The sequence below is a fragment of the Dipodomys spectabilis genome, unplaced genomic scaffold (genome assembly GCF_019054845.1).
Source record: "Dipodomys spectabilis isolate Male_0828 unplaced genomic scaffold, ASM1905484v1 ptg000173l, whole genome shotgun sequence".
NCBI classification, from domain to species: domain Eukaryota; kingdom Metazoa; phylum Chordata; class Mammalia; order Rodentia; family Heteromyidae; genus Dipodomys; species Dipodomys spectabilis.
In genome coordinates, this window is record NW_024870850.1 from 8,286,634 (window position 1) to 8,358,722 (window position 72,089).

The 72,089-nt window shown below is 40.2% G+C and overlaps 1 protein-coding gene and 1 non-coding gene across 2 annotated transcripts; both read left to right on the top strand.

Annotated features, from left to right (window-relative positions):
• The first annotated feature begins 19,746 nt into the window (after positions 1-19,746).
• Positions 19,747-19,832, top strand: LOC122120014. Its single transcript, XR_006149636.1, has one exon. It is a non-coding gene; the product is annotated as a small nucleolar RNA SNORD35 (small nucleolar RNA).
• Positions 19,833-24,364: 4,532 nt separating this feature from the next.
• Positions 24,365-37,494, top strand: LOC122119599 (vomeronasal type-2 receptor 116-like). Its single transcript, XM_042693610.1, has 6 exons — positions 24,365-24,567; positions 29,471-29,759; positions 30,140-30,949; positions 33,116-33,343; positions 34,337-34,460; positions 36,575-37,494. Exons 1-6 carry the CDS (start codon positions 24,365-24,367, stop codon positions 37,492-37,494), a joined length of 2,574 nt encoding a protein of 857 aa, XP_042549544.1.
• The last annotated feature ends 34,595 nt before the right edge of the window (positions 37,495-72,089 follow it).

A 72,089-nucleotide genomic window follows, 5' to 3' on the forward strand; every position in this document is an offset into this window, starting at 1 on the left:
AACCAACAAAAAGACAGAGGGGTAGCTGTGGCTCAATGGACCAAATGATTACTTTGAAAAGAACAAAAAAAAAAACCAAGTTGAGTGCCTAAACTGTGAGAACACACCACAGGGCAGGCATACACACACACACACAAACACACACACACACACACACACACACACACACACACACACAGAGAACGAAGTCTTGCTTAGGTAATCTTTCATGGCTGACACAAATATTCTATGATTCTACTAAGTTTATTATTTACCTATATTTCAGACTGATTCTCTTATCAGAATCACAAAACAAGTGATTGGAATGCAATTTAGAGAGTCTGTTGGGGTCTATCATATGATAATTCATTATTTTGTTGGATGTGGCTAGAGTTTCATTGCCTTGAAATTGAGTTTCTACAACGGATCCTGGATACTCAGGTTTTAGAACTTGGTAACACTTTAGTCTGCTGTGGGCCTGCATTTGATACAGTTGGTTGGATTCTTGTGCTGTGTGTGAATCAGGGGATAGGAATAAAGAGTAATCCATTGTTCTGGGGTTCTGTGATAACACTGGGAAGCACTTCACCATACTATAATGTGTCCCTTTTAGCTGCATCCCTTTTTGAAGAAGATCCAATTTACCAATCCTGTTGGAGACCAAGTGGTTTTGAATGAGGAAAGCAAATTGGAAGCAGAGTATGACATTAAGAGCTTTTGGAATTTTCCAGAAGGTCTGGGACAAAAGGTGAAAGTTGGCAAGTTTTCTCCATCTAGGCCACTTAGTCAACAACTGGTTTTGTTTGAAAATCTGATAGAGTGGCCCATAGGAATTACCAAGGTGGGTCATTTCTACTTTTGTTACTCTCTCCTTTTAAAAAAATGTGTTGTTATTAGGAAGTAGCTGTAGAAAGACCTTACAATTCCCTAAGTCAGGTTATGATCACAATGCTGGTAGGCAATGTCACCACATCCTTATTTCTCCCCCAGGGTCAGTCGTTTCTAACCATAATGGCATGATCTATATATAAATGAGCAATAAGCTTATCCTGTTTTAAAGTTAGTTCAATGAAACTATGGCTCAGTGGTGTACATTTCAAAATTTTCTGTTTCTGGAAGTTTCTTACTAACAGATTCATGGAAGGAACTGGGGAACATATCATGACCAAAATGTTGTTCTATGTTTGCATAGTGAATATCATAAAATTAAATGACACCTGTGAATCATCATTCCAGCACTGTGACAAAATATCTGAGGGAATCAAATGAGAAGCCAGAAGGGCTTGCTTTGCTTCTGCCTGGAGATTTCAGACCATGGTTGGATACATTGTTGCTTCTTAGTCTAGTGAGACAGGACGTAATGAAAGGAGCATCTGCCAGTAAAATTCACCCACTACATGACAGCAGGAAGCCAAGAGAGATGTGAATGGCCCTGGGTACAGTAGCACCTCTACAGCAATTAGCCATGCTTTAGAGTGTGGGTTTGAAATTTCCCTGAGTGATTTTCCTCTCATGCTCTTATTCATCTGTAAACAGATCACATAATTCAAGAATAGGATGCAGGATTAACTCTCATTTCCTAATTTCGTAGAATTAACATCCAACACTTCAAGGCTCCATGATTTCCCGATAGTATGAGTGCTGGGTGTTGAGGCCCACATATTCTTCAGCTCATGTCAGATGAAAGTGTAAGAAGGTTCAGTAAATTCATTTGCTGTGTGCATATAAAGATTATGTGTTTTGATTATCATTTCCCCTAAATCACTGGAGATTCTCAGATGTCAGGGGAAAGGATAAAATGTCATAACATTCATATGAAGATTCTCAGACTCCTCAGTCTGTGTGCAGTGAGAGCTGTGGTCCTGGATTCAGGAAAGCCTCTCTGGAGGGAAATGCTACCTGTTGCTTTGATTGCACTCCTTGCCCAGAGAATGAGATTTCTAATGTGACAGGTGAGTCTGTTCGTTAGAGAAATTCCCCATCTCTCCTCCCTACCCTTCAGTCCATGCAAGCCAGTAGAGTGATCTACAGTAACATGGCAGGAACATACATGCACCTTCACGCAGAGTTCCAGGGCAACGTTAACCATACTTCTCCTTAGAAGAAACACCCACTGCCCCTCCATTACATCTCTGACTGTATTTTCTAATCTATTACAGACTTCATCATGAGAATACCCATGTTCCCCTCTCCTCAATCGCATTTTTTATATTTAAAGAAAATGTTTACCCATGGTTTCCATTATTTGTAATACCTACTATTTGTCTAGGACAAGCAGAAAAGGTCAAAACCTAGGTACTATGACCATATAAGTTAATGTTAAGTGAAATGAACGCCAAGATTGGGGCATTTATAATGAAAATGTGATTTTTTTCTTTCTTTGGTATGTTCCACCCCCATGGTATAACCCCTGTTTTCAATGTATTGGATTTGGTGCCCTGCATCTTGTATATACATTTTCCTAATTTGGGGAGGGCAAGGAAAAAACAAACTGCTTAAATAGGGATACAGGTTGCCCCATTTTAACCAGGAGATGTACAAGACACTATATTGAAAACGAATTTACAACTTTGGCATAGTAGGGGGAGTACTTGGGGATGTGGACAAAGAAGGGATGGTTAGGCAAAAACAAAGCAGGAGGCAAAATCCTAGAAGGGAAATGTACACTTTACCTTACTCATGTAAATGTAACTAATCTGTACAGTATTTTTACGATAAAAAACATAAAAACAAAAAACAAAAAATGGGGAACAATGCTCCATAGGAAAATACTCATTACCTTAATCATGTAACTGTAACCACTTTGTACAGTATCTTAACAATAAAACATATATTTAATAAACAAGGGAGAAATGGAGAAAATAAGAGCTAAAGACTGAAAAAAAGGAAATATCAAGGACCAGTTGTTGACTTTTGAAATGATATGCAAATCATCATGGAATTGTGGACCTAACACAGCCTTTCATTTCTGAGTGCCTATTGCTGCTCATTTCTAATTAAATGTTATTTTCTATTTAGCATGCACTAATAATACAACGGGCTTTGTTATGGTCACTCCATGTCTGACACTGGCGCTAGGCTGCTAGCAACTCTTCAAATATAAAAGATTCAGAAGTAGTTTATCATCTCCATTTCATTTCTCTTCTCCCTCCTCCAGCTGATCTTTCCCAGACCTTATCATATCAGTGGAGGAGCACTGTTCTTGACACAGATCAAATGCTCAAGAAGTTTGTGTTTGTTGTAATGAGGAGATTGAGGTTTGGATTAGACCCTCTTGTACAAAGTGAATTGGTTGGGCTGAGTCTCTATTCTCCATTATGTCTTGAATGAGTAGCAGAGAGCCAGAGTGGTATGACCTGTCAAGAATGCAGAACATAATGCTGGTAATCATATATTACACCTGTAATCCAAGCGATTTAAGCAGTTGAGATTTGAGGATGGAACTTAGATGTAATGATGTACAGGAAACTCAGTAAGATTCTTTCTCACCATTAAGCACACAAAAAGCTGTAATTGGAGCTGTGGCTCAAGTGGTAGAGTGGTAGTTTTGAGCATGAATACTCTGAAAAAAGTCCCATGGCCAGAGTTCAAGCACTGGAGGAAAGACAGACAGATGGAAGGAAGGAAGGAGCTAGAGAAGGAAGGAGGGAGGGCGGGAAAGAGGAAAGGAAGCAAGGAAGGAAGGAGAAGGAAGGAAGGAGGAAAGAAAGAAAGAAAAGATAAACATAAAAACGGAAAGGGAAGAGGGAAAGAAGAAGAAATGTGAGAAAGAGATTTGATGTGAAAGCATTTTGATATAGAGTTACTCTATTGGTATTGAACTCACTACTGGTCAACTGGTGAATCAGGGGAAATGTGATAGCTACTTGAATGAAGGGGGTTGAGAGGAAAGACAAATACTAAACACAAACCAATAGTGATTCTCACACCTCACCAGACATGGAGCAGTGTGTCAGGTGTGCAGATCATCAGTTTGCCAACATGCAGAGAAATCACTGCCTGAGGAAAACTGAGGGCTTCCTGGCTTATGAAGACCCCTTGGGTATGGCTCTGGCTTGCACAGCTCTTTGCTGCTCTGCACTCACAGCTGCTGTTCTTGGGGTGTTTATCAAGCACCAAGACACGCCTATTGTCAAGGCCAATAACTGGGCCCTCAGCTACATCCTGCTCATCTCCCTCATCTGCTGCTTCCTCTGCTCCTTGCTCTTCCTTGGCCGTCCCCACACAGCCACCTGCATCCTGCAGCACACCACATTCGCAGTGGTCTTCACTGTAGCTTTCTCCACGGTCCTGGCCAAGACCAACACTGTGGTTCTGGCCTTAACACTCACTGCTCCAGGGAGAAGCACGAGGCAGTGGCTGCTGTTCTGGGTTCCTAACCTCCTCATCCCCATCTGCACTCTCATCCAGGTGACCCTCTGTGGCCTCTGGCTGCGAATCTCTCCTCCCTTTGTGGACAAAGGTGTAAAATCTGAACATAGCTACCTCATCATCCTATGCAACATGGGCTCTCTCACTGCGTTCTACTGTGTCCTGGGATACCTTGGCCCTCTGGCCCTGGCCAGCTTCACTGTGGCTTTTCTGGCCAGAAACCTGCCTGACACCTTCAGTGAGGCCAAGTTCCTGACCTTCAGCATGCTGGTGTTCTGTAGTGTGTGGCTCACCTTCCTGCCTGTTTACCACAGCACCAAGGGGGATGCCATGGTGGCCGTGGAGGTCTTCTGCATTTTGGCCTCCAGTGCAGGTCTCCTAGGCTGCATCTTTGCCCCCAAGTGCTACATCATCCTGATAAGACCTGAGAGAAATTCTTTCTCCAGGTTCAGGGAGAGATCACGTTCTGGAAGAAACAAACATTAAGATAAACATAGATGTTGCCTAGAATATTTAGAGGCTCTGAGAGCAATCTGTATCACATCTTAGTTTACTGTGAGGACTTCTTTGAACAAACAAGTTGCTCTAATTCATTCCTCTGGTTATGTTAGAGACATAGCACATTCCCAACAAGACCTCCAAAATTTGCATTCTAACTTGGATATTTTATGATTCCTCCAGTGTAATCTGTCCTTTATACTATCACACTTTCTAATGACTACATTATCTACTGTGCTTATTCTTTTCTCTTTCCTGTATCAATTATTCTTCCTACCTATACTATATCACTGCTTGAATATCACTATATTAATATAGGAAGTTACTCATATAGGAAGTCATGTTGTTGAACATTTCCATGCTTTCATTATGGTAACTCAAGTCCATTCTCTGACCTACCTGAATATTTCTGTTCACATATTTTCTATTTTGCTACATTACTGAGTTTATTTTACTGGAAAATCTCTCATTCTTTCTTTTCTTTCTTTAAGAATTTTAGAGCACGATGTTAATCTATTGCAGTTTCCAACAGGAATCTATGAATGTATTTTTTAGGGAAGAAATGCGAGTGCACCAACATAACTACAGTTGTCCAATGAGCAGCTGCAGCAATCGTTTGCTTATTGGATATTATTTCTTATTGAAATCCAAAAATACTGAGTACACAATTGGCCAAGCAGAGCCTTGTCATCCCAGTCCCTAAGAATCCTCAATATTAATGGATGGAGAAATAGAATCATTTACAAGAAGAGAAAAAGCTCCCCAAGAGAGGACAAAAACATCAGATAGGATCAGACTTCAAAACTCTCAATGTTCTTTACAATTCTATGAGAACAAGAATGATTCTGAAGAGTCCCAAAGAAATCAGTGTTGAGGAGCTTGAAGTAGGAATATTGTCAGGCCACCACCACGTTGTACAGCCAGAAGGAGTCCAATGGATAAACAAGCACATGCTTCTGAGTCCAGAGATCTTGATGTCATTCAATGCTGTAGTGTGGCTCAGTGGAGTGACGTCACCCCCACATGGATGACATAGATACGCATAGTGATGTCTCTAATTCTGTTGGGCCATGGATGGAAAATAGAAAAGCATCTGCACCGAAACAGAAATGTCTGGAATCCAAACAGATTATCCCACTTACAATGACTCAAAGAAGAGAGTACTCACTGTTCTGTATAGGTGCTCATTTAATAATTGCCACTTCTAGTTTTCAGTGGTCCATTGGAGAAAAGAGTTTCTTGGAATTCCCTGCCTGGGATGGCTGTGAACTGCAATCCTCAGATCTCAACATCCTGAGTAGCTAGGATCACAGTCATGAGGCACCAGCACCTTGTCATTGATGCTATTTTGATAACTGAGTTTCAGACCTTCAATATGATTGTGAAAGTCCCTCTGCAGTACTCAGAAAGAGTTTAGAATAATACAGATATTGTAATTTGGGGAAGAACTTAACAGGATCAGAACCATTACTGTATAGGTAGAAAGAAAAAAAATTTTGGTTACCCATTCTGGTAACAAATCACAACTATAAGAACGTATAAAACATAGGGAACTGAAGCATTCACACAAGTGGTGAAATAATTTTTACTGCGCTGTCCTACCATCTGACTTCCCAAAACCATTATGTTGATATTTATGATTAAGAGGTGGTATTTCCAAGACTCTTCATGTATCTAATACATCAGTACTTACAGGGTAGAGATGCTTCTGTCTTTAGACACAACCAAGGGGTAAAGAACCAAGGATATCTTCAAGTCTGGTGCATAGAGAAAGCTCAGCCTCCATCCTCAGGACTGACAGACCAGGAGCGGGCTAGTGCCAGCCTCTGTTTCAGAGGACCGCAGCTGTCCAGGAGATGCTCAAGTGAAGGTGGGAAAGGATGGACTCATCATTGACATTAGGAAAATTAATCTCCAGAGCTCACAATTAGCAAACTTGTGCATCTTATTGGGCCAAATCACTAAGGACTTCCAAACAGAAATGGAAGAAGAGAAAAGAGATGAATAGCCACACTCGATTTTTGGAGGAGATCTCATTAGCTATGCTGGCAAAAGTTAGTGTGCCCTTACTTCCTTTGCTTCATTTTCTGCTTATTTTTTTAAGATCCAGTGATGTTCAATCTCCATTTGATTGGACTAAATTACATGTCATAAACCTGTTTTACATTGAGATATGATAAAGTAAACAAGACCCAAGAAATAAAGGACCTCTTCTTACTTTTCATATAACTTCTAAATCACTGTATGTTCTTGTCCCCATATATGCTGCATAGGCATGCACATCTGAGGGAAGCCAGAAGGAGGGCAAAGAAGTGGAGGAAAATGGGTGAAAAAAATACAGGAGAGGGCCCATCAGCGGCACTGGTCATTGATGAAAGTGAACTAAGCAGCTCAACAGTGATGATGGGAGGGTGGGAATGAGAGAGAAAAGGGAAACAGCTGATACTGAGCAAAAGGAAAGAAATGTACATATCACCCAATTTGGAGGAAACAGTTTTATTTTTAAAGTCTGTAGAGTTCATAAGCTTTGTAGATCAAGACGATGACAAGATGCATTGTGAAGATTTAAATGTGTTAGTGACTTTAGCTAAGTATCATTATGCCACAATAGTGTGAAATTTATAAATTACATAATCTCAATAAAGAAAAAAGTGTTATTCTTCAAATATGGACTAAAACCTTAGGTAATGTGTATTAAATTTTCACATTCTTGTGGAAATCTATTATTAAACTCATTTTGAATTTCTATATTAGACACGTAATTTTTTGCCATCCAGACACCAGTGGCTCTCTTGGATCTGAGGATTACAGTTCAAAATTAGCCTGGACAGAAAAGTCTATGAGACTTCATCTCTAACTTACAAGTAAAAATATGGGACAGGAGGTATTTGTCAAATGCTAAAATGACACATGTGTATTACAAAGCCAAGAGAGGGACCTTGGGGCCCAGACTTCCAGTGCTGATACACACACACACATACACACACACACACACACACACACACACACACACACACACACACACACAGACGTTTTCATATTGAAAACATAAATTTCTCTTTAATTCCCTTTACTTTTTGCCACCCAACTCCAATAAATGTCAATCCTGTATTTAAATTTTTTAAAGAAAAGGCAAGTGGTTTCATTTCTCATGAGGGTCTGTGGATGCCACAGTGAGCAGTGCCAATGATGGCAAAGGCTCAACAGAAACACGGAGAAAAAAAAGAGTGAAGACAGACAGATAGACAGACAGACAGACAGAATAGCCAATGTATTAAAGCCACACAATCATTAAATGAAAATCATCCCAAACTCTGAGAGTAGAAGAAAAGAGAAACCCATGCGGCGCAGGTGAGACACCTCAACCCAGAGAAGGGGCAGAATAGCAGGAATAGACTATGGATCCCACCCCTGTCCCCTGGAACTGCTGCTCAGGATCTGCCCCGTGTTGTTGCTGCTGAATCTGTGCCCAGACACGGGCAAGGCCCTGCGGTATTCCAGAACCATATGCAGTCCCACAGGCTCAAGGACAAGGTCTCCATCCTATGATGCTCACTACCCCATGCCCGAGGGCATGCTGGGACTATCCTTCCATTTCCAGAGCAAGACCCTGAGCCCCATCTTCCCCCAGAGGCACCAAACCATGTGCAGGATTTTCCCATTAACTCCACCCCCCCAAAAAAAAATTTCAGGAACTCTTTCTTGGATCTTTTATTAAATTTTTAAAAAATAAACAATATTTTTAATATTTTTTTTGCTCTTATAATTTTTATTTTAGGTATATATGTTGTGTGTGCTTTTTTAAATCTCGATATTTTGGTCCTTTTTTTTCTTCATATTTTCTTTTTTTTCTTTCTTTTTTGCGTGACTTAATTGCTGTTCTGGTCATCCTCAGGTATATACCCATCATCGATTATTAGACCGTATCCCCCATTGTGTACATATTTAATCCAGAAATTTATTCCTCAATTCAATACTTCTTAGCCTAAAATTCTTTAATAGCAGTATTATCTCTTTTAACGTATATAATTTTGTAAGAATTTTTATTGTTCACTTTTTCATGTCTCCTTTCTATCCTTCCACTCCTCTCATTCTATCCCTTTCTTCTCACAATTTCACTTAGATAATTTTTAACTTTCACTTTTTAAATTGACATTTTTTTCAGTTTCTCTTGTCTCTCTTTTTTTCTCTCTCTCCTATTAATCTGTTCAACCCATTTCCCTCTTTGAGATTAGGACTTGGTTAATTTCACTCTCCCTTTACTCTCCACATCCCTCCCTAAAGCTAATAATTTCTGGTTAGCCAAATTCTTCTTTGCTGTTTTTAGCTCATTTATCCATAATTGTTTGAAGATGAATAGATTGTATCTGTTCAACTAGATTGTATCTGCAACCTTTTGACTGTGCAAGTACAGGACGTTGTTGGTGCTTGACTTAAAATAGTGTTCTAGCACAAAATTGGTGTTACTTTCATACCAAATGGGCAGAACAAGCCAGATAAACACAAGGAAAATGGCAAGTCTGGGTATCTCAAATCCCACTCATGATAATCAGGTGACAGAACAGATAATGAATAATCCAGAGGAGAGTTCCCAAAAAGCTCTACAAACACTACTGCTAACATGATGAATGGAAAGATTGAAAACCTGCAAAGGACTCATTGTGAGCATGAAAGGAACAAGAGGACGCAAACCAAAGATCAATAGAGGAATCTTATGAGTGTGAAGAAGCTACTCAAAGATTAATACAGGAATTGCATGAGAAGGTTGAGAACACTCAAAGAGAAATAAAGGAATTGTGTGAGCAGGCTGAGAACAAAGAAAACTAACAGGAATTGGGTAAAAGCGAGGAAGCTAATCAAAAAGTAATTCAGGAATTGCAAGAGTGGGATGAGAATAGACAAAGGTCAATAGAGACATTCATGGAATCCATAAACAGACAGTTGAAAGAAGTCAGGGAGACTACAAAGGGAATGCTGAATGGAGCCCAACAGAAGGAATGGGAGTCCAAGGAAACCATAACCATTCAACTAAGTGATTTGAGAATAAACAATGAACACCAAATTAAGGAAGTAAAGAAGTTCATACAAGATCTAAAACAAAGCTCCAACTAAGAATTTGAAGCCATCAAAGCCAATCAATTACAAGGAAAAGAAATAAAAAACAAAGTAGGAAGCCTTGACAGTTGGTAAGACCATGCAGAAGATTGAATCTCGGGGACAGAAGACAGCCTACATATTATAAAGAAAGAACATACACCTATCCAAGACAAATCCAAGAAATATGACAGATCTATTCAACATTTGGAAGACACCATCAGAAGGCCAAATCTAAGCATAATGGATGTAGAGGAGCACCAAGAGGCACCTAGTCTAGGAAATTTGGTTAACAGGATCCTAGTATGAAATTTCCCAAACATGCAAAAAGATAGGCCTATTCAGATACAAGAAGCTTTTAGAACCCCAAATAGACCACACCAGAACAGGAAATACCACTGTCACATTATAATCTGCATAGGATCAATTGAGACCAAGGAAAAGGTCCTTAAGGCAGTCAATGAGAAAAGATCAATCACATATAAAGTGAAACCAATTAGAATCACCTCCGATTTCTCAGCAGAGATAAATAAACCAAGAAGAGCCTAGAATGTCCTATACCACTCCCTAAAGACAGACAACTATCAAGCAAGAATACTGTACCCAGCTAAACTCTGCTTCATAACCAAAAATCAAATAAAAACCTTCCATAGCAAAGAAAAACTGAAACAATATATCTCCACCAAACAAGCTCTACAAAAGATACTTAAAAATGTCCTACACATAGAGAACCGACAAGACCACAATAAAGACTAAGAAATTGCACCCAAATGGAGAATCCAAGAACCACAGGAAGAACCCAGTTGCTGCAGCACCTAAGAAGATGGATAACATGGCAGGAACTCCCAAACACCTCTCAGTTCTGTCCTTCAACATTAACAGACTTAACTCTCCAATTAAGTGACATAGACTGTCTAGCTGGATTAAAAAGCAAGATCCTTCTATCTGCTGCCTTCAGGAGTCAAACCTAGTCCATAAAAACAGACACATTTTAAAGGTGAAAGGCTGGAACAAAATCTACCAAGCAAATGAACCCATAAACAGGCAGGAATTGCAATCCTAATATCAGATCAAACAGACTTCAAATTAAAATTAGTGAGAAGAGATAAAGGGATCTCTCCTTCAGGAGGATATTACAATTCTAAATACCTATTCACCAAACTACAGAGAGCACCCAAATTTATCCAAGAAACACTATTTTCCCTCAAACGTCACATAGATCCAAAAACTTAATTGTTGGGGATTTTAACATACCACTATTCCCACTAGAAAGATCAATTCTGCGAACACTCAACAGAGAAACTGCAGATCTAAACAACTACATAGATCAACTAGATTTAACAGACATCTACTGAATATTTCACCCAGCAGCATCAGAATACACATTTTCTCAGCAGCACACAGAACATTTTCCAAAATAGACCACATTTTAGGTCACAAAGCAAACTTGTCCAAATTCAGAGACATTGAGTTTATACCTTGCATTCTCTCAGACCACAAGGGAATAAAATAAGAACTCAACAGCAAAAGCCACTAAAGAAAGTCCTGTAACACATGGAAGCTGAACAACACACTGTTGAATCACGAGTGGGTCATGGAAGTGATTAGAAAGGAAATTAATATGTTCATGATATTCAACAAAATGAATACACAAATTACCAGCTCCTCTGGGACACAACAAAGGCAGTACTCAGAAACAAGTTTATAGCTCTGAGTTCCTATATCAACAAATTGGAGAGATCATAAACTGACAATTTAATAAGACATCTCAATCTCCTTGAACAATTCATCCAAAAAAATCATACACTACAATCAAACAGGATTCATTCAGGGATACAAAGTTGGTTAATATAATTCATCACATCAACAAGAGCAAGGATAAGAACCACACGGTTACCTCAACAGGTGCAGAAAAGGCATTTGAGAAGATCCAACACCCTTTATGATGAAGATTCTGGAAAAATTAGGAATCCACAATACTATAAAATCTGTATATAACAAACCTACAGCCAGCATTATACTTAATGGTAGAAAACTAAAGCCATTTCCTCTTAGCTCAGGAATGAGATAAGGATGTCCACTCGCTCCACTTCTCTTCAATTTAGTATTAGAATGCCTCGCTACAGCAATAAGACAAGATGCAAGCATAAAAGGAATCCAAATAGGGAAAGATGAAGTAAAACTCTCCCTCTTTGCAGATGACATGATTTTGTATATAAAGCACCCCCAGACTCCACTCACAAATTGCTCAAGCTGATTCAAAACTTTGGCAAAGTAAAAGAGTATAAAATTAGCCCTCAAAAAAGCAATGGCTTCTCTGTATTCCAATAATGAGAAAAGCGTAGCTGAAATCCGGAAAGCAACTCCATTAGTTAAATAGCCACACAAAAAATAAAAAACCTAGGAATTAACTTAACCAAAAAAGTGAAGGACCTTAATGATGAAAAATTTGAAAAACCTGAAAAAGGAAATCAAAACAGAGCTTAGAAAGTGGAAAAACCTCTCATGCTCCTGGATTGGAAGGATCAACATAGTGAAATGGCAATACTTCCTAAGGCTATCTACAAAATCAATGCGATACCTATCAATATTCCAACCTCATTCTTCAAGGAAATAGAAGAGGCAATCCAAACATTCATATGGAACAATTAAGACCCCGGATAACAAAAAACGATCCTCAACAGAAAGAACAGTCCTGGAGGAATATCAATACCAAATTTCAAACTCTACTGCAAAGTAATAATATCAAAACAACTTGGAACTGCCACAAGAACAGACCTCAGGACCAATGGAATAGAACTGAAAACCCAGAAATGAACCTAGAGACACATAGCCATCTAATCTCCAATAAGGGAGCTAAAAATAGAAGGGAAGAAAGACAGCCTCTTCAGTAAATGGTGCTGGCAAAATTGGTTAACTACTTCTAGAAAACTAAAGCTAGATCCTCATATATCACCCTGCACCAGAATCAACTCCAAATGGACCGAAGACCTCGGAGTCAAAGCAGACACTCTGAAAACATTACAGGATGGAATAGGAGAAACCTTAGGTCTCCTTGGCACAGGCCAAAATTTGCTTAATAGAGACCCAAAAACACAACAAATCAAAGAAAGGTTGGACAAATGGGATTGCATGAAATTGCAGAGCTTCTGCATGGCAAAGGACATAGCTAGAAAGATCAATAGAAAGCCCAAGGATTGGGAGAAGATCATAACTAGCCACACAACTGACAAGAGTCTCATATCTAAAATATACCTGGAACTCAAAAAATTAAATCCTCAAAGAAACAACTGCCCAATAAATAAGTGGGCTAAGAACTTAAAGAGAAACTTCTCTGAACAGGAAAGAAGGATGGCCAATAGACACATGAAGACATGCTCAACCTCCCTAGCCATAAAAATAATGCAAATCAAAACAACATTGAGATACCACCTCACCCCAGTTAGAATGGCTATAATCAAGAACTCTAATAACAACAGATGCTGGAGGGGGTGTGGACAGAACGGCAGTTTACTGCATTGTTGGTGGGAGAGTAAACTTGTTCAACCACTTTGGAAAGTAGTATGGAGGTTCCTCATAAGACTCCATATAGAGCTCCTCTATGATTCAGCAATCCCACTTTTGGGCATTTACCCAAATGATCACAAACAAGACCATACTAAAGCTACCAACACAACTATGAGTATTGCAGCATTATTTACCATAGCTAAGATATGGAACCAACCCTGATGCCCCTCAGTAGATGAACGGATCAAGAAAATGTGGTACACATACACAATGGAATTCTATTCCTCCAACAGAAAGAATGGCATTTCCCCCATTGTTAGGAAATGGAAAAACTTGGAAAAATTATATTAAGTGAAGTAAGGCAGGCCCAAAGAGACATAGGTCCCATGGTTTCCCTTCTTCGCAATAACTAGTACATGTCTGAGACAAACAGAAACTGTCAGACAAGTTGATGTTAGGTGAAATTAACCCCAAGATAAGGATTCAATGTTTTCTTTTTTCTTGCGATTGTTCCCATCATATTTATAAGATGATTTCTTTGTTACTTTGTATATACCTCCCCCATGGTATGACCCTGCTTTCACTGTATTTGATGTTGGTATAATTTGTGGAGGGTAAAGGAAAAACCAATTTGCTTAAATAGAGTTACAGATGGACGCATTGCAACAATGAGATGTACAAGACGTTATGTGGAAAAACGAACTTTGCAACTTTGGCAGTGTAGTGGGGGATGGAAAGGGGAAGGGATGGAAAGGGGAAACAAAGGAGGAAGCAACAACGCTTGATAAGAAATGTACTCACGATCTTGCCCATGTAATTGTAACCCCTCTGTATGGCATTTTCACAATAAAAAATAATTGAAAGAAAGAAGGAAAGAAGGAAGGAAGGAAGGAAAGAAAGAAACAAAGATGGAAAGACAGGAAGAAGACAGAAAGGAAGAAAGAAAGAAAGAAAGAAAGAAAGAAAGAAAGAAAGAAAGAAAGAAAGAAAGAAAGAAAGAAAGAAAGAAAGAAAGAAAGAAAGAAGGAAAGGAGGAAAGGAAGGAAGGAAGGAAGGAAGGAAGGAAGGAAGGAAGGAAGGAAGGAAGGAAGGAAGGAAGGAAGGTATGTAGTAGCTTACCCATGTAATTATAACCCCTCTGTATGATATTTTCACAATAAAAAAAAGTTTTAAAATTAAAAAAATAGAAAAAATGTGATAAAATATAAAAAAGAAAAGAAATTTAATAATAACAGATGCTATTCAAGTGTTGCCAAAAGGAATATTATAACACCGTTGGTAAAATAATATGACAAAAGATATAATATTATATGCACATTACACACATACAAATATTGGTGTTTGTTATGTTTATGTTTACATATGATGAGTGTTTATCATGACATTACTTAGAAGCTGAGTTTCAGAACCAGGCTCCATTCCAATCAACACATGAATGGAAAAATTGAATTGAGTAATACAGACATAAAGGAGTCTGGAGTATGCAATTATATGTTTGAGTCAGAAATTCGGGAGAAAGTGGAGATCATCATGTTCAGGTAATCACCCTGACAAATGCAGCAGTGGTATATACTGGACACCATGTGAAAAATGAAGCATACAACTTGTGGGTGGGGAAGAGAGGGAAAAACTGGGTAACATTATAAAAACATAAATGTACTCATTTCCTGACTTACATAATGGTAACTCCTCTATACAACACATTTACAATATACACAAACAGACAGACAGACAGACAGACCGACAGACAGACAGACAGATAGAGATGCATAACACCCAACACAGATCCCCAAGTTTTCTCTCATTTTTGAAATGTAGGGAGAAGAAGGCTTACAGTACTAGAGTAGATATCAATGACAATGAAGTAGAAACTGTTAGCTTCGCCAGCAAAGAAACCTGACACATGGTTCAGGCAGAAAAGGCAAACTGCCTACCCACAGTACATGGAAGCACATGGAAAAGACAGAGGTAAAGGAAAAAGAGGAAAAGAGAAAGAGAGAAGGGAACTTGTGCTGAGCCAGGACCACAGTAGATGTGGAAATGACCAGAGTCTGGGGAACTTCTCACTGTCCTATGGAGGTGTGACCAGGGTGGTTCAGGAAGTGACCTCCGTGGATGAAGAAGTCACCATGGAGTGTGGGGTCCTTTACTGAATCACAGTCAGGTGACTGACAGGTGACTACTGGTTTCAGGTAGGTGAAGAGGAAGTGGGGAGGGCCTGTTCTCTTGGACAGATTTAACAGAAATAGAGTAATAGATAAAGAGAACAGGATAAATGTTTTTCTTCTGAGCCAGCCACAGGTGGCTCATACTGGTAATTCTGGGTATAGAAGCAACAAAGATTTTTACTTCAGAACCCAAGTCAGGCCTAGGCCCCAGCACTGATGCTCTTGCAAGGTCTTACTGGCTACCAACACCAAGTAGCATTTGCATCCTTACCTTTCCAACTTACATTTGCCATGCCCTTCCTCATAAACATACGCATCCAGTTCAACAAACCAGCCACCATGGTGAACTCTGTGCAGACAGGACCCTATGTTGTGACCTTGGTTTCACTATTATGAGGAACTAAATAGAGAAGACAGATAGGGAGACATGGACAGAGCTGGCACCACACAGTTGTACAAGTGGTAACAAGAATTCCCAGAGCACTCTGGACATGATGGGGACACAGCAGAGCAAGACTCATCCATACACCCACAGCTACCAGGATCCTGCAATGTTCCCAGAAAGTAACACATCATAGAACATCTCTGTCTAACAGTGGACCTCCACAATATATTGATAGGTGCAGTCTGATGGGCAAGGACATGCAAGCACTGAAGAAGTTCAAGATTCAGAGTGCAAATATCCAATTGGATATGTGCATTGACCTTGAAGTATTGATCTGTAATAATTGAATTCAGGGAGACTGTTGGTAACACCAGCAGCAGTAAATAAATGCATTAACCACTTCTGGATACTTATGCATGTGCAGTTGGTATGGAAAGCTGAATGGTTCATTTCAGCAAACTTCTGTGGCTCACTTGGCCCTGGATTGTGAGCCTGCCCATCCTTATGTTTGATGGTGCTCCAATAACTCTGATTGGGCCTTTTCTGGCCATGGCACTCTATGACCATTTGACCTTCACATGGCATCTTCTGGTGTCATCCATTCCCATCATCCCTAGTGACCCTTGATTTTGTGCCCACACATGCATGACACAAACACACACAGTGTTGTCTCTAATTCTGCTGGGCCATGGCTGGAAAACAGAAAAGTATCTGCACAAACATAGAAATGTCTGGAAGCCCAACAGATTATTCCATTTACAATGACTCAAAGAAGAGATTGCTCACTGTTCTGTAGGTGCTTATGTAATGGCTGCTATTGTTGGACAACTATGTATTCAACACAGGGGAGTTGATGAATTTTACTACAATAAAACTTCAAGGAGAACCAAAACAGCCTAAGTAAATAAAGTAAATGGGTGTTAGACTGCCATGTCAAATGTCTACATCAAACTTTATGAAATCTCTGATCACTTGCCCACTAGAGAAAAGGAAACTTCAAATCCAAAAATTTTTTGCCCTTTATTGAGTATAAATTTACAATTTGGGGCTAATAATTAATAGGTAGTTGCCCTTATACATTCATCATACTCCAATAGTAAAGGAAGTTAGTGTTAAGTCATTTCTAAGCAAAGAGTCTAAGGTATAAGGCACCTGTTCCTGGATTCTCAGGAAAATAAAATGAATGTTTAGCTTGTCAAAGAGGACAATGTACCTGAATGATTCTGATTTCATGTCTTTTGTCCACAAGCAGCGAGCCCAATGCAAACACAGTTGTAACAGTTTGTGTTTAAACAGTCACAAGTTACATTAAAATTGCTTACACTTAACTGAGTACCAGTGCCTTAGGCCTGTAAACTTAGCTCCTCAGAGAGCTGATATGTGAGGATCATGGTTCCAAGCCACCCTGAGAAGGAAATTTCATGAGTCTTTTATCTCCAGTAAACCAACAAAAGTCAGAATGTATACGTGGTTCAAGTGGCAGAGTACTCACTTTACACAAAAACAATGGTCAGAAACAACACCGAGACCCTGGCTTCAACTATTAGAACCAGAACCAAAAAAAATAAAATAAAATAAAAACCCATAAGAACCTCAGCTCATTTTCATTTCTTTAGGTGGCCAAGATGGAAATTCACTGTGAAGTAAAGAAAGATGAAGCATATGAAATAAAAGAACAACACAGAAGACAGAGATCATAGCTTGGCAAAAATAGGAAGTTCTGAATAATATCATTGATGCTGTTATTTTTTTTTGTCAGTCTCGGGACTTGAACTCTGGGCCTGGGTGCTTTCCCTGAGCTCTTCAGCTGAAGGAGAGTGCTCTACTACTTAAGCCAGAGCACCACTTCTGGTTTTCTGGTGATTATTTGGAGATAAGAGTTTCAGAGACTTTCCTGCCTGGGCTGGCACTGAACCACAATCCTCAGATCTCAGCCTGTGAGTAGATAAGATTATAGGCTAAAGCCACCACAACCCCACTGTTTTGATAACTGAGGTCCAGGCCTTTATCATTGTTGCAACAGTTCCTTTTCAGTACTCAGAAAGAGTTTAGAAAAATATACGTATTGTCGTTAGGGGAAGACTTCAACAGAAACAGAGCCAGTGCTATGTAGGTAGAAGAAAAAACATTGGTTACCCATTCTGCTAACCAAACACAACTAAGGAGGCATAAAACTTGGTGAACTGTGAACACAAGTGTGAAATAGTTTTTACTAGCTATCCAAAGCAATTATGTTTTTATGTATGATTGAGAGGTGATATTTCCAAGACTCTTAATGTATCAATTACATCATTACTTACTAGGTAGAGCTGCATCTGCCTTTAGACACAACTAAGGGGTAAAGAATCAAAGATCTTTTCAAGCTTGGAGCTCAAGGAAAGCTCAGTCTCCATCTTCAGGACTGATAAACCAGGAGCTGGCCATTCCCAGCCTCTGTCTCAAAGGATACAAGCGTGGAACCTATACCTGTCCAGGAGACACTCAAGTAAAGGAGAGAAAGGATGGGCTCATCATTGACTTCCATAGGACCTTGGTAAAATCAATGCCCAGAGCACACAGTTAGTCAATTTGTGCATCATATTGGACCAAATCTCTAAGGACACCCAAATAGAAATGGAAGAAGAAGAGAAAAGAGAACAACAGAAACACTAGATTTTTGAGGGGATCTCTTTAGCCATGCTGGCAAAAGATAGTGTGTCCTTTCTTCCACTGCTTTATTTTCTACTTACATTTTTCAGATCCAGTGGTGTTCAATCACCTCTTGATTGGACTAAATTACACATCATAAATGTGTTACTGTTTCACAATGAAATATGACAAAATAAACAAGATACAAGAAACAAAGGTTGGCTTCCTAATTTGTTATATAGTTTCTAGATGACTCTATATACTGGACCGCATATATGGTGTATAAGCATGCACATCTAAGGGAAGCTAAGAGGAGGGCAAAGAACTACAGGTAAATGGGTGAAAAAATACAGCAGAGGGGCCCATCAGCTGCACTGGTCATTGATGAAAGTGAACTAAGCAACTCAAGGCTGGTGATGGGAGGGAGGGAAAGCGAGAGAAAGTGGAAACAGCTGATACTGAGCAAAAGGAAAGAAATGTACATATCACTCAATTTGGGAGAAACAGTTTTATTGTTAAAGTCTGCAGAGTTCATAAGCTTTGTAGATGAAGACAATGACAAGATGCATTGTGAAGGTTAAAATGTGTTAGTGACTTTAGCTTAGTATCACTATGCCACAATACTGTGAAATTTATGTAATTACTCTCAATAAAGAAAAAGTGTTACTGTTGTAAAGTACTGACTAAAACATTGAGTCATATGTATTAACTTTTCACATACTTGTGGAAGTCTATTATTAAATTAATTACTAATTTCATTTTTATACATGCAATTTTTTTCAAGTCAGACACCAATGGCTACTTTAGAAGGCTTGGATCTGAGGATCACAGTTCAAAATTAGCCTGGACAGAAAAGTGTATGAGACTCCATCTTTAACTTACAAGTAAAAATACAGGATGGGAGGTATTTCTCAAATGGTAAAATGCCACTTGTGAATTACAAAGCCAAGAAAGGGAGTTTGAGTCCTGACTTCCAGGTCTGGCACACACACACACACACACACACACACACACACACACACACAGACACGATTTTTTTCGTAAATCAATTTTTTCCCTTTTCTTCCCACCAACCAACTCTGAAAACCATCAATCCTGTCTTTAAGTTTTTTTTAAATCAAGTGATGTCTTTTCTTGCAATGGTCTGTGGATGCCACTGTGGGCAGTGCCAGTGATGCCAAAGGCTCAGCAGATACCAGGAAATAAAAAGGGGGAGAGAGAAAAAATACCCAAATATATGAAAACCAACCACCGGAGTGAGATGAAGGGTGGGAAGATGGGAGGGCAGGGATGGGAAGGGGAAACAAAGGAGGAGGCAAGTGCTTGATAAGAAATTTACTCATTACCTTGCTCATGTAATTGCAACTCCTCTGTACAGTATTTTCACAATTAAAAAAACTTATAAAGTTTTTTTAAAAAGAAAACCAATCAAATCTGCCTGAGCAGGAAAAAGAAGAAAAGAGATGCCCATACATTGTAGGTGAATCATCTCAACCCAGAGAGGGGCCAGAATAGCAGGAATAGGTTATGGATCCCACCTGTGCTCCCTGGACCTGCTGCTCAGGATCCGCCCCGAGTTGGTGTTGCTGAACAAACCCTCAGACATGGGCAAGGCCCTAGCCACATGCAGCCCCTCATGCCCAAGGCCCAGGTCTCCTTCTTATGAAGCTCACTGCCCCATGCCCCAGGGCATGCTGGGAGTATCCTTCCCCTTCCAGAGCAGGACCCTGAGCCCCATCTTCCCCAGAGGCGACAAAGCATGTGCAGGGGCTAAGCAGTTCAGACATGCTGCTTGTCATGTCTGGGGACCGCTTGATGTACCCGGTGAGGCCTGCACCCTAGGTTGATTGGCCTGGTAGGGGTGGATCTGGAAGCTCCTAGAGGCAGAAGCCGCACTCCTGCACTAACAGGTGGTGAACGGCTCATGGACCAACCAGACTGGGTACTGTGATCTGGAAGTGTCTGCGTATGTTCCCAGGAGGATCTGGCAATGTACTGGTAGCTTCCACCAGCCAAAGGGGTAGAAGATAGAAATTTTCTAACTGGCTTTGAGACCATCCAAAGCTAAGAACATTGCCTTGAGTTTTATGGATTTCTTCTTTTTCTTCTCTTATTTTGCTCTACATACATATTTTTCCCATTGTGGTTTCTTTTAAGGGACAAAGAAAAAAAGCAGAAATTGCGTTTAAATTTTCATGGCTTTGTTTAGATATTTACTTCAATGTAAAACCTATGCTACTCGATTCTTTTATTTTGTCGGTTATAGGGCTTGAACTCTGAGCCTAGGCTCTGTCCCTCAGTTCTTCAGCTTAAGGCAAGCAATCTACCACTTGAGTCACAGCACTCCTAGTTTTCTGAGTGGCTAATTGGAGATAAGAGTCTCACGAAGTTTTATGCCCGGGCTGGCTTTGAACCGTGATCCTCAAATCTCAACCTCTGAGTAGCTAGGATTATGGATTTTAGCCACCTGCTCTCAGCTATTTCTCAATTCTTTTATTATTATTATTATTATCATTGCTCAATTATTTCCACACCAAAAGGCCAATATATGAGTGTTTTTAACTAAAAGTTGCTTTCCTTCAAACATTACCTGAAGAAAGTTACAAGAGTGATATGTAAAGTGATGCAATCAGCTGCATTTTGAAAACACCAAAAGGTGGTATGAGATCCCTCAAGTTTGTTAAGTTTGGACTCTTCATGCAATGTCAGTCTACATGTGATTCTCCTGTTCTACCTGCTTTAAAACCAAAGGGGAAATATCAATTTACAACCAGTTTGTCTAAGGATTACTACTTTACATCTTTAAAAATGTCATTTTGAGATCAAATGTTTTCAAAGAGTTAATTAAACATGTAATTTTTTAAAACTCAGTAAGGAATCCAGGTGCCAGTGATTCACACCTGTAATCCTAGCTACTCAGGAGCTTAAGATCTGAGGATCAAGGTACAAAGCCAGCCCAGGAATGAAACTTCATTCAACACTTATCTCCAATTAACCACCAGAAAACCAAAAGCGGTGCTGTGGCTCACGCGGTAGAGCATTCTCCTTGAGCTGAAAACAGAGGGACAGCACCTAGACCCAGAGTTCAAGTCCCATGACCAAGGGAAGTTAGTTAATGAAAGTCTTGAGAAAGGGAATTGGTGCAACAAATTGGTTTCATTTGGATACAAAATGATTTCAGAAGCAAAAACGGTCTTCAATTTATTTTGGTGGGTTGTGGGGCTTGAACTCTGGGCCTGGGCGCTGTACCTCAGATCTTCAGCTCAAGGCTAGCACTCTACCACTTCAGTCACAGCACCACTTCCCGTCTTCAATTTTTATACCCACAAAGTGTTCAAGTAAGTAGCAGAGAAGTACATCTTGAGTTTCATAAAATAGAACTCATTATAAAATAATTAGCAATAAAACCGTTAATTGATTATCCAGGAAATTAATAATAACAGACACTAATGGGGATATGGCCAAAAGCAATATTATAACACCGTTGGTAACATAATATGACAAAAGATATAATATTACATGCGTATTACACACACACTAGTATGGGTGTTTGTTATGTCTATGTTTACATATGGTGAGTATTTATCATGACACTACTTAGAAGCTGAGTTGCAGAACCAGGCTCCGTTCCAATCAACACATGAATGGAAAAAGTAAATTGAGTCACACAGACAAAAGGAGTCTGGAGTATGCAATTATATGTTTGAGTCAGGAATATGGGAGGAAGTGGAGAACATTGTGTTCAGTTAATCACCCTGACAAATGCAGCAGTGGTATATACTGGGCACCATGTGAAAAATGAAGCATACAACCTGTGGGTGGGACAGGGAGGGAAAAACTGGGTAACATTGTAAAAACAGAAATGTACTCAATACCTGATTTACATAATGGTAACTCCTCGGTACAATACATTTACAATACACACAGACAAACAGACATACAGAAAGAAAGCACTCAGATAGATAGAGGCAACACAGATCCCCAAGTTTTCTCTTATTTTTGAAATGTAGGGAGAAGAAGGCATAGAGTACTAGATTAGACACCAATAACAATGAAGTAGAAATTGTTAGCTTCTCCAGCAAGGAAATCGGATACACGCTTCAGGTAGAAAAGGCAAACTGCCCACACTCAGGAGATGGAGGCCCATGGAGAAGACAGAGGAAAAGGGGAAAAAATAAATAAAAAGAGAGAGAAAAGGACTTGTGCTGAGCCAGGACCACAGCAGATGTGGAAGTGACCACAGAGTCTAGGGAACGTCTCACTGTGCTAGGGAGGTGTGACCAGGATGGTCCAGGAAGTGACCTCCGTGGATGAGGAAGTGACCTCAGATTGTGGGGTCCTTTGCTGACTCCCAGTCAGGTGATTGACAGGTGACTCCTGGTTTCAGGCAAGTGAAGAGGAAGTGGGGAGGGCCTGTTCTCTTAGGCTGACTGAATACAAATATAGTAATAGATGAGGAGAATGGGATAAAAGTTTGTCTTCTGAGCCAGCCACAGCTGGCTCATACCAATAATCCTGGGTATAGAAGCAACAAAGATTTCTACCTCAGAACCCAAGTCAATCTAGACCCCAGCACTGATGCTCTTGCAAGGTCTTGCTGACTACCAACACCAAATAGCATTTGCATACTTACTTTTCCAACTTACATTTGCCAAGACCTTCCTCATAATTATATGCAGCCAGTTCACAGAACCAGCCACCATGGTGAACTCTGTGCAGAGCAGGACCCCATGTTGTGACCTTGGTTTCACTTCTAGTATGAGGAACTAATAGAGAAGACAGGTAGGGAGACATGGACAGAGCTAGCAAAATGCAGCTGTCCAAGTAGGAACAAGAATTCCCGGAGCACTCAGGACATAATGGGGACACAGCAGAGCAAGACCCATCCATACATCCACAGCAACCTCAGTGTGCAGGCCTGCTATGTTCCCAGAAAGTCATAGATCATAGAACATCTCTGTCTAACAATGGACTGCCCATATATTGATAGGTGCAGTCTGATGTTCAACAACAAGCAAGCACTGAAGAAGTTAAAGATTCACAGTGCAAATATCTAATTGGATAAGTGCATTGACCTTGAAGTATTCATCTGTAATGGTGGAATTCCAAGACACGGCTGGTAACACTTGCAGCAGTAAATAAATACATTGAGCATTTCTGGATTCCTGTGCACGTGCAGTTGGTATAAAAACCTGAATGGGTCATTTCACCAAACTTCGGTGTCTGCCTTTTCCCTAGGTTGTGAGCCTGCCCATCCTCATCTTTGACGGTGCTCCAGTAACTCTGACTGGTCCTTTGCTGGCCATGGCGCTCTATGATCATTTGACCTTCACGTGGCATCCTCTGCTGTCATCCATTCCCATCATCCCTAGTGACCCTTGATTGGTTGTGCTTTTTTTGTTTTCAACTTTTTGCTTTCACACACGTTTGTGAACAACTCAACAAGAGAGGAATCCATCCCTGGAGTTTCATTTTCTACAGTCTTGGATAAAATCATGGTCCTGAGGGTGTAGAGAAGAAGATGGTACACATGTTTTCTAACTTCTGTTTTGACCTTCACACTGGGCCCCAGATGCAGAGCCAGAGGACAGAATTGGCTCTGAATTCCTTTAGGACAGTGGAGGCTATCTACGTAACAAGAAGCAACAAAAACTGAAGATCCTTTTAGACACCCACCTGACGCTGCAGGCACAGTCTGCATCCAAAATCACAGCTCCATGTCAAAGCAGCAGCAATGTTCCCTGTGGCTCTGACACTGCTTCTTCTCCAGCATCCTCTCCTGATCACTTTCTCTGAAGATGGCAGACGCATTTGCACAGAGAAATCTGTGGCATGCAGCAGGGGAGATGTGGTCATTGCTGGATTTTACCCCCTCTATTCTTGGGAATTGGTCGTTCAAGGCATGAATGACCCTACCCTGCAGCAACAGAACATTCAGTAAGTGATTTCTTGGATTGTCTTAAATTTGGAATTTTCTCTTTGTATTACAGTCAGATGTGGAGGAAGTTTGGACATAATCATTGATGTGCTGTGCATCTATTACACTGTCCTCACTACAACAGTTCTACTTCACTTCAGGAGTTCCCAATGAATATTTTTCTTTCTTCCAAGTGTACAGAGTTTTCTGTCTGTCTTCCACTCCACTCCCCTTTCCAGAGATATCCCGACCACCTCACCATCACTGTGACTCCTCCACTCATCACTGTTACTCAGGGTCATTGGGGTGACCAAGGGTCCATACAAAGACACTAAAGTGCAATGTCCCCATCCATAGGACAAAGGCCAGGGAATCTTCAATCCATTCTGTTTTTGTACTTTTTAAAACAGGACCAATGTTTGGACCTCCTTCAGGGCAATGTTTCTTAAGATAGACATACAGTTTCTGCTTCTGGGGTTATTTCATGTCAGCAAAGCTTTGTAAATGGGGAGCTGCGGAAAGATCAGTAATAAGAGATGCATGACACATTTGATTTTTTCCCCTTAACTAATTTATGTAAGCTTCTGTCTTTCTATCCATGTCTTGGCCTGTCTCCTATGTCATTCCCAGAAACTCTGTTTCCATTCCTTGTTCTCCAACGTGTTTCCAGGCTTATTTATTTTTCCCTGCTCATAACTTCCTAAACTACATTTGAATATTTTTTTCATATATATTGTCAGTAATGGGTCTTGAACTCTGGGCTTGGATGCTGTCCCTGTGCTATTCAGCTTAAGACAAGTGCTCGGTTGCTGGCACCACAGTGCCATTTCCAATTTTCTAGTGGTTTATTGGTGATAAGAATCTCATGGACTTTTCTGCCCTGGCTGGCTTTGAACCCTGATCCTCAGATCTCAGCCTCCTGAATAGATAGGATGACAGGTGTGAGCAAAGGTGCCTGGCTTTTTCATATTTTGTACACACTTTCATTCATGCATTTGACCCAGGTGAGTTCACTACTTTCAGATCTATAGAATTCTCTGTAAAGGGAAGTCATGGATGAATCTTCTCAGACAAGTTGTGTGGAAACAACCTGTATGGGGTTTGTTCAGGAGAGGAATACTTTATTCCATGAGAGATTTATGAGAGTTACTGATGATAAATTAATGTGGTGAGGAAGTGAGTGAGAAAGATAGGGCTCATGTGTAAACTCAGCATTAGAAACGTACCCCATGGAATTGGGAGATGTCACAGCTATCCTCTTCTCTGTCCATTCTCTAATTGAGCTGTGTGTGTGTGTGTGTGTGTGTGTGTGTGTGTGTGTGTGCATGTTCACACACAGTCTGGTACTCAGGTGTCATTTCAAGTCCTGATGGCTGTCCCTTAGCATTTTTTCTGTCATGACTGGCACTCTACCACTTGACCTACAGCTCTGCACCAGTTTCTGTGGAGGTGCTTGCACATAAAATGTGTCACAGACATTCCTGCCCAAAGTGAATACAAAATATAATTCTCCTATATCATCCTCCTTAGTAGTTATAATTGCAGGTCTGAGCCACCAGTTCTCAATTCATATTTAGTATTACTGACATTCTAGATGTCAAGCCTCAGTTACATTGCACACAATGACATCAGCAAATATCCATGAGAGTTGAGATTCTCTCTATGAGAATTTTCCTAAAATGATTATATTGAATGCTAGGAGAACTCATCGTTCTGCAACATTCTTCATTAATATTGGCATGTGATACCATCTGGCCTTTGAAATGTCTCCGAATTATATCAGTCTGACTGGTCTGGCTTTGTGCCTGTCTTTCCAGAAATTCCAGGCCAGCGTCAGAGTTCCTGAATCTGTAGTTACTTCCACAATGTCAACACTAGAGGGAGCTCAGGGCCTGTGAGAAGTCAGCTGTGAGGTTATAAACCAGTTCAATACCAGAGAAAACCAAAGGCAATTTTAGTGACAAATACTCTGTGGTTCTAAAAACCTCACGAGAACCCCAATGAGTCATAGGTCCAAATATGCCTTCTCCTGGGTGCACAGGGAGCCCATATGCCTCATCGACAGTTAATGGCCTTGTGAGTGGATTCTGCCTAGCGATAGCAAGATCTGTGTGCTGGAACAGGCATTAGACACAGCTGTGGCCACCAGAACTCTATTACACCTGGAATATTTGTTCTAATCACTCCTGGTGTTACACTTTCTGAGTTTCTGTATGTTTTAGCCATTCAATCCACATGATTATCCTTGAGGGAAGGAAGGTGTGCTGTTGTCTATATTTGGCATAGGATGTTGCATAAGATTTGTGGGAGTGTCTTGGGAGGAAGGCATTTGCCCTACAAGACAACTGCTAATTCATATGATGAGAAATGCATCTCTCAGAAAGCAATGCAACCTGTTGCCTCTGTTTGAAGTAAAGATGGTAGCCCTGTGTTTCTTAATCACATGTTTTTGTGTTGCCTTCTCTAGGACTCATTTTTTTCCTTAATTTATCCAGCTTCTTTTTGTGCTCAATGACTTTGGTCCCTTAATCTTAAGTTATGTAGATGGATGAATAGCTCTCTGTTTGCTGTGAGCTTCCCATACCTCATTTTTTACTAATCTATTCTATTCCATTTTCCCCTAAATGACTTCATTCCCTTAATATTAAGGGAAGTAGATGAACAAGCTTTAAGCTTGAGTTTTTTAATTCCTGACATGCATTAACCAGGCCTCATTTTCCTTAGTCTATCCTGCTTGAGTACAGCATCCTCAGTCTACTGCAATCAAGACCAATACAGTGCTGGGTGAGGACTAAGATTGACTCAGGTTGAATGTGGTAGAGGTGTGCTCATGAGCCAAGATGCCAACAACCATACACAATTAGTGATAGCTAATATAGAATTCAGATTGTCTGGTGGTAGATCACTTTCTCAGGTATTGAGGTGATTCAAAAGTCTGCCAGAGGCTGTCCTGGCTATATGGTCATGGCAAGTTCTAGTGCTATTACCTAGCCCACACTAAGCTGTGGGACCATATCACCATCTTACTTCCCTGTCTTACCTATTATAATTGGGATGGAAAACCATGCAATGCTACAGCAGCATGGTAAGGTTTGTAAAGGAAGCTACGAGCCGGGCATGGGTGGCTGACGCCTAGAATTCTAGCTATTTAGGAGGCTGAGATTTGAGGACCGGGGTTCAATGCCAGCCCAGGCAGAAAAGTCTGTGAGACTTTTATCTCCAGTAAAACAAAAGAAAGCCAGAAGTGGCGCTGTGCCTCAAGTGCTAGTGAGCTATCTTAAGCTGAAGATTTTAGGGTCAGATCCCAGGCCTAGAGTTCAAGCCCCACAACCAACAAAAAAGAAAAAAAGCCACAGGACCATCTTGGTGAACACCACCATCCACTCAGGCTATCTAGCATCCCCAAAGCCCAAACTGTCATGTGGATACACTTAAGTCACACTATAGCTTATGCTGTTGTAGACCAATGCACACTGAATTCCTAGAGAAACTTCAGTTTCTGCCTGGTGCCATCTTGAGCACTGTCCTTCTAGGGCAGTGGTCCCTGAAGTTATTCACTGTTCAACTTGATGGACTGAGCCAGATAACAACAGAGTCACATAGCCACAGTGGCTTCACAACGCTAAGCAAGAAGACAGGTGTCAGCCTACCCCACCCATGGTGGAAACTGATGCAAATGGCATTTGGTTCTGCACCAGGGACCTTCCAAAACCTCCTGAAAGATTCTAACAGAAGCTGTGGTGCTAGCACCAAACAGTGCCTCTAGTTTATTCTGGATTATTGGTCCAAGCATGACATGCCTGACAAAGGGTTCTAAGAAAAACTCTGACCCAATCTTCTGCCCTGCTCACTAGAAGGTTGTATCCCATACCTGCTGTCCTTCACAAGATTGGAGGAGGGAGGTTGTGACAGTGTCTTCCACAGGCACAATCTAAAGGTCTGGGCACAGGAGTAGAAACTATAAGCACAACCCCAGCACTGGTCTCAGTGTATGGGGATGGTACTGAGAATTAACTTTAATTCTCTCCCTCCCTGCAATGTCAAGGATTTCTGTCCATAATGAGCTACTAATGCTGGTAATGGGGAGGAACATGGAGATGGCTTCTTTCCCCTTTTCTCACACATTCTTTTCTGTTGTTTGTTCTACTAGAGAAGTATCCTCCAGTCCTCACTCCCTGACTCTCATATCTTCTTTGTTTGGTGAGGCAATCTTCATGTTCTAGCTTCCTGGGCTGCCATCTTGCTCTGCTTCTGGGGAATCCCCTTGAATGATGACAATCTCTGAGTCAGCTTAGTGTGCCTCTACCACATCAAATGGATTTTGTACTTCTGTGATTGCTTTACTTTCCTCACAAGGCATGATTCACTTCTTTGCAGAAGGATGCACCATTGGCAAATGTGTGGCAAGCGAGCACAGACACAAGGCAGCCTGCTTTCCTATTTACTCCTAACACAGCAGGCCCTGCCTCTCTGCTCATACTGGTTGAACTCAGGTGGACAATCTGCTCCCAATTGGAATTGTATTTCTTAAGAGTTTTTCCATATGCACAGCTAATTTAAGGTACTAAATGATTTGGGATGTGAGCTGGGTCTGCTCCTATGTCATCACAACAGACAGTAGTGTTTTTCACTTATCTATATGGGGCATAAAGGAAAAGCCAGCTGGCTCATTCCCCCTCCCCCCCCTCGCTCTCTCTGCAATCTCAGAAGAATAGTCATCTCATGTATGCTGATCAAGACCTGTTCAGAAACTCTCCCAATTCTAAGAACTTTTCTTAGACTCCAACTTAGAATGCCATCCCGTTGGATCTATACATATTACTGTGTGTAGAAATCAACATTTGATTCAACAAAGTCATGAGATTTGCAGTTAATCATTTGTAATACTTGTATACCTACCCAAATTTTGTGATTTCTGTGCAGGATCAACATGAAGAAATACCAATTGCTGTTCACCCTGCTGCTGGCTGTGGAGGAGATCAACAAGAATCCCCATCTGCTACCAAACATGACTCTGGGGTTTGAGATCTATACTGCACATTACTCACGTACTGATCTGTTAGAGGATCTACTCACCTGGCTGTCTGGAAAGAATAAAAACATCCCTAATTACACCTGCAGAAGAGACAGCAAAGCGATAGCAGCACTCACAGGAACCTCAAGCACATTTGTCCCAATAGGGACACTGCTGGACCTCTACAAACTTCCACAGGTGAGGCTGGGAGGGGTGGGTAGATGTGAAACCATATCCACAGTGACTCTTCCCTCAACAGGTTGAAGAGGAGGTGGTATCACAAACCCTTCCAAATGCCTAATCTCACAGGAAGAAGCCTCCAAAAGTGGGTTTGACATACACATTTTCATTGCTGCAAATAGAAGGAGGGGTGTTGAGAGGAAAGGATGACCCAAAGCTCTGAGCCTTATCTGTACATGTCTACAAATAGTTCAGAACATGGGAAATGACTTTGCAAATGGGATAAGCAAACTTTTGTTCCCACCAATGTACTACCAGTTGTTGTATCGTTCACATCAGGACTGAGATTTGCCTATGACCATACTCTTCCTGATGTTGTTTCCATTTGTTCCCTGTAGTTCACCTTTGGGACTTTTGATCCTCTCCTGAGTGACCATGGAAAGTTTGGTACTGTCTATCAGATGGCTGCCAAAGACTCAGGTCTAGCCCTGGCCATGGTCTCCTTGATGCTTCATTTCAGCTGGAACTGGGTGGGACTATTCATCACTGAAGAAAACTATGGAATGTGGTTCCTCTCAGAATTGAGGGAAGAGATGGGCAAGAGTAGAGTCTGCTTTGCCTTTGAGAACATGATCACTTACAATGTCCTTTCAGATTTATCAAATGATCTATCGATGCAGCGCCAGCTAATGGACTTATCAACCAATGTGATTATCATTTATGGGGACAGTACATTTCTACTAAGCTTTATTCTTAAATGTAGGCACTTTTTAATTACAGGCAAAGTCTGGGTCCTGAACTCACCCTATGATGATGTGACTATTGCTAAAAGACATTTTATGATTGACTCTTTCCATGCACCTCTTATCTTCTCTCACCATCATAGAAACACTGCTGGGTTCACCAATTTTATTCTGACAGAGACCTTCTCCAAGAACTCAGCAAATATCTCCCTTCCCAGGTCCTGGATTCAGTCTGTTTATAGCCTATTGATTAAGTCTGACTGCAGAGACTTGGGGCACTGTTCATACAATGCCACACTGCATTGGTTGCTGAGGCACATTTTTGACATGACCATGTCAGATGAGAGTTACAACATCTACAATACTGTGTATGCTGTGGCCCATGCCCTCCACCAGATGTTTCTTCTTTTCATGGAAGAGCCAAGAGTGTACAATGGTCAACCCAGGGCATTTCTGTCTTCACAGGTAATGGTTTTGCTTTTGGGTGCCCTACTCTAGGAATGCAGAACTTCTATATAAGCTTTCACAGCAGATGCAACTAGGTTGTCTGGCACCATTTTGGCAAGTACAAGAGAGTGCTCTCCATGAAGTGACGGTAGAGCTCTGACGACAATGTTCTTGAAAAACGCTGCATCCGTGACAAGGAAGTGCTGTGTCTTCTGTCCCCATCCTCACTATGTGTGGAAAAAGCCAACCCCTTTTCAATAGGATATATTCAAATTCTCCTTGTACCTTTTTATAATAACAAATTAAGGGTGACTAGTTCTGTTTTTGTTGTGAAAATACTGTACAGAGTGGTTACAATTACATTGGCAAAATAATGAGTACATTTCTTACCAAGCATTGTAGCCTCCTCTTTTGTTTCCCCTTCAAATTGCTACCCATCCTCCCCCTGCCCTCCCTACCTAATCCTCCCCGCCCCCCCTGAACCAAAGATGTGAAGCTCATTTTCGATGTAACGACTTGTATATCTCATTTTTACAATGGTTCCACCTGTATCCCTATTTAAACCATTTGTTTTTTCCCTTTCCGTCCACAAATTATACCAACATCAAATACAGTCAAAGAAAAGGTTATACTGTGGAGGAGGGACATACAAAGCAACAAAGTAATAAACTTATTAATGTGTTAGAAACAATCTCATGAAAGAAAAAAATTTGAATACCTATCTTAGGGTTCATTTCCCTAACATTACCTTATCTGACCTTTTCTGCTTGACTCAGACATATACTAGATATTGCAAATAAGGGAAATCATGGGACCTATGTTTCTTTGGGCCTGACTTACTTCACTTAATATAATATTTTCCAAGCCTTTCCATTTCCTAACAAATTGGGCAATGCCATTCTTTCTGATGGAGGTATAGAGTTCCATTTTGTATATATAACACTTTTTCTTGATCCATTCATCTACTGAGAGGCATCTGTGTTGGTTCGACATCTTAGCAATAGTAAATAATGATGCAATAAACATAGTGATGCTAGTAGCTTTAGTGTGGTCTTGTTTGTAAACATTTGGGTAAATGCCCAAAAGTGGGATTGCTGGGTCATAGGGGAGCTCTATGTGGAGTCTTTTGAGGAACCTCCATACTACTTTCCAAAGTGGTTGAACATGTTTAAACTCCCACCAACAATGCAGTAAGGTTGCCTTCTGTCCACATCCCCTCCAGCATCTGTTGTTATTAGAGTTCTTGATTTTTGCCATTCTAACTGGAGTGAGGTGGTATCTCAATGTTGTTTAGATTTGCATTTCTTTTAAGGATAGAGATGTTGAGTATTTCTTCATGTGTCTTTTGGCCATCCTTCTTTCCTCTTCAGAGAAGTTTCTCTTTAAGTATTTAGCCCACTTATTTTTTGGGCAGTTGTTTCTTTGAGGATTTGTTGTTGGGGCATTTAATTTTTTGTGTTCCAAGTATATTAGTTATGAGACCCTTGTCCGTTGTTTGGCTAGTGAAGATCTTCCTATGGGTGACTAGTTCTTGAAAACCTAATATTGCCTAGACACAAACGGCTCACACCTGTGGCTCACTCATGACTACAATTAACCACCAAAAAGACAGAGGGGTGCTGTGGCTCAATGGACAGAATGATTACTTTGAAAAGAACAAAAGAAGTTGAGTGCCTAAGCTGTGAGGTCACACCACAGGGCTGGCATACACACACAGGCACACACACACATACACACACACAGAGACATACACAGATACACACACATGCAGTGAACTAAGTCTTGCTTAAGATAATCTTTCATAGTTGTCAAAAATATTATGTCATTCTACTTAGTTTATTATTTACCTATATTTCAGACTGATTCTCTGATCAGAATCACAAAATAAGTGATTGGAATGCAATTTAGAGAGTCCATTGAGGTCTATCATACGATAATCCATTATTTGGTGGGTTATGGCTAGAGTTTCATTCCCTTGAAATTGAGTTTCTACACCCCATCCTGGATACCCAGATTTTAGAACTTGGAAATACTTTAGTCTGCTGTTTGCCTGCATTTTATACAGTTGGTTGGATTCCTGTGGTGTGTGTAAATCCAGTGTGGGAATGAAGAGTAATCCATTGTTCTGGGGTTCTCTGATAACACTGGGAAACACTTCACCATAATATAATGTGTCCCTTTTAGCTGCATCCCTTTTTGAAGAAGATCCAATTTACAAATCCTGTTGGAGACCAAGTGATTTTGAATGAGGAAAAGAATTTGGAGGCAGAGTATGACATTAAGAGCTTTTGGAATTTTCCAGAAGGTCTGGGACAAAAGGTGAAAGTTGGCGAATTTTCTCCATCTAGGCCACATGATCAACAACTGATTTTGTTCGAAAATCTGATAGAGTGGCCCATAGGAATTACCAAGGTGGGTCATTTCAACTTTTTTTTACTCTCTCCTTTTACAAAAATTTATTGTTATTAGGAAGTAGTTGTAGAAAGAGCTTACAATTCCCTTAGTCAGGTTATGATCACAATGCTTGTAGACAATGTCACCACATCCTTATTTCTCCCCCAGGGTCAGTTGTTTCTAACCATAATGGCATGAGCTATGTATAAATGGGCAATAACCTTATCCTGTTTTAAAGTTTGTTCAATAAAACTATGACACATTGGTGTACTTTTCAAAACTTTCTGTTTCTGGAAGTTTCTTACTAACAGATTCATGGAGGGAACAGGGGAACATATCATGACCAATATGTTGTTCTATGTTTGCATAGTGAATATCATAAAAGTTAAATGACACCTGTGAATCATCATTCCAGCACTGTGACAAAATATCTGAGGGAATCAAATGAGAAGGCAGAAAGGCTTGCTTTGCTTCTGCCTGGAGATTTCAGACCATGGTTGGATACATTGTTGCTTCTTAGTCTAGTGAGACAGGATGTAATGAAAGGAGCATCTGCCAGAAAAATTCACCCACTTTGTGACAGCTAGGAAGCCAAGAGAGATGTGAACGGCCCTTGGTACAGCAGCACCTCCAAAGCAATTAGCCATGCTTTAGAGCGTGGGTTTGAAATTTCCCTGAGTGATTTTCCTCTCATGTTCATATTCAGCTGTAAACAGATCACCTGAATTCAAGAATAAGATGCAGGATTAACTTCCATTTCCTAATTTCCTAGAATTAACATCCAACACTTCAAAGCTCCATGACTTCCCGATAGTGTGAGTGCTGGGTGTTGAGGCCCCACATATTCTTCAGCTCATGTCAGATGAAACTGTAAGAAGGTTCAGTAAATTCATTTGCTGTGTGCATATAAAGATTATGTGTTTTGATGATTATTTCCCCTAAATCACTGGAGTGTCTCAGATGTCAGGTAAAAGGATAAATGGTCACTAACTTTCATCTGAATATTCTCAGACTCCTCAGTCTGTGTGCAGTGAGAGCTGTGGTCCTGGATTCAGGAAGGCCTCTCTGGAGGGAAATGCTACCTGTTGCTTTGATTGCACTCCTTGCCCAGAGAATGAGATTTCTAATGTGACAGGTGAGTCTGTTAGTTAGAGAAATTCCCCATCTGTCCTTCCTAACCTTCAGTCCATGCAAGCCAGTGGAGTGATCTACAGTAACATGGCAGGAAAAACATGCATCTTCACGCAGAGATCCAGGGCTACAGTTAGCCATACTTCTCCTTACAAGAAACACACACTGCCCTCCATTACTTCTCTGATTGTATTTTCTAATCTATTACAGGCTTCATCTTGAGAATACACATGTTCCCCTCTCCTCAATCGCATTTTTTGTATTTAAAGAAAATGTTTACCCATGCTTTCCATTATTTGTAATAACTACTATATGTCTAGGACAAGAAGAAAAGGTCAAAAGCTATGTACTTATGACCATATAAGTTCATGTTAAGCAAAATGAACACCAAGATAGGGTCACAAGTGATTTTTTCTTTGATTTTAATGTATTTATAATGTCCATGTGATTTTTTTTGTTTCTTTGGTATGTTCCACTCACATGGTATAACCCCTGTTTTCAATTTACTGGATTCTGGTGCCCTGCATCTTGTATATACATTTTCCTAATTTGGGGAGGGCAAGGAAAAAAATCATCTGCTTAAATAGGGATACAGGTTGACCCATTTTAACCAGGAGATGTACAAAACACTATATTGAAAAAAGAACTTTACAACTTTGGCATTGTCGCGGGTGTACTTGGGGAGGTGGACAAGGAAGGGATGGTAAGGCAAAAACAAAGGAGGAGGCAACAATCCTAGAGAGGAAATGTACACTTTACCTTACTCATGCAACTGTAACTACTCTGTACAGTATTTTTACAATAAAAAACATAAAAAAGGGAAATATACTCCTTAGGAAAAGTACTCATTACCTCAATCATGTAACTGCAACCACTTTGTACAGTATCTTAACAATAAAACATATATTTAATAAACAAGGGAGAAATGGAGAAAATAAGAGCTAAAGACTGAAAAAAAGAAAATATCAAGGACCAGCTGTTGATCTTTGAAATGATATCCAAATCATCATGGAATTGTGGATCTAACACAACCTTTCATTTCTGAGTGCCTACTGCTGGTTATTTCAAAATAAATTTTATTTTCTACTTAGCATGCACTAATAATACAAGGGGCTTTGTTATGGTCACTCCATGCCTGACACTGGCACTAGGCTGACTAGCAGTTCTTCAAATATAAAAGATTCAGAAGTAGTTTATCATCTCCATTTCATTTCTTTTCTCCCTCCTCCAGCTGATCTTTCCCAGACCTTATCATATCAGTGGAGGAGCACTGTTCTTGACACAGAGCAAATGCTCAAGAAGTTTGTGTTTGGTGTAATGAGGAGATTGAGGTTTGGATTAGACCCTCTTGTACAAAGTGAAGTGGTTGGGCTGATTCTCTATTCTCCATTATGTCTTGAATGAGTAGCAGAGAGCCAGAGTGATATGACCTGTCAAGAATGCAGCACATAATGCTGGTAATTATATATCACACCTGTAATCCAAGCGATTCAAGCATTTGAGATTTGATGATGGAGCATCAATGTAATGATGTACAGGAAACTCAGTAAGATTCTTTCTCACCATTAAGCACCCAAAAAGCTGTAATTGGAGCTGGGGCTCAAGTGGCAGACTGGTAGTTTTGAGCACGAATAATCTGGAAACCGTCCCATGGCCAGAGTTCAAGCACTAGAGGAAATATAGATGGATGGAAGGAAGGAAGGAGCTAGAGAAGGAAGGAAGGAAGGAGGGAGGGAGGGACGGAGGAAGAGAGGAAAGGAAGGAAGGAAGGAAGGAAGGAAGGAAGGAAGGAAGGAAGGAAGAAAAGAGAGAAAGAAAGAAAGAGAGAAAGAAAGTAAAAAGAAAGAAAGAAAGAAACAAACAAACAAAGAAACAAAGAAAGAGAAAGAAAGGAAAAGAAAAACATAAAAACGGAAAGGGAGGAGGGAAAGAAGAAGAAATGTGAGAAAGAGATTTGATGTGAAAGCATTTTGATATAGAGAATTACTCTATTTGTATTGAACACAATACAGGTCAACTGGTGAATCAGGGAAAATGAGCTAGCTACTTGAATGAAGGGGGTTGAGAGGAAAGACAAATACTGACCACAAACTAACAGTGATTCTCCCACCTCACCAGACATGGAGCAGTGTGTTAGGTGTGCAGATCATCAGTTTGCCAACATCCAGAGAAATCACTGCCTGAGGAAAACTGAGGGCTTCCTGGCTTATGAAGACCCCTTGGGTATGGCTCTGACTTGCACAGCTCTTTGCTGCTCTGCACTCACAGCTGCTGTTCTTGGGGTGTTTATCAAGCACCAAGACACCCCTATTGTCAAGGCCAATAACTGGGCCCTCAGCTACATCCTTCTATTCTCCCTCACCTGCTGCTTCCTCTGCTCATTGCTCTTCCTTGGCCGTCCCCACACAGCCGCCTGCATCCTTCAGCACACCATATTCTCAGTGGTCTTCACTGTGGCTGTCTCCACGGTCCTGGCCAAGACCATCACTGTGGTTCTGGCCTTCATGCTCACTGCTCCAGGGAGAAGCACGAGGCAGTGGCTGCTGTTCTGGGTTCCTAACCTCCTCATCCCCATCTGCACTCTCATCCAGGTGACCCTCTGTGGCCTCTGGCTGCGAATCTCTCCTCCCTTTGTGGACAAAGATGCACACTCTGAACATGGCTACATCATCATCCTGTGCAACATGGGCTCCCTCACTGCTTTCTACTGTGTCCTGGGATACCTTGGCTCTCTGGCCCTGGCCAGCTTCATTGTGGCTTTTCTGGCCAGAAATCTGCCTGACACCTTTAATGAGGCCAAGTTCCTGACCTTCAGCATGCTGGTGTTCTGCAGTGTGTGGCTCACCTTCCTGCCTGTCTACCACAGCACCAAGGGGAAGGCCATGGTGGCCGTTGAGATCTTCTGCATTTTGGCCTCCAGTGCAGGTCTCCTAGGCTGCATCTTTGCCCCCAAGTGCTACATCATCCTGATAAGACCTGAGAGAAATTCTTTCTCCAGGTTCAGGGAGAGATCACGTTCTGGAAGAAACAAACATTAAGATAAACATAGATGTTGCCTAGAATGTTTAGAGGCTCTGACAGCAATCTGTACCACATCTTAGTTTAATGTGAGGACTTCTTTGAACAAACAAGTTACTCCTATTTATTTCTCTGGTTATGTTAGAGACATAGCACATTCCCAACAAGTCCTCCTAAATTTGCACTCTAACTTGGATATTTTATGATTCCTCCAGTGTAATCTGTCCTTTATGCTATCATACTTCCTAATGAGTACATTATCTACTGTGCTTTTTCCTTTCTCTTTCCTGTCTCAATTATTCTTCCTACCTATCCTATATCACAGCTTCAATATCACTATATTGCTAAGCTACTAGTATAGGAAGTTACGTTGTTGAATATTTCCATGCTTTCTTTATGGTAACTCAAGTATGGTAACTCTGACTTAGCTGTATATTTCTGTGCACATATTTTATTTTTTGCTATTTTACTGAGTATAATTTACTAGAAAATATCTCATCCTCTCTCTTCTTTCTTTATGAATTTTAGAGCAGGATGTTAATCTGTTTCAATTTCCAGCAAGAATCTATGAATGTATTTTTCCCAGATGAAATGCGAGTGCACCAAAATAACTACAGTTGTCCAAATGAGCAGCTGCAGCAATAGTTTGCTTATTGGTAATTATTTCTTAGTGAAATCCAAAAATACAGGATACACAATTGGCCAAGCAGAACATTGTCATCCCAGTCTGTAAGAATTCTCAATATTAATGGATGGAGAAATGGAATCACTTATAAGAAGAGAAATAGCTCCCCAAGAGAGGATAAAAACATCAAATAGGCTCAGACTTCAAAACTCTCAATGATCTTTACAGTTCTATGAGAACAAGAATGATTCTGAAGAGTCTCTAAGAAAGCAAAGTGTTGAGGAGCTTGAAATAGGAATATTGTCAGGCCATCACCATATTTTACAGCCAGGAGGAGTCCAATGGACCAACAAGCACATGTCTCTGAGTCCAGAGATCTTGATGTTTTTCAATGCTGTAGCGGTGACTCAGTGGAGTGACGTCACCCCCACATGCATGACAGAAATACACATAGTGCTGTCTCTAATTCTGCTGAGCCATGGATGGAAAACAGAAAAGCATCTGCACAGAGACAGAAAAGTCTGGAAGCCTCACAGATTGTACCACTTACAATGACTCAAGGAATAGAGTGCTCACTGTTCTGTATAGGTGCTCAATTAATGATTGCCACTTCTGGTTTTCAGTGGTCCATTGGAGAAAAGAGTTTCATGGAATTCCCTGCCTGGGATGGCTTTGAACTGCAGTCCTCTGATCTCAGGATCCTGAGTAGCTAGGATCACAGGCATGAGGCACAAGCACCCTGCCATTGATGCTGTTTTGATAACTGAGTCCCAGACCTTCAATATGATTGTGATAGTCCCTCTGCAGTACTCAGAAAGAGTTTAGAATAATACAGGTATTGTAGTTTGGGGAAGACCTTAACAGGATCAGAGCCAGTACCATATAGGTAGAAAGAAAAAAAAATTTGGTTACCCATTCTGGTAACAAAACACAACTATAAGAACGTATAAAACATAGGGAACTGAAGCATTCACACAGGTGGTGAAATAATTTTTACTGTGCGGTCCTACCTTCTGGCTACCCAAAACCATTATGTTGATATTTATGAGTAAGTGGTGGCATTTCCAAGACTCTTCATGTATCTAATACATCAGTACTTACTCGGTAGAGATGCTTCTGTCTTTAGACACAACCAAGGGGTAAAGAACCAAGGATCTCTTCAAGCCTGGTGCATTAGGAAAGCTCAGCCTCCATCCTCAGGACTGACAGACCAGGAGCGGGCTAGTGCCAGCCTCTGTTCCAGAGGACCGCAGCTGTCCAGGAGATACTCAAGTGAAGGTGGGAAAGGATGGACTCATCATTAATCTTAGGAAAATCAATCTCCAGAGCTCACAATTAGCAAACTTGTGCATCTTATTGTACCAAATCATTAAGGACTTCCAAACAGAAATGGAAGAAGAGAAAAGAGAAGAATAGCCACACTCGATTTTTGGAGATCTCGTTAGCTATGCTGGCAAAAGATAGTGTGTCCTTCTTCCATTGCTTCAATTTCTGCTTATATTTTTAAAATCCAGTGATGTTCAATCTCCATTTGAATGGACTAAATTACATGTAATAAACATGTTTTACATTGAGATATGACAAAATAAGTAAGACCCAAGAAATAAAGGACCTCTTCTTACTTTTCACATAACTTCTAAATCACTCTATGCCCTTGACACCATATATGCTGCATAGGCATGCACATCTGAGGGAAGCCAGGAGGAGGGCAAAGAAGTGGAGGAAAAGGGGTAAAAAAAATACAGCAGAGGGCTAATCTGCGGCACTGGTCATTGATGAAAGTGAACTAAGCATCTCAAGAGTGATGATGAGAGGGAGGGAAGGAGAGAGAAAGAGGAAACAGCTGATACTATCAAAAGGAAAGAAATGTACATACCATCCAATTTGGAAGAAACAGTTTTATTGTTAAAGTCTGTATAGTTCATAAGCTTAGTAGATCAAGACGATGACAAGATGCATTGTGAAGGTGAAAATTTGTTAGTGACTTTAGCTAAGTATCATTATGCCACAATAGTGTGAAATTTATGTAATTACATAATCTCAAAAAAGAAAAAGTGTTACTCTTAAAATATGGACTAAAACCTTGGGTAATATGTATTAAATTTTCACATTCTTGTGGAAATCTATTATTAAATTCATTTTGAATTTCAATAGTAGACACGTAATTTTTGTGAGCCAGACAACAGTGGCTCTCTTAAAAGGCTTGGATCTGAGGATTACAGTTCAAAATTAGCCTGGACAGAAAAGTCTGAGACTCCATCTCTAACTTACAAGTAAAAATATGGGACAGGAGGTATTTGTCAAATGCTAAAATTCCACATGTGTATTACAAAGCCAAGAGAGGGAGCTTGGGGCCCTGACTTCCAGGGCTGATACACACACACACACACACAAACACACACACACACAGAGAGACGTTTTTCATATTGAAAACATAAATTCATATTTAATTCCCTTTATTTTTGCCACCCAATTCCAATAAACGTCAATCCTGTATTTAAATTTTTTTAAAGAAAAAGCAAGTGGTGTCATTTCTCACTAGGGTCTGTGGATGCCACAGTGAGCAGTGCCAATGATGGCAAAGGCTCAACAGAAACACGTACAAAAATAAAGGGTAAGACAGACAGACAGACAAACAGACAGAACAGCCAATATATTAAAGCCACACAATCATTAAATGAAAATCATCCCAAACTCTGAAAGCAGAAGAAAAGAAAAGAGAATCCCACGTGTGGCAGGTGAGACACCTCCACCCAGAGAGGCAGCAGAATAGCAGGAAAAGACTATGGATCCCACCCGTGTTCCCTGGGCCTGCTGCTCAGGATCCACCCCGTGTTGTTGTCGCTAAATCTGTGCCCAGACATGGGCAAGACCCTGCGGTATTCCAGAACCACATGCAGTCCCTCATGCTCAAGGCCCAGCTCTCCTTCCTATGATGATCACTGCCCCATGCCCCAGGGCATGTAGAGAGTATCCTCCCCCTTCTAGAGCAGGACCCTGAGCCCCATCTTCCCCCAGAGGCGCCAAACCATGAGCAGGAGCTGGCAGCTCAGACAAGCTGCTTGTCATGTCTGGGGACAGCTTGATGCACGTGGTGAGGCTTGTGCCCTAGGTTGGTTGGCCTGGTAGGGGTGGATCAGGAAGCTCCCAGAGGCAAAAACCAGACTCCTGCTCTAACAGGTGGTGAATGGCTCAAAACCAACTAGACTGGGATACTGCGATCCGGAAGTCCCTTGGCAAAGCACTGGAAGCTTCCACCAGCCAAAGGGATAGGAGGTAGAAATTCTCTAACTGGCTGTGCGAACATACAATGGTAAGAATATTGGCTTGTGTTTTACAGTTTTTTTATTTTTCTTCTCCTATTTTGCAACTTCTTGGCAATACTAACCCATCTAAACTCATATTTGCCTTCTTTTATCCCACAGGATTCCTTTGATATAACAATTATGGAGTGTGTGTTTAGATTTTCTATTTTCTCATAGACATATTTCAGATAGATAATGTGCATAATGTGCAATTTAATTTGCATACATATTTTTCCCATTGTGGTTTCCTTTAAAAGACAAAGAAAAAAATAGCAACTAATTTAAGTTTTCGTGGCTTTGGTTAGATATTTACTTCAATGTAAAACCTAATTTATGTTTCTCAATTCTTTTTTTTGTTGGTCACAGTGCTTAAAATCTGAGCCTAGGCTTGGTCCCTCTGTTCTTCAGCTCAAGGCAGGCACTTTACCACTTGAGCCAAAGCACCATTCTCAGTTTTTCTGAGTGGTTTATTGGAGATAAGAGTCTCACTGAATTTTTTGCACAAGCTGGATTTGAACCATCCTCATATTTCAGCCTCCTGAGTAGCTAGGATGACGTTTTTGAGCCACCAGCTCCCAGCTATTGCTCAATGCATTTTTTATTATTGTTGCTCAATACTCAGGGAACAGAGGAGGGAAGGCCACCCCTCCCCTACCCCACCGGAATTCTCCATCTCTGATACTGACAAAGGCCTGGCTGAGCAGCTAGCTTCCACACAGGCCTTGGAAGGAAACAATTGGAGCCAATAGTAGGTCCCAGAACACTGACCTGACCTGCCAGGCTCAGCTCCACCCATGGGAAAGTAACCCAGCCCAGGCAGAAGTCGCTCCACCGCCTGAGGAGTGACTTTCTTCACTGAGTAAACAGAGCCAGGGGATGCGCCTCCTTACAGCAGCCTAGACAAGCAATTGAAACTCTGTAAATATAAACCATGAGAATGGCTCTTTGCTGGGCTCAGTGAGTTTCTCTGTGAGTTTTCCCCTCGGGGAAAAGCTACTGTTTGCTCAAAGGCTTCATTCAACCCTACCCAGAACCTAGACTCAACACAGCATCTCCAAAATAGAGGAAACAGTCACCTCCCTCTTTTGTGATACTCAAAGCAGATCTCCCTCCCACTGAACTAGACTGAGAGGAAGATCACACAATCCAGCATAAAGCAGAGCATTTTTCTGTCTGCTCAAACAAACTGACTTAAGAAACAAATCAAGTCACAGGAGAAAAAAAAAAACACCACAAGCAGACCAGAGATTCCATCAAGAGATTGGTTACAGACACAAGGGAGATACAGGACCTTCTCATGACCCCCCCCCCCCAAAAAAAAAGCAGGAACTATGTCTTGGACTTTTTATTAAATTTTTAATTTTTAAAAAATAAACAATATTTTTAATATCTTTTTTCCTCTTATAATTTTTATTATATATATATGTGTGTGTCTGTGTGTGCTTTTTTAAATCTCTTTTGACCTTTTGGTCCTTTTTATTCTTCATATTTTCTTTTTTTTCTCTTTCTATTTTGTGTAACTTAACTGCTGTTCTCGTCATCTTCAGATATATACCCATCATCGATTATTAGACCTTTTCCCCCATTGTGTACATATTTAATCCAGGAATTTATTACTCAATTTAACACTTGTTAGCCTTAAATTCTTTAATAACAGTATTATCTCTTTAAATCTATATAATTTTATAAGAATTTTTATTGTTTAGTTTTTCATGTCTCTATTCTAGCCCTCCACTCCTCTCATTCTATCCCTTTCTTCTCACAATTTCACTTAGATAATTTTTAACTTTCACTTTTTAAATTTACATTTTTGTTTTTCCAGTTTTACTTGTCTCTCTTTTGTTTTTTCTCTCTCTTCTATTACTCTGCCCAACCCATGTCCCTCTTTGAGATTAGGACTTGGTTAATTTCACTCTCCCTTTACCTCTCCACATCCCTCTAATCCTATTTTCCCCACATTTCTCCCTAAAGCTAATAATTTCTGGTTAGCCAAATTCTTCTTTGCTGTTCTTAGCTCATTTATCCATAGTTGTTTGAAGATGAATAGATTGTATCTGTTCAGCTAGATTGTATCTGCAAACTTTTGACTGTGCAAGTAGAGGACGTTGTTGGTGCTTGACTTAAAATAGTGTTCTAGCACAAAATTGGTGTTACTTTCATACCAAATGGGCAGAAAAAGCCAGACAAGCACAAGGAAAATGGCAAGTCTGGGTATCTCAAATCCCACTCGTGATAATCAGGTGACAGAACAGATAATGAAAAATCCAGAGGAAAGTTCCCAAAAAGCTCTACAAACACTACTGCTAACATGATGAATGAAAAGATTGAAAACCTGCAAAGGACACAGTGTGAGCATGATAGGGAGCAAGAGGAGGCAAACCAAAGATCAATAGAAGAATCTTATGAGTGTGAAGAAGCTACTCAAAGAGTAATACAGAAATTACATGACCAGGTTGAGAACACTCAAAGAGAAATAAAGTAATTGTGTGAGCAGGCTGAGAACAGTCACAGAAAACTACAGGAATTGGATGAATGCGAGGAAGCTAATCCATGAGTAATTAGGAATTGCAAGAGTGGGATGACAATAGACAAAGATCAATAGCGACATTCATGGAATCCATAAACAAACAGCTGAAAGAAGTCAGGGAGACCACAAAGGGAATGCTGAATGGAACCCAACAGAAGGAATGGAAGTCCAAGGAAACCATAACCAATCAACTAATGATTTGAGAATAAACACTGAACACCAAATTAAGGAAGTAAAGAAGTTCATACAAGATCTAAAACAAAGCTCCAACTAAGAATTTGAATCCACCAAAGCCAATCAATTACAAGGATAAGAAATAAAAATAAAAACAAAGTAGGAAGCCTTGACAGTTGGTAAGACCATGCAGAAGATTGAATTTCAAGGATTGAAGACAGCCTACATATTATAAAGAAAGAACATACACCTATTCAAGACAAATCCAAGAAATATGACAGATCTATTCAACATTTGGAAGACACCATCAGAAAGCCTAATCTAAGCATAATGGATGTAGAGGAGCACTTAGAGGCACATAGTCTAGGAAATTTGGTTAACAGGATCCTAGTAGAAAATTTCCCAAACATGCAAAAAGATAGGCCTATTCAGATACAAGAAGCTTTTAGAACCCAAAATGTATAGCACCAGAACAGGATATCACACTGTCACATTATAATCTGCACAGGATCAGTTGAGACCAAGGAAAAGGTCCTTAAAGCAGTCAAGGAGAAAAGATCAATCACATATAAAGGGAAAACAATTAGAATCACCTCATATTTCTCAGCAGAGACAATAAAAACAAGAAGAGCCTAGAATGTCATATACCACTCCCTAAAGACAGACAACTATCAAGCAAGAATACTGTACCCAGCTAAACTCTCCTTCATAACCAAAGATCAAATAAAAACCTTCCAAAGCAAAGAAAAACTGAAACAATACATCTCCACCAAACCAGCCCTACAAAAAATACTTAAAGATGTCCTACACATAGAAAACCAACAAGACCACAATAAAGACCAAGAAACTGCACCCAAACGGAGAATCCAAGAACCACAGGAAGAACCCAGTTGCCGCAGCACCCAAGAAGATGGATAACATGACAGGAACCCCCAAACACCTCTCAGTTCTATCTTTCAACATTAACGGACTTAACTCTCCAATTCAGCGACATAGACTGTCTAGCTGGATTAAAAAGCAAGATCCTTCTATCTGCTGACTTCAGGAGTCACATCTTGCCCATAAAAACAGACACATTTTAAAGGTGAAAGGCTGGAACAAAATCTACCAAGCAAATGGCTCCTATAAACAGGCAGGAGTTGCAATCCTAATATCAGATAAAACAGACTTCAAATAAAAATTAGTGAGAAGAGATAAAGAAGGTCGCTACATATTAATTAAGAGAGCTCTCCTTCAGGAGGATATTACAATTCTAAATACCTATTCACCAAACAACAGAGAGCAATCAAATTTATCCAAGAAACACTACTTTCCCTCAAATGTCACATAGATCCAAAGACTTAATTGTTGGGGACTTTAACATACCACTATCCCCACTAGAAAGATCAATTCTGCAAAAACTCAACAGAGAAACTGCAGATCTAAACAACTGCATAGATCAACTGGATATAACAGACATTTACCCAATATTTTACCTAGTAGAATCAGAATACACATTTTTCTCAGCAGCACACTGAACATTTTCAAAAATAGACCACATTTTAGGCCACAAAGCAAACTTGTCTATATTCAGAAATATTGAAGTTATACCTTGCATTCTCTCAGACCACAAGGGAATAAAATAAGAGCTCAACAGTAACACATGAAAGCTGAACAACACACTGTTGAATCACCAGTGGATATTGGAAGAGATTAGAAAGGAAATACAAATGTTCATGATATTCCACAAAAATGAATACACAAATTACCAGCTCCTCTGGGACACAACAAGGCAGCACTCAGAGGCAAGTTTACAGCTTTGAGTTCCTACATCAATAAATTGGAGAGATGTGAAACGACAATTTAATAAGACATCTAAACCTCCTTGAAAAAGAGCAGCAAGATAAACCCCAATTGAGTAGACAGAAAGAAATAATTAAAATTAAATCAAAATTCAACGAATTAGAATTTGAAAAACCATACAAAGAATCAATACAACAAAGGGTTGGTTCTTTGAAAAAATTAACAAAATTGACATACCCTTAGCAAATCTTATCAGAAAAAGAAGAGAACACACCCAAATAAGTAAACTCAGGCATGAGAATGGAAACCACCACAGACAAAAACAAGATTCAGAACGTTATAATGGAATACCTCTCAAAACTTTATGCTAATAAGTTTGAGAACTTAGCAGAAATGGTCCTTTTCCTCACAAATATCGACATGAGGAAAGTAAACCAAAACATCTTAAACGATGTTAACAGGTCCATATCAGGCATTGAAATAGAAACAGCAAGAAGAAACGTCCCATCTAAGAAAAGACCAGGAACAGATGGCTTTAGAGAGGAATTCTACAAGGCCTTCAATGCAGAGTTCACACCAATACTCCTCCAACTCTTCAATGAAATTTAAACAGAAAGTTCACTACCGAACACATTCAAAAAATTTTTGACCAACAGTCATCAACAATTCATCCAAAAATCATACACCATGATCAAACAGGATTCATTCAGGGATACAAAGCTGGTTAATATAATTCATCACATCAACAAGAGCAAGGATAAGAACCACATGGTTATCTCAATAGGTGCAGAAAAGGCATGTGAGAAGATCCAACACCCCTTTATGATGAAGATTCTGGAAAAACTAAGAATTCCTGGAACAGTCCTCCACAATACAATAAAGTTTGTATATGACAAACCTACAGCCAGCATTATACTTAATGGTGGAAAACTAAAGGCATTTCCTCTTAGGTCAGGAGTGAGCTAAGGATGTCTACTCTCTCCACTTCTCTTAAATTTAGTATTAGAATGCCTAGCTACAGCTATAAGACAAGATGCAAACATAAAAGGAATCCAAATAGGGAAAGATGAAGTAAAACTCTCCCTCTTTGCAGATGACATGATTTTGTATTTAAAGAATCCCCGGGGACTCCAGTCCCAAATTACTGAAGCTGATTCAAAACTTTGGCAAAGTAGAAGGGTATAAAATTAGCCCTCAAAAAATCAATGGCTTCTCTGTATTCCAACAATGAGAAAAGCATACCTGAAATCAGGGAAGCAACTTCATTAGTAATAGCCACACAAAAAATAAAAAACCTAGGAATTAACTTAACCAAAGAAGTGAAGGACCTCTATGATGAAAAATTTGAAAAACCTGAAAAAGGAAATCAAAACAGAACTTAGAAAGTGGAAAAACTTTCATGCTCCTGGATTGGAAGGATCAACATAGTGAAAATGGCAATACTTCCAAGGCTATCTACAAATTCAATGTGATACCTATCAATATTCCAACCTCATTTGTCAAGGAAATAGAAGAGGCAATCCAAGCATTCCTATAGAACAATAAAGACCCGAAGAGCCAAAACGATCCTCAACATAAAGAACAGTGCAGGAGGAATATCAATACCAAATTTCAAACTCTACTGCAAAGTAATAATATCAAAATAACTTTGTACTGGCACAATAACAGACCTCAGGACCAATGGAATAGAATTGAAAACCCAGACCTGAACCTACAGACACATAGCCATCTAATCTTCAATAAGGGAGGTAAAAATAGAAGGGAAGAAAGACAGACTCTTCAGTAAATGGTACTGGAAAAATTGGTTAACGACTTGTAGAAAACTAAAGCTAGATCCCTATTTATCACCCTGCACCAGAATCAACTCCAAATGGATCAAAGAACTCGGAGCCAAAAAAGACACTCTGAAAACATTAGGATGGAATAGGAGAAACCTTAAGTCTCCTTGGCACAGGCCAAAATTTTCTTAATAGAGACCCAGAAACACAACAAATCAAAGAAAGGTTGGACAAATGGGATTGCATGAAATTGCAGAGCTTCTGCATGGCAAAGGACATAGCTAGAAAGATTAATAGCAAAAGATTAAAGCCCAAGCATTGGGAGAAGATCATAACTAGCCACACAACTGACAAGGGTCTCATATCTAAAATATACATGGAACTCAAAAAATTAAATCCCCCCAACAACAAATCCTCAAAGAAACAACTGCCCAATAAATAAGTGGGCTAAAAACTTAAAGAGACTCTCTGAAGAGGAAAGAAGGATGGCCAATAGACACATGAACACATGCTCAACCTCTCTCGCCATAAAAGAAATGCAACACAAAACAACATTGAGATTCCACCTCACCCCATTAGAATGACTATAATCAAGAACTCTAATAACAACAGATTCTGGAGGGGATGTGGACAGAAGGGCAGTTTACTGCATCGTTGGTGGGAGTGTAAACTTGTTCAACCACTTTGGAAAGTAGTATGGAGGTTCCTCATAAGACTCCATATAGAGCTCCTCTATGACTCAGCAATCCTACTTTTGGTCATTTACCCAAATGATCACAAACAAGACCATACTAAAGCTACCAACACAACTATGATTATTGCAGCATTATTTACCATAGCTAAGATATGGAACCAACCCAGATGCCCCTCCGTAGATGAATGGATCAAGAAACTGTGGTATACATACACAATGGAATTCTATTCCTCCAACAGAAAGAATGGCATTGCCCTCTATGTTAGGAAATGGAAAGATTTGAAAAAATTATATTAAGTGAAGTAAGGCAGGCCCAAAGAGACATCAGTCTCAAGGTTTCCCTGCTTTGCAATAACTAGTATACGTCTGAGACAAACAGACAATCAGACAAGTTGATGTTAGGCGAAATTAACCCCAAGATAAAGATTCAATGTTTTTTTTTTCTTTCTTGCGATTGTTTCCAACATATTTATAAGATGATTTCTTTGATACTTTGAACATACATCCCCCATGGTATAGCCCTGCTTTCACTGTATTTGATGTTGGTATAATTTGTGGAGGGTAAAGGAAAAACCAAATTGCTTAAATAGAGTTACAGGTGGGCGCATTGAAACAATGAGATGTACAAGACGTTATGTGGGAAAAAAAAACTGCAACTTTGGCAGTGTAGTGGGGGTGGAAAGGGGAAGGGATGGGAAGGGAAACAAAGGAGGAGGCAACAATGCTTGATAAGAAATGTACTCACTATCTTTCCCAAGTAATTGTAAACCCTCTGTATGGTATTTTCACAATCAAAAATGAAAGAAAGAAAGAGAGGGAGAGAGAGAGAGAGAAAGACAGAGAAAGAGAGAGAGAAAGAGAAAGAGAGAGAGAAAGAAAGAGAGAAAGAAAGAAAGAGAGAAAGAAAGAGAGAAAGAAAGAAAGAGAGAAAGAAAGAAGAAAGAAGGAAGGAAGGAAGGAAGGAAGGAAAGAAAGAAAGAAAGAAAGGAACTTGGAAGGAAGGAAGGAAGGAAGAAAGGAAGGAAGGAAAGAAAGAAAGAAAGAAAGAAAGGAACTTGGAAGGAAGGAAGGAAGAAAGGAAGGAAGGAAAGAAGGAAGGAAGGAAGGAAGGAAGGAAGGAAGGAAGGAAGGCATGTAGGTACAGAGTAGTTTACCCATGTAATTATAACCCCTCAGTATGGTATTTTCACAATAAAAAGTTTTAAAATAAAAAAATAGAAAAAATGAGATAAAATATAAAAAAAAAAAGAAATTTAATAATAACAGACGCTATTAAAGCTGTTGCCAAAAGAAATGTTATAACACCGTTGGTAACATACTATGACAAAAGATATAATATTATATGCACATTACACATACACAAATATTGGTGTTTGTTATGTTTGTGTTTACATATAATGAGTGTTTATCATGTCCCTACTTAGAAGCTGAGTTTCAGAACCAGGCTCCATTCCAATCAACACATGAATGGAAAAAGTGAGGTGAGTAATACAGACATAATGGAGTCTTGAGCATGCAATTATATGTTTGAGTCAGAAATAGGGGAGAAAGTGGAGATCATCGTGTTCAGTTAATCACCCTGACAAATGCAGCAGTGTTATATACTGGACACCATGTGAAAAATGAAGCATACAACTTGTGGATGGGGAAGAGAGGGACAAACGGAGTAACATTATAAAAACATAAATGTACTCATTACCTGACTTACATAATGGTAACTCCTCTGCACAACACATTTGCTACACACAGACAGACAGACAGACAGACAGACAGACAGACAGAAAGATAGAGAGAGATGCATTAACACCCAACACAGATCCCCAAGTTTTCTCTCATTTTTGAAATGTAGGGTGAAGAAGACTTAGAGGAATAGAGTAGATATAAATGACAATGAAGTAGATATTGTTAGCTTCAACATCAAGGAAACCTGACACATGGTTCAGGCAGAAAAGGCAAACAGCCTACATGCAGGAGATAGAAAAGCATGGAAAAGACAGACGAAAAGGAAAAAGAGAAAAAGAGAGAGAGAGAAGGGGAATTGTGCTTAGCCAGGACCACAGCAAATGTGGAAATGACCACAGAGTCTGGGGAACTTATTATTGACCTACGGAGGCCTGACCAGGGTGGTTCATGAAGTGACCTCTGTGGATGAAGAAGTGACCACAGAGTGTGTGGTCCGTTGCTGAATCACAGTCAGGTGACTGACAGCTGATCACTGGTTTCAGGCAGGTGAAGAGAAAGTGGGGAGGGCCTGTTCTCTTGGGCAGATTTAACAGAAATAGAGTAATAGATGAAGAGAACAAGATAAATGTTTCTCTTCTGAGCCAGCCACAGGTGGCTCATACTGGTAATCCTGGGTATAGAAGCAACAAAGATTTATACCTCAGAACCCAAGTCAGGCTAGGCCCCAGCACTGATGTTCTTGCAAGGTCTTGCTGGCTAAGATACCAAATAGCATTTTCATCCTTACTTTTCCAACTTACATTTGCCAAGCCCTTTCTCATAAATACATGCAGCCAGTTCACCGAACCAGCCACCATAGTGAACTCTGTGCAGAGCAGGACCCTATGTTGTGACCTTGGTTTCACTTCTATTATGAGGAATTAATAGAGAAGACAGGTAGGGAGACATGGACAGAGCTGGCACCACACAGTTGTACAAGTGGTAACAAGAATTCCCAGAGCACTCTGGACATGATGGGGGCAGAGAAGAGCAAGACCCATCCATACACCCACACCTACCAAGATCCTCAGTAGGCAAGCCTGTTATGTTCCCAGAAAGTCACAGATCATAAAACATATCTATCTAACAGTGGACCACCACAATATATTGATAGGTACATTTAGCAAACTTCTGTGGCTCACTTGGCCCTGGATTGTGAGCCTGCCCATCCTTATGTTTGACGGTGCTCCAATAACTCTGATTGGGCCTTTTCTGGCCATGGCACTCTATGACTATTTGACCTTCACATGGAATCTTCTGGTGTCATCCATTCCCATTATCCCTAGTGACACTTGATTTTGTGCGCTTTTTTTTCTTCAACTTTTTGCTTTCAAACAAATTTGTGAACAACTCAACAAGAAAGGAACCCATCCCTGGAGTTTCATTATCTACAGAATTGGATGAAAACACGGTGATGAGGGAGTGGAGAAGAAGATTGTACACATGTTTTCTAACTTCTGCTTTGACCTTGAAGCTGGAACCCAGATGCAGAGCCAGGGGGCAGAATGGGCTCTGTATTCCTCTAGGACAGTGAAGGCCATCCAGGTAACAAGAAGCCACAAAAACTGAAGATCCATTTAGACACCTGCCTGACACAGAAATCACAATCTGCATCCAGAATCACAGCTCCAGGTCAAAGCAGCAACAATGTTCCCTGTGGCTCTGACACTGCTTCTCCTCCAGCATCCACACCTGGTCAGTTTCTCTGAAGACAGCAGAAGGATTTGCACAGGGAAATCTGTAGTATGCAGCAGGGGAGATGTGGTCATTGCTGGATTTTACCCCCTGTATTCTTGGGAATTCTTCATTCAAAGTTTGAGTGACTTTACCCTGCAGCAACAGAACATTCAGTAAATGATTTCCTGGGTTTCCTTAAATTGTGAATATTCTCTTTGGGTTATAGTCAGAGGTGGGGGAAGTTTGGAAACAATTGTCGCATCCACCTCGACCAGCAAGGAAGACACGACCCGGGATTCTTCTCAAAGCAGTTTATTCAGGAACCTTGATTATTAGCTTCTCCTCGCCCTGCACCCGCACTCTGGTTATAAGCCTCCTGGATGGCCAATCCCGAGGTGCCACGTGGCATATACCAATAGGGTCGCAAACACGGAAGCAAACTAGGAGCCAAGCCATAGCCATATAAGGAGTTGTTTTTCACAGAGAGCACTCGCCATCGGGAAGGCGGAAGGCGGAAGCCAGCGCCATCTTTGGCTTGGACGTGCCATGCGGCCGCGCCATCTTTGGTCGGCTCCCCCAGCTCTCCACACACAATCACTGATGTGCTCTGCATCTTCTACATTGCCCTCACTACAACAGCTCTACTTCATTTCAGATTTTCCTGATGAATATTATTCTTTCTTCCAAGTGTACAGAGTTTTCTGTCTGTCTTCCATTCCACTCCCCTTTCCAGAGATGTCCCGACCACCCCACCATCACTGTGACTCCTCCACTCATCACTGTTACTCAGGGTCATTGGGGTGACCAAGAGTCCATACGGACACTAAAGAGCAATGTCCCCATCCATAGTGCAAAGGCTAGGGAATCTTCAATCAATTCTGTACTTTACACTTTTCAAAACAGGACCAATGTTTGGACCTCCTTCATAGCAACCTTTGTTAAGATACACATGCAGTGTCTGCTTCTGGGGCTATTTCATGTCAGCAGAGCTCTGGGAATGGGGAGCTGCTGGTCAGATCAGTAATAAGAGATTCAAGACATGTTTGATTTTTTTCCCTTTAACTAATGTAAGTAAACGTCTTCCCTGATGTCCATGTCTTGGGCTGTGTCCCATGTCATTCCCAGAAGTTCTGTTTTCATTACTTGTCCTCCAGTATCTTTCCAGGCTTATTTATTTTTCCCTGCTCATAACTTCCTAAACTTGATTTGAATGTTTTTTTCACATATATTGTCAGTAATGGGGCTTCAACTCTGGGCTTCGATGCTGCCCCTGTGCTATTCCGCTTAAGGCAAGTGCTCTACTGTTTGTGCCACAGTGCCACTTCCAATTTTTTGGTGCTTTATTAGAGATAAGAGTCTCATGAACTCTTCTGCCTTGGCTAGCTCTGAACCCTGATCCTCAGATATCACCCTCCTGAGTAACTAGAATGACAGGCATGAGCAAAAGTGCCAGGCTTTTTCATATGTTTTATACACACTTTCATTCATGCATTTGACCCAGATGAGCTCAATACTTTCAGATCTACAGAATTCTCTGTAAACTAGAGAAGTCATGGATGAATCTTTTCAGAGAAGTTGTGTGGAAACACCCTGTTTGGGATTGGTTTAGGAGAGAAATACTTTATTAAATAAGAGGTATGTGAGGGATATTGAAGTCAACTGAGGATTTGAGTGAGAAAGATGGGGCTCATGTGTAAACCCAGCATTAGAAACGTACCCCATGGGATACCTGAGACACAGTCCGGGACGAAGGAGCCAGACGCAGCGGACGAGCGGATTCTACTCAACACCAGCAAGAACCGTCAAGGAGCGGACAACTTCATCCTGCACTTTGCAGACCAGAGATGACCCAGGATCCAAGACTCGGCGTGAGTAGAAGCCCCACTTCCTCACTCCTTCTCAGGGAACAGAGGGGGGAAGGCCACCCCTCCCCCCCCAGCACTGGTGATCTCCATCTTGGATACCGACAAAACTCGGAGGAGCGGCTAGCTCCAGCTCAGGCCTTGGAATAAAATGAGTCATTTAGCAGGTCACAAGAACTTAACGGTGAAGTGACCTGCCAGACTCAGCTCCATCCAGGGAAAAGTCACCCAGCTCAGACGCCAGCCATTGGAGTGGCTCTCCTCACTGGGTAACCAGAGCCAGAGGCTGCCCCTCCCTCTAGCAGCCACCACAATCAATTGAAAAACAGAAACCCTGAGAATGGCTCCAGGCTGGGTGCTGTGAGTTTTTTTCACAAAATAGCCCCAGGGAAAAGCAACTGTTTGTTGAAAGGCCTCAACTCTATGCAGAACCTAGCCTCATCACTGCATCCCCCTCTTTTGTGATTCGCAAAGCAGATCACCCTCCCAGTAAACTAACCTGGGAGAGGGATCTCAAAATCTTGGGTAAAGCAGAGCATTTTTCTGCCTGTTCCAACAAACTGACTTAAGAAACCAATCAAGCCACAGGACCTCAAGCTGACCAGAGACTCCAACCAGACTCTGGTTACAGACAAAAGGGAGATACAGTATTCTTCCCACCCCTCCCAAGAAAAAAAAAAATCAAAGTGGCGCTGTAGCTCAAGTGGTAGAGCGCTCGCCTTGAGTTGAAGAGCTGAGGGACAACGCCCAGGCCCAGAGTTCAAGCCCCACGACCAACAAAAACAAAAAAAAAAAAAAAAGAAAAAAAAATCAAAGAACTTTTTTTTTCTTCTTCTTTTCTTTTTTTTTTGTTTTTTTTTTGTGTTTTTTGTTACCTTATATATACAAAAAAAATTTTTTCCTTTTCTAAAACTTTTATTAATCTTTAATTTTTGCCTCTTCTGAAAAAATAATTGTTTTCCAGTAACTTTTTTTTTCTCCTCTTATAATTTTTATTTTAGGAATACGTGAATGTATGTTTTCCTTTCTTTTCTCGTCTTCTTTCTCTTTTTCTTTCATTCTTAATTATCTTTTTGTTTTTTGTCTAGCTCTACTGAACTTCTGATCTTTTCTTCTCACTTTCCTATCCTTTCCACCTTTTCCTCTTTTGTTCTTCTTTATGTGACTTAACTCTTGTCCTACACATCCTCAGATAAACCCGTAGTTAACTAGTAGACCCTATCCCCCACTGTGTACACACTTAATCCACAAACTTACTACTCAATTCAAAACCTCTGAGACTTAAATAGATTAATAGCAGTATTACCTCTTTACAACCTATATAATATTTTAAGCATTTTTTTAAAGTTTTTCACATCTCCTCTATGTCCCTCCCTTTCTCTCAACATATTCACATTCCTCTCTAAATAGATGGTCTTTTAATTTCTATAATAACACTAATTTTTACGTTTCTATTTTTTTTCTGGTCTCTTTTCATTCCCCTTTCCCTTTCTTCTTTTTCTCTCTCTCTCTACTTGCATCCTACCCAACCTATTTCCTGCATTGGGATTAGGACATAGTTAACTCTCCCTGTGCCTCCCCACACCAATCTATTCCTATTTTTTACCCACATCTCTCCCTAACCCTAATAATTTCTGGTTTTCCAAATTCTTCTCTGCCGTTCGAAGTCCTTTAACATATAGTTGTTTGATGTTGAATAGATGTATCTCTTGAACTAGATTGTAACTGTAGACTATTGATTGTACAAATGCAAACTTTGGTTGATGGTTGCCTTACGATAGTGTTCTAGCACAAAACTGGTGCTATCTTCATCTCAAATGGGCAGAGTAAGCCAGAAAAACACAAGAAAAATGGCAAATTCGGGTATCTCAATTCCCAATCTTGATAATCAGGGGTTAGAACAGATAATGAATAATCCAGAGGAGAGTTCCCAAATAGCTCTACAAACACTGCTGGCAAACATGATAAATGAGAAGTTTGAAAACATACAAAGGACTCTGTATGAGCGTGATAGGGAGAGAGAGGAGGCATCCCAGAAGTTTATACAGGAATATCATAAGCGTGAGGAAGCTACTCAAAAACTGATACAGGATTTGCGTGAACAACTTGAGAATACTCAAAGAGAAAGGGAGGAATGGCGTGAGCAGGCTGAGAACACTCAAAGAGATCTGCAGGAATCCCACGAACGGGAGGAAGCTAATCAAAGAGTAATACAGGAATTGAGAGACCAGGTAGAGAACACACAAAGATCACTAAAGGCATTCATGGAAACCATTAACAAAGAGCTGAAGGAAGTCAGGGAGACCACAAAGGGAATGCTGAATGGAACCCAACAGAAGGAATGGGAGTCCAAAGAAACCATAACCAATCAACTAAGTGATTTTAGGACAAACACTGAACACCAAATTAAGGAAGTAAAGAAATTCATACAAGACCTAAAACAGAGCTTCAACAAAGAACTTGAAGGCATCAAAGCTGACCAATTAGAAGGAAAAGAGATAAAAAACAAATTAGACAGTCTTGACAGCAGGTTAGACCATGCAGAAGATCGAATCTCAGGGATTGAAGACAGCCTAGATATTATAGAGAAAGAACATACAACCATCCAAGACAAGTCCAAGAAATATGATAGATCTATCCAACACCTGGAAGACACCATCAGAAGGCCTAATCTAAGGATAATGGGTGTAGAGGAGCACCTAGAAACAGAAGTTAGTTTTCTACAAGTAGTTAACCAGTTTTGCCAGCCTCATTTAGTGAAGAGGCTGTCTTTCTTCCATTCTATTGTTTTAGCTCCCTTATCAAAGATTAGATGGCTATAGGTCTGTATGTTCATTTCTGGGTTTTCAATTCTATTCCATTGGTCCTGAGATCTGTTCTTGTGCCAGTACCAAGCTGTTTTGATTTTATAGTAGATTTTGAAATTTGGTATTGATATTCCTCCAACATGTTCTTTCCGTTGAGGAGCATTTTTGCTATTCAGGGTCTTTTATTGTTCCATATGAATTTTTGGATTGCCTCTTCTATTTCATTGAAGAATGAGGTTGGAATTTTGATAGGTATCACATTAAATTTGTAGACAGCCTTGGGAATATTGGCATTTTCACGATGTTAATCTTTCCAATCCAGGAGCATGGGAGTTTTTTCCCATTTTCTAAGATCTGTTTAATTTTCTTTTTTAAGTTTTTAAAGTTTTCATCATAGAGGTCCTTCACTTCTTTGGTTAAGTTAATTCCTAGACATTTTATTATTTGTGGGGCTATTACAAATGGAGTTGCTTTCCTAATTTCAGCCACACATTTCTCATTGATGGCATACAGAAAAGCCATTGATTTTTAAGGGTTAATTTTATACCCTGCTACTTTGCCAAAGTTTTGGATCAGCTTGAGTAATTTGGGAGTGGAGTCTATGGGATTTTTTAAGTACAAGATCATGTCATCTGCAAAGAGGGAGAGTTTTATTTCTTCTTTCCCTATTTGGATCCTCTTTATGTCTGCATCTTGTCTTATTGCTGTAGTTAGGCATTCTAATACTAGATGGAAGAGAAGTGGAGAGAGTGGACATCCTTGTCTCATTCCTGAGTTAAGAGGAAATGGCTTTAATTTTTCAGCATTAAGTATAATGCTGGCTGTAGGTTTGTCATATACAGCCTTTATTGTATTGAGTAATATTCCATGGATTCCTAACTTTTTCCAAAACCTTCATCATAAAGGGGTGTTGGATCTTGTCGAATACTTTTTCTGCATCTATTGAGATAACCATGTGGTTCTTATTCTTGCTCCTGTTGATGTGATGAATAATATTAATTGATTTGCGTATATTGAACCAGCTTTGCATCCCTGGAATGACTCCTGTTTGATTGTGGTGTATGATTTTTTGCATGAATTGTTGAAGTCGATTGGCCAAAATTTTGTTGAGAAGTTTTGCATCAATGTTCAAAGAAATGGGTCTATAGTTCTCTTTCTTTGATGAGTCCCTGCCTGGTTTTGGGATGAGGGTTATGATGGCTTCATAGAATGTGTTCGGTAGTGAACTTTCTCTTTCAATTTCATTGAAGAGTTGGAGAAGTATTGGTGGGAGCTCTGCTTTGAAGGCCTTGTAGAATTCTGCTGTAAAACCATCTGCTCCTGGACTTTTCTTAGCTGGGAGGTATCTTATTGCTGTTTCTATTTTAATGCTTGATATGGGCCTGTTAGGATGGTTTAACTCATCTTGGTTTAGTTTTGGCATGTCAATATTTGCTAGAAAAAGGTCCATTTCTGCCAAGTTCTCAAACTTAATAGCATAAAATTTTGAGAAGTGTTCCCTTAAAATATTCTGAATCTTGGTTGTTTCCGTGGTGATGTTTCCATTTTCCTCTCTGAGTTTATTTATTTGGGTGTGTTCTCTTCTTCTTCTGAAAAGATTTGCTAAGGGCCTGTCAATTTTGTTAATTTTTTCGAAGAACCAACTCTTTGTTTTGTTGATTCTTTCTATAGTTTTTTGGATTCTAATTCATTTAATTCTGATTTAATTTTAATTATTTCTTTCCATCTACTGGATTAGGGTTTATCTTGCTGCTGTTTTCCAAGGAGGTTCAGATGTCTCATTAAATTGTTGGTTTCACATGTCTCCAATTTGTTGATGTAGGAACTCATAGCTATAAACTTGCCTCTGAGTACTGCCTTTGCTGTGTCCCAGAGGAGCTGATAATTTGTGTGCTCATTTTTGTTGAATAGCATGAACATTTGAATTTCCTTTCTGATCTCTTCCTTGACGCACTCATGATTCACCAGTGTGTTGTTCAGCCTCCATATGATACCGGACTTTCTTTGGTGGCTTTTGGTGTTGAGTTCTAATTTTATTGCCTTGTGGTCTGAGAGAATGCAAGGTATAACTTCAATGTTTTTGAATTTGGAAAAGTTTGCTTTGTGGCCTAAAATGTGGTCTATTTTAGAAAATGTTCCATGTGCTGCTGAGAAAAACGTGTATTCTGATGCTGCTGGGTGAAATATTTGGTAGATGTCTGTTAAATCTAGTTGATCTATGCAGTTGTTTAGATCTGCGGTTTCTCTGTTGAGTTTTTGCCGAGTTGATCTATCTAGTGGGGAGAGTGGTGTGTTAAAATCCCCAATAATTAATGTCTTTGGATCTATGTGGGATTTGAGGGAAAGTAGTGTTTCTTGGACAAATTTGGTGCTCCGTTGTTTGGCGAATAGATATTTAGAATTGTAATATCCTCCTGAAGGAGAGATCCCTTAATTTGTATGTAGCGACCTTCTTTATCTCTTCTCACAAATTTTAATTTGAAGTATATTTTATCTGATATTAGGATTGCAACTCCCGCCTGTTCATATGTGCCTTTTGCTTGGTAGATTTTGTTCCAGCCTTTAACATTGAAAATGTGTTTGTTTTTATGGGCAAGATGTGACTCCTGAAGGCAGCAGATAGAAGGATCTTGCTTTTTAATCCAACTAGACAGTCTATGTCGCTTAATTGGAGAGTTAAGTCCATTAATGTTAAGAGATAGGACTGAGAGGTATTTGGAAGTTCCTGCCATGATATCCACCTTCTTAGGGGCTGCGGAAACTATGTTCTTCCTGTGGTTCTTGGATTCTCAGTTTGGGTGCAGTTTCTTGGCCTTTATTGTGGTCTTGTTGGTTTTCTCTATGTAGGTCTTCTTTAAGAATCTTTTGTAGGGCTGGTTTGGTGGAGATGTATTGTTTCAATTTTTCTTTGCTATGGAAGGTTTTTATTTGGCCTTCAGTTATGAAGGAGAGCTTAGCTGGGTACAGTATTCTTGGTTGATAGTTGCTTGTTTATAGGGCATGGCATACATCATTCCAGGCTCTTCTTACTTTGATTGTGTCTGCTGAGAAATCTGACGTGATTCTAATTGGTGTCCCTTTAAAGGTGATTGATCTTTTCCCCTTGACAGCTTTAAACATCTTTTCCTTGGTCTGAATTGATCTTGTGTGGATTAGACTGTGACGGTGGGATGTCCTATTCTGGTCTGGTCTATTTGGAGTTCTAAAAGCTTCTTGTATTTGAATAGGCCTATCTTTTTCATGTTTGGGAAGTTCTCTGCTAGAATCCAGTTAAACAAATTTCCTAGACCATTAACTTCTGTTCCTAGGTGCTCCTCTACACCCATTATCCTTAGATTAGGCCTTCTGATGGTGTCTTCCAAGTGTTGGATAGATCTCTCATATTTCTTGGATTTGTCTTGGATGGTTGTATGTTCTTTCTCTATAATGTCTAGGCTGTCTTCAGTCCCCGAGATTCGATCTTCTGCATGGTTTAACCTGCTGTCAAGACTTTCTACTTTATTTTTTATTTCTTTTCCTTCATGTTGGTCAGCTTTGATGGCTTCAAATTCTTTGTTGAAGCTTTGTTTTAGATCTTGTATGAACTTCTTTACTTCCTTAATTTGATGTTCAGTGTTTATTCTCAAATCACTTAGTTGATTAGTTATGGTTTCCTTGGACTCCCATTCCTTCTGTTGGGTTCCATTCAGCATTCCCTTGTGGTCTCCCTGACTTCCTTCAGCTCTTTGTTAATGGATTCCATGAATGCCTTTAGTGATCTTTGTGTATTCTCATCCTGCTCTCTCAATTCCTGTATTAGTCTTTGATTAGCGTCCTCCTGTTCATGCCATTCCTGTAGTTCTTTTTGAGTGTTCTCAGCATGCTCACTCCATTCTTGCCTTTCTCTTTGAGTATTCTCAAGCTGCTCACGCAAATCCTGTATCAGTATTGAGTAGCTTCCTCACACTTATGATATTCCTGTATAAACCTTTACATTGCCTCCTCTCTCTCCCTCTCACGCTCATACAGAGTCCTTTGTATGTTTTCAATCTTTTCATTTATCATGTTTGCCAGCAGTATTTGTAGAGCTATTTGGGAACTCTCCTCTGGATTATTCATTATCTGTTGTGTTCCCTGGTTATCATGAGTGGGAGTTGAGATACCCAGACTTGCCATTTTTCTTGTGTTTTTCCGGCTTACTCTGCCAATATCTGATGAAATTAGCACCAGTTTTGTGCTAGAAAACTATCTTAAGGCAAGCATCAACCAAAGTCTGTATTTCACAGTCAATAGTCGGCAGATACAATCTAGTTCAACAGATACATCTATTCAACATCAAACAACCGTATATTAATTGACTATGAACCCCAAAGAAGAATTTGGTAAACCAGAAATTATTATGTTTAGGAAGAGATGTGGGTAAAAAATAGGAATAGAATGATGTGGGAAGGCACAGGGAGTCCTAATCTCAAAGCAGGAAATAGGTTGGATAGGATGAAAATAGATGAGAGAGAGAGAGAAAAAGAAGAAGAAAGAGAAAGGGAACAAAAAGAGACCAGAAAAAATAGAAAGGTAAAAATTAAAAATATTATACAAATTCGAAAACAAACTATTCAGAGAAGAACATGAATATAATGAGAGAAGGGAAGGGATATAAAGGAGATGTGAAAAACTTAAAAATAAAAATACTTAAAATAGTATATAGGTATAAAGGAGTAGTACTGCTATTAAGGATTTTAAGTCTAAGAGGTTTTGAATTGAGTAATAAATTTGTGGAATAAGTGTGTACACAATAGGAGATAAGGCCTAATAATCGACTATGGGTTTATCTGAGGATGTGCAGAACAGCAATTAAGTCACATAAAGAATGAAAGAGAAGAACAGGTGAAAAGGATAAGAAAGAAAGAAAAAAGATCAGAAGTTCAGTAGATCTAAACAAAAAACAAAACAAAACAAAAAAGGAAGAAAAACGCACATACACTTATACACCTAAAATATAATTCTAAGAGGAAAAAAAAAGTTACTAGAAATCATTTTTTTTCGAAAAAGGTAAAAGTTAAAGATTCAAAAAAAATTTTAGAGAAAAAAAATTTTTTTATAAAAGGTACAACAAAAAAAAAATTCTTTGATTTTTTTTGGAAGGGTTGGGGAAAATCCTGTGTCTCCCTTGTGTCCCTAACCAGCCTCTTGTTGGAGTCTCTGTCCTGCTTGTGTTCCTGTGGCTTGGTTGGTTACTTAAGTCAGTTTCTTTGAACAGGCAGAAAAATGCTCTGCGATCCTCCTCCCAGGTTAGTTCAATGGGAGGAGATGGCTTTTTCCTCGAGTTTGGAGATGCTGTGATGAGGCTAGGTTCTGGGTAGAGTTGAGGCCTTTCAGCAAACAGTAGCTTTTCCCTGGGGCTGGTTTGTGAGAAACTCACAGAGCCCAGCCTGGAACCACTCTCAGGGTTTCTGTTTACTGAATTTCAGTGATTGTCGAGGCTACTAAAGGGAGGGGCAGACTCTGGCTCTGATTACCCAGTGAAGAAAGCCTTTTCCCTGGGTAGAGCTGAGTCTGGCAGGTCAGGTTAGGCTCCTGTGACCTGCTAAATGACTCTAGTTTACTTCCAAGCCCTGAGTTGGAGCTAGCAGCTCTGCCAAGCTTTGTCGGTATCCAAGATGTAGATCTCCGGTACCGGGGGGGGGGGGGGGGGGGTGGTCTTCCCTCCTCTGCTCCTTGAGAAGGAGTGAGGATGTCAGGCTTCTACTCACGCCGAGTCTTGGTTCCTGGGTCATCACTGGTCTGGGAACTGCAGGATGAAGACGTCTGCTCCTTGTCGGTTCTTGCTGGTGTTGAGTGGAATCCGCTCGCCCGCCTCATCTGGCTCCTTCATCCTGGACTCTCTGTGATTCAAGTATGGCACCTGTGGTCGCCACTGCTGGCAAGTGCTCAGGGCTGTCTCCTTGCCTGTATTTTCTCTCTCTGGTCTAACTCTCTGTCCTGTGAAGGCACACTTGATGTGATTCTCTGGCTTAGGATTGTTCACTGGAACTCTAAAACTGCTTTCTATGCGAGAGCTTGTTTAGCCTCCAGCTTCTCCTCTGCCATCTTTTCACTTCTCCTGTTTATGTTATTATAAAGGGGATATATGTGGGGAGGAGGGGGTTAGAGTTACATAAGTCAGGTAAAGAATACATTTCATTTTGGACAATGTCACCTCTTTCTTTGCTCTTTCCCAGATTCTCCCTCTTTTCCCACACACAAGTTATATAATTCCTTTGCCACAACTGCTGCATTTGTTCACTTTGTCCCTCCATTTCCTAATCAAATGGGAAAGGCCTCACTTCTTAATACTGTCATATTGGAGAAGACACATTCAAACCACAGCAAAAAGAGCTGTAGGAAAAACTGTAGATCTGAAGAAAGAAAAGTTCAGGTGGTAGAAAATCATCACTTTTTTAAAATCAGGTGATAACAAAAATCAAAGCAATGCTTTAGAAAGACTGATTTAACACTGTAATGCTGAAGGGAAGAATGAAATGAGAACAAACTGAAGAATAATTAAATTCAAGTAGAGATTTTGTATCTTTGCATATTTATTACAAACAATATGTGTTATATATGTAACAGTATGGCAGATTTTGCTAGTTTATGGAATTTAAGTCTAAACAATAAACATACAAATAATTAACTAAAAATGGTACACTTAGGGGAGGATTCTGAGGATATAGACCCTTTGAACAACTACTGATCAGGTTGTTTGGTATTTGTCTCAGCTGAAAGGCTGAAGAGAAGGAGGTCATATTGAAGAAGAAAACTAAGGGACAGGTTGTGATTGGTCAACTCCTATTGAAGGGTTTGTTCAAAATAATGGTGGTGGTCTCTAAATCCTTGAGGCAATACTGTCTGGGTTATTTGCTGAGCCTGGAGAGTATCTGGGTCTTTCCTAGGTGAAGGCAAAGATGGGCCTTGAGGTGATGTGTAAGGGGATAATAAAGAAAGTGTCATTTAAATCAAAAACTGAAAACACTGGGGAGTTGGAGAAGATGTGGGACCCAAGGGTTGGATAAATGAGAACAGTTGAGATGACTCTGATTAATTTTTCAGGGTCCTGAAGCAAGCAGTAGGAGCCATTAGGGTTTTTTTATTCCTAAAATGGGGGTTTGTGGGAAAGTGATTGGGAATCAGGAGGGAGGCAGAAAGAAGCTGAAGGATAATGGACTTTAGCTCTCAGCAGGTAGCAGGAAAAAGGAGATATTCATTTGGGGTTTAAAAAAAGGGATGTGAGAAGCTTTAAGGGAAATAAAAACTTGGTCATCCTGGGAGGGAATGGGGAGGAGGTTCTTGAAATGTCCCAAACTAAGGGGATTTACTTCTAGTAGGGGACTTGGGGGAGCAGAGAATTGGGTTCATTTCTCCTAACATCAACTTACCTTACCGTTTCTGCTTTTCTCAGACATATACCAGTTATTGCAAATAAGGGAAACCATGGGACCTATGTTTCTGGGCCTACCTTACATCAATTAATATAATTTTTTCCAAGTCTTTCCATTTGCTAACAAACAGGGCAATGTCATTCATTCTAATGGAAGCCTAGAATTCCATCGTGTGTATATATATATACATATACATATATACATGCATATATATGTATATATGTATGTGTATATATGTATGTATATATGTGTGTATATATGTACATATATATACTACATTTTCTTGATCCATTCATCTACTGAGGGGCATCTGGGTTGGTTCCGTATTTTAGCTATGGTAAATAATGCTGCAATATACATTGTTGTGCTAGTAGCTTTAGTGTGGTCTTGTTTGTGATCATTCAGGTAAATACCCAAAAGTGGGATCGCTGTGTCATAGGGGAGCTCTATGTGGAGTCTTTTGAGGAACCTCCATACTACTTTCCAAAGAGGTTGAATAAGTTTACACTCCCACCAATAATGAAGTAGGGTCCCCTTCTGTCCACATCCCATCCAGCATCTGTTGTTATTAGAGTTCGTGATTATAGCCATTCTAACTAGGGTGAGGTGGAAACGTAATGTGGTTTTGATTTGCATTTTAAGGCTAGGGAGGTTGAGCATTTCTTCATGTGTCTACTAGCCATCCTTCTTTCCTCTTCAGAGAAGCTTCTCTGTAAGACTCTAGCTCACTTATTTATTGGGGCATTGTTTCTTTGAGGATTTGTTGTTGTGGGCTTTAATGTTTTAAGTTCAGGTATATTTTAGGTATGAGACCCTTGTCCATTGCATGTCTAGTGAAGATCTTTCTGTATTACTCTTTGAATAACTTCCTCACGTTCACACAATTCCTGTAATTCTCTGACTGCTCTCGGCTTGCTCACACAATTCCTTTGTTTCTCCTTGACTGTTCTCAGCCTACTCAGGTAATTCCTGTCTTTCTCTTTGACTGTTCTCAGCCAGCTCAGGCAATTCCTGTATTTCTGTTTGACTGTTCTCAACCTGATAACGCAATTCCTGTACTAATCTTTGAGTAGCTTCCTCATGCTCATGAGATTACTGTTAATCTTTGGTTTGCCTCCTTCTTGTGTTTCTCTGGCTAGTTCTGCCTATTTGGTATGAAAGTAACTCCAATTTTATGCTAGAACACAATTTTAAGGCAAGCATCAACCAGAATCCTGTAGTTGCACAGTCAAAAAGCTGCAGATACAATCTAGTTCAACAGATACAATCTATTCAACATCAAACAACTACGGATAAATGGGCTAAGAACAGCACAGAAGGATTTGGCAAACTAGAAATTATTAGATTTAGGGAGAAATATGGGCAAAAATAGGATGTGGAGAGGTAAAAGGAGAGTGAGTTTAACCAAATCTTAATCTCAGAGAGGGAAATGGATTTGACAGATCATAGGAGAGAGATTTAAAAAAAGAAAGAAAAAGTGGAAAAACAAAAATTTAAATTTAAAAAGTGAAACACTTAAAATTATTTAAGTGTAAAGAAATGATGTTTGAGAAGAAAAGGATAAGATGAAAGGAAGGGAGGGATAGAAAGGAAACATGAAAAACTAAAAAATAAACTGCTTAAAATTGGTTACTTGAAAATTATATAGGTTAAAGAGATAAAACTGCTGTAAGCTGTATAAGCTGGAGTTAAGCCTAAGAGGTTGTGAAATGAGCAATAAATTTCTGGATTAAGTATGTACACAATGGGGAATAAGGTCTAATAATTGATGACAGGTAAATATCTGGGGGTTAGCAGAACAGCAATTAAGTCACAGAAAAAAGAAAGAAAGAGAGTTAAAAAAGAATTTTAAAAAGGACCCAAAGGCTAAAAGAGATTTTAGGAAAGCACACACACACACACACACACACACACACACACACACACACACACACACACCTAAAATAAAAATTATGAGAAAAAAGATTAATAGAAAACATTATAAAAATTAAAAATTAGGTAGAAAAAAGAATTCTTTTTTTGGGGGGGGCGGGGAGGAATGAGAAGATCCTGTATCTCCCCTGTGTCCATAACCAGTCTCTTGGTGGAATCTCTGGTGTGCTTGTGGTGTTTGATTTTCCTATGTCTTGATTACTTTCATAAGTCAGTTTGTTTGAACAGGCAGAAAAATGCTCTGCTTTACCCAGGATTTGTGATCCTCTTCCCAGTCTAGTTCAGAGGGAAGGAGATCTACTTTGACTATCACAAAAGAGGGATATGGCTGTTTCCTCTAGTTTGGAGATGCTGTGATGAGGCTAGGTTCTGGGTAGAGTTGAGGCCTTTCAGCAAACAGTGGCTTTTCCCTGAGGGGCTAGCTCCTGAGACACTCACAGAGCCCAGCCTGGAGCCATTCTCAGGGTTTATGTTTACTCAGTTTCAATTGTTTGTCTCAGCTGCTGTAGGGAGGGACAGCCTCTGGCTCTGTTTACCCAGTGAAGAAAGTCACTCTTCCAGGGTCAGAGCTCTCTCTGCTTGGGCAGTATGACTTTCCCTTGGTTGGAGCTGAGTCTGGCAGGTCAGGTCAGTGTCCTGGAACCTGCTAATGGCTCCAATTGTTTCCTTCCAAGGCCTGTGTTGAAGCTAGCTACTCAGCCAGGCCTTTGTCAGTATCAAAGATGGAGATCTCAGGTGGTGGGGGAGGGGTGGCCTTCCCTCCTCTGTTCCCTGAGAAGGAGTGAGAATGTGAGGGTTCTACTCACGCCAGAGTCCTGGTTCCTGTGTTTTCTCTGGTCTGTGATCTGTAGGATGAAGATATCTGTTCCTTGTCACTTCTTATTGGTGGTGAGTAGAATCCGCTCACCCATCGCATCTGGAGCCTTTGTCCCAAAATCTCTCTGTTGGTATGATAGCTACTGCTGCTGCCACCGCTGCGACCGCTGCCGCAGCAGCCAAAGATACAAGCAAGTGCCCAGATATGTCTCCTGGCCTGGATTTTCCCACTCTGCCAAATTCTCTGTACTGTAATGGCACACTTGGTGTGATTCTCTAGCCAAGGACTGTTCACTGGAACACTAAAACTGCTTTCTATGTGAGAGCTTGTTTAGCCTCTAGCTTCCCCTCTCCCATCTTCCTCTGAATCCTCAGCATATTGTCTTTTGAAGGAGGAGTCAGGAGAAGATAACAGATTAGAAGCACCAACACTTTTTTTTTTGGGGGGGGGAATTGGTCGCGGGTCTTAAACTCTGGGCTTTGGCGCAGTCCCTGCACTCTTCAGCTCAAGGCGAGGGCTGTACCGCTTGAACCACAGAGCCAAATGTGGTTTTCTCCTGAGTAGCTAGGATTACAGGTGTGAGCCACCGATGCCCAGCTGCACCAACACTTTGTCCCCATGAATGTGAAGGATCAATATACACAGGAAAGAAAGTAGAGCTGTGGTTCAAGTGTTAGAATGTATTGAGCAGAAAGGTTCAGGGACAGACCCCAAGCCACAGTTCAAGCCCCAGAACCAGCTCAAAAATAAAAAAAGACAAGAAAAACAGGAAAGTCTATACTGTAGGGAATAAATAGAGGAAGAGCATTGGCAATCTCAACAAGAGCAAGCATAAGATCCACATGGTTATCTCAATAGATGCAGAAAAAGCATTTGACAAGATCCAACACCCATTTATGATGACGGCTCTGGAAAAACTAGGAATCCAGGGAACATTCCTCATCACAATAAAGGCTATATATGACAAACCTACAGTCAGCATTATAATTAATGGTGAAAAACTAAAGCCATTTTCTCTTAATTCAGGAATGAGACAAAGATGTCCACTCTCCACTGCACTTCAATTGAGTATTAGAATTCCTAGCTACAGCAATAAGACAAGATGCAAACATACAAAGGATCCAAATAGGGAGAGATGAATTAAAACTCTCCCACTTTGGAGATGAAATTATTTCTATTTAACGAATCCCACGAGGGGGGGAGAGATTTGGTAGACGGGGCAAGGGGGGGATGGGAAGGGATGGGAAGGGGAAACAAAGGAGGAGGCTACAATGCTTGATAAGAAATGTACTAATTATCTTGCCCATCTGTACAGTATTTTCACAATAAAAAAAAAAGAATCTAACGACTCCAATCCCAATTTACTCAAGCTGACTTTAAACATTGGATAGTATCAGGGTATAAAATTAACCCTCAAGGGCTGGGAAGGTGGCTCAGTGGTAGAGTGCTTGCCTTGCATGCTCGAGGCCCTGGGTTCGATTCCTCAGCACCACATAAGCAAAAAAAAAAAAAAAGCCGGAAGTTGCGCTGTGGCTCAAGTGGTAGTGCGCTAGCCTTGAGCTGAAGAGCTGAGGGACAGCGCCCAGGCCCCGAGTTCAGGCCCCATGACCGGACCCCCAAAAAAAATTAACCCTCAAAAATCAATGGCTTTTCTGTATGCTAACATTCAGAAAAGAATGGCTGAAATCAGGAAAGCAACTCCATTTGTAATAGACCCACAAAAAATAAAATAACTAGGAATTCTCCAAAGATGTGAAGGACCTCTAGGATGAAAACCTTAAAAATCTGAAAAAGGAAATCAAAACAGAACTTAGAAAGTAGAAACACCTCCCGTGTTCCTGGATTGGCAGGATCAACATCTGAAAATGGCAATATTGGGGCTGGGAAGGTAGCTCAGTGGTAGAGTGCTTGCCTTGCATGCATGAGGCCCTGGGTTCGTTTCCTCAGCACCACATAAGCAAAAAGAAAAAAGCCAGAAGTGGCGCTGTGACTCAAGTGGTAGAGTCCTAGCCTTGAGCTGAAGAGCTGAGGGACAGCGCTCAGGCCCAGAGTTCAGGCCCCAAACCGGACCCTTCCTCCCCAAAAAAAGAAAATGGCAATGCTTCCCAAGCTATCTACAAATTCAATGCGATACATATAAATATTACAACCTCATTCTTCAAGGAAATAGAAGAGGCAATCCAAAAATTCATATGGAACAACAAAAGACTCCAAATACCAAACCGATCCTTTACAGAAAGAACTGTGCTGGAGGAATTTCAATACCAAATTTCAAACTCTACTACAAAGCCATAATAATAAAAACAGCTTGATACATTCACAAGAACAGACCTCAGGAACAATGGAATAGAATTGAAATGGACCTACAGACATATAGCGATCTAATCTTCAATAAGGGAGCTAAAAAATATAGAAGGGAAGAAAGACAGCCTCTTCAGTAAATGGTGATGGCAAAATTGGTAAACTACTTGTAGAAAACTAAAGGTAAATCCTTATATGTCACCCTGCACCAGAATCAACTCCAAATGGATCAAAGACCTCAGAGTCAAAGCAGACACTCTGAAAACATTACAGGATGGAATAGGAGAAACCCTAGGTCTCCTTGGCACAGACCGAAATTTTCTTAATAGAGACCCAGAAACACAACAAATCAAAGAAAGGTTGGACAAATAGGATTGCATGAAGTTGCAGAGCTTCTGCATGGCAAAGTATGGCAAAGCTACCAAGATCAATAGAAAGACTACGGATTGGGAGATCTTCACTAGCCACACAACGGACAAGGGTCTCATATCTAAAATATACCTGAAACTCAAAAAATTAAATCCCCCAACAACAAATCCTCAAAGAAACAACTTCCCAATAAATAAATGTGCTAAAGATTTAAAGAGAAACTTCTCTGAAGAGGAAAGCAGGATGGCCAATAGACACAAGAAGAAATGCTCACCCTCTCTAAACATTAAAGAAATGCAAATCAAAACAACATTGAGATACCACCTCACCACAGTTAGAATCAAGAACTCTAATAACAACAGATGCTGGAGGGGATGTGGACAGAAGGGAACCTCACTGCATTGTTGGTGGGAGTGTAATCTTATTCAACCACTTTGGAAAGTAGTGTGGAGGTTCCTCAAAAGACTCCACATAGAGCTCCCCTATGACCCAGCAATCCCACTTTTGGGCATTTACCCAAATGATCACAAACAATACCATACTAAAGTTACCAGTACAACTATGTTTACTGCAGCATTATTTACCATAGCTAAGACATGGAACCAACCAACATGCTCCTCAGTTGCTGAATGGATCAAGAAAATGTGGTATATATACACAATGGAATTCTAAGCCTCCATCAGAAAGAATAACATTGCCCCATTTGTTAGGAAATGGAAAGACTTGGAAAAAATTATATTAAGTGAGGTAAGCCAGTCCCAAAGAAACAGGTTCCATGGTTTACCTTATTTGCAATAACTAATATATGTCTGAGACAAGCAGAAAGGTCAGATAAGATTATGTTAGGTGAAATGAACCCCAAGATAATGTTCAAATGTTTTTGCTTTCATGCAATTGTTTCTTACATATTTATAAGATTGTTTCTGTGTTGCTTTGTATGTCCCTCCCCCACAGTTTAACCCCTGCTTTCACTGTATTTCATGTTGGTATAATTTGTGGAGGGGAAGGGAAAAAACAAATCGTTTAAATAGGGATACAGGTGGACCCATTGCAACAATGAGATGTACATGTTGCTATGTCAAAAACGAACTTTACAACTTTAATGGAGGGGGAAGGGTTGGGTAGGGGAGAGGGGGAGGATGGCAAGGGATGGGGAGGGGTAACAAAGGAAGAGACAGGCTACAATGCTTGAAAATAATTGTAATCATTCTCTTGCCCAGGTAATTGTAAACACTCTGTACTTTATTTTCACAATAAAAAAAAAAAAAGAAAAAGAAAAACAAACTTTGCAACATTCCCAGGGGAGGGGTGGGTACGGGGGGAGGTGGGACATAGGAAGGGATGGGTAGGGGAAGCAAAGGAGGAGGCTACAATTCTTGATACGAAATGTACTCATTATCTTACCTATGTAATTGTAAACCCCCTGTATGATATTTTCACCAAAAGGAAAGAAAAGAAAAAGAAAGGAAGCCATTACAATGAAAAAAAAGAAAGAAAGGAGTAATGTTGCTTACGTTTTGAGGGAGCATTTTCTCAGGTAGATATATTTCCTGCCAGACAAATATTAATTCTTGGGGTAAGATATGCACCTCACTGGAAGGAATGCACCCTGTGGCCTCTCTTTGAAGCAAAGATAGTGCTTCTGTATTTCTATGTACCATGTTTCCTCAATTTCTCCTGCCTCGTTTTCCCATAAAATGACTTTCTTACCTTAATATTAAAGGAAGTGGATGGATTACCTTTAAGCTTGAGGTATTTTTGGTCATGTCTGGTAATCATTTCCCATGCCCCATTTTCCCTGGATTATCTTTCATTTTCCCCTGAAATGACTTTGTTCCCTTAATCATAAAAGATGTAGATGGGTAAAAATCTTCTGTACTAGCTGCTAGCTTTTTAAATTACTGTCAATTATTTACCCTGCCACAGTTTTCCGAGGTTATCCTGCCTCACTCCCCTCAAATAACTTTGGTCCCTTAATCTTAAAGGACAATGATTGGTGAAGATCTGTTTCTGTCACGGCATGAGGCTGAGCAGGGACATTGATATTTGAAGTCTTGTCCTATCTTATCAATGGGTGACATGGGAAGTTCTGTTGTTGAATTGTCAGTTTGGGACAACATTAGGAGCATTCTTTAACCAAAAACTGGAAAAGAAGTCAGACAAGAAATTCTGAAGCGTAATAATCCTCAGAAGCTATATAAGGTGTAGGGGTGTAGATCAATACACCCCTACCTATTAATGCCATAAAGATAAATAACAAATTTCCCCACAAGTCGTTCCAGAGAACCATTAAGCAAGGCATTGGTTAAAACTAAGAGCAGAGTCAGACTTAGTATCAATTTGAATGTGTAGAACCAGAGGAGCTGGGGAGATATTTGAGTTGTCTGGAATATACACACAGCATTTAACCTTTACAGTTCTGCCGGTTCCTCCTTGGGCTGCAGGAATGAAAGCTAAAGTCTTCCTGTTCTGCAGGAGAGTTTTTCCCATCCCATTTACAATAAGTATGAGAATGCTATTTCCAGAAGAGAGAAGTCTTTGAGCTCAATTGCCCAAGAGTGGAAGTTAGCCAGAAATAACCTCCCTTGTATAAAATTGGGCCCACCGTCAAAATGGGTTACTTTCCAATTCAGCCCAGGAAATAGTCATTAGAAAAGATGACTTCTTATACATCCTAAGCTTAATGAAGGAGCTTTAACAATTGTTCTGAGACTAAAGAATGCTATTTATAATTGAGTCAACAGAAATTTAAAATTGGAAACTTGATCATACCATTCAGGCAATGTGGTTAACTCTCCTTTTATTAATCTTGAAGAGGAATCTCAAGTTTTTTAGAGGTTTACAGGTAG

Coding starts and splice junctions, on each gene's coding strand:
- LOC122119599 (XM_042693610.1), top strand. CDS start 24,365: ATGTTCCCTGTGGCTCTGACACTGCTTCTTCTCCAGCATCCTCTCCTG. Junction 29,760..30,139: donor ACCTCTACAAACTTCCACAG/GTGAGGCTGGGA, acceptor TGTTCCCTGTAG/TTCACCTTTGGGACTTTTGA. Junction 30,950..33,115: donor GGGCATTTCTGTCTTCACAG/GTAATGGTTTTG, acceptor TGTCCCTTTTAG/CTGCATCCCTTTTTGAAGAA.